General features: G+C 32.0%; 1 protein-coding gene across 1 annotated transcript; it reads right to left on the reverse strand.

The window, feature by feature from the left end:
- Nucleotides 1-1,171: 1,171 nt before the first annotated feature.
- On the reverse strand, nt 1,172-18,894 carry LOC123696166 (serine-enriched protein). The gene is made up of 8 exons (XM_045642222.1): nt 18,801-18,894; nt 17,248-17,441; nt 15,612-15,747; nt 14,282-14,399; nt 4,098-4,255; nt 2,172-2,303; nt 1,550-1,732; nt 1,172-1,338 (listed from the first exon to the last, which is right to left on the reverse strand). The coding sequence occupies exons 1-8, from the start codon at nt 18,837-18,839 to the stop codon at nt 1,174-1,176; spliced, it is 1,125 nt and encodes a 374-aa protein (XP_045498178.1). The 5' UTR covers nt 18,840-18,894; the 3' UTR covers nt 1,172-1,173.
- Between the last annotated feature and the right edge of the window lie 53,195 nt (nt 18,895-72,089).

Raw genomic sequence — 72,089 nt, forward strand, 5'->3', positions numbered from 1 at the left:
ACAATTTAAATAATTAAATAATATAATATTTATAATCAAGAGAATACATATAAACCGAAATCATTTAACTACCACTTTATCTTATGAATAAATAAATGAAAATACAGACAAGATTATGTACCTAGCACAAAGTTTTCAATACATTTCCTTTTCCTTTAGTTACTTCATACCTAACCTAAGCATTTTCCCGCGTAATGTCATTTTCCGTAAACTCACAAGACTGTTGTTCATGGTTCCCAGAAATGAACTTGCAAAACTAATCTAGGCTAGCTTCTTCTAAAATGGAGAAAAGCGCGTCAGAACCTCGAGTACTCCACCGCCTATCAGCGGCCGCGCTTAGAGGAGGTACTCTCATTGTTCCGGTCTATCAAACGAAGTATTCGGTGTACTTTCCACCTTTTTCAAGACTATTTTAAACGCGAATGTATGTTTTGGGGACACAGAAGCAGGACGGGGAATATCAGGAGATCGAGGCGGCGGATCGGGATGCATTTCTGAACGAGTGCGAGAACGTCGAGGGGGATTCATTAAGGGTGCAGTCATTGGCTCCTTAGGTTGTGGCGACAAACGGTTTGGAGACAGGCGACCGGGAGAAGGATCAGGCGTAGTAGGAGGAAGCGTTAACGGTGGAAGATTAGCACAAGGGGAACCGCGTGAACCACGACGCTCTTTTAATCCCATTGGAGGCGGTGATGGAGGCGGTTCATCTTCAGCTGCTGCCACAACAACAACTGGCTCGGCTCTAGCTAATGGTGCTCTTAATTCAGTGACTTCAGATGTAATAGATTTTCTAAAATAGTTCAAGCCATTTTCAATTTCTGCTAAAGCACGACGTACAAATGGAAAACTCTCTGATATTTCTGAAGTAGATTTACGCACTGGGAATTCAGTTTCACTATCTCGTTTCCTCGGCTTGCATCGTTCAAATGTAGGATCTCCGGATGCAGCCACTGTTTCTGAAACTTGTCTAGTGAGAGCTGCATGTTTGATTGAATCAGATTTTGATCTAGGTTCTCTTGTTTTCGGCGTCGGGGAACGTCGGTCGCCAAATTTCTTGCTGGCAGCACGTTTGATAGAGGAGAAAAGGCCCAGTTTCTCTGGCTTCTCTTGTTGGGTAGATGTGGAAGGTCCAGGGGTAGGATCGGGCGCGGGACGGGGGACGTTCCCCTCGCGTTAGTTGTGTCGCGAGTCTGACGACGGCACATCGCTCGAGCCGGTGGAGGAGAGGGTGGTGTTGGAGCCGTAGGGGTCAAGAGAAGACTGTACGGACATAGAGCGACCGGCACGGCGAACTCGCGCTGGAGAAAGTTTGCCAGGATCTACGCTGGCCGGGTCTGCCTGCAACATTAGTGTTTTCAACATGCGATATGTTTTCTACTATGAATGCTAAGAGACTTATAGTATTATTTTTTATAAAGCAAACTTGTTTGATATTATAACAAACCGATCAGTAAATAATTGCAGATACAATTTGCTCTACAAAATAAAATGAAATCAATATTCAAATAAAATAATTCAATTATAATAAAGATCAAAGAATAATACGCACCTGATAAGCCAACGCATTCATGATAATCGAGTACGGAACCAAGCCAAGTGGATGGACTTCTCGCATTAAAACGTTAGCAGGAATCTTATGGAATTGTATGTATTCAAGGAAATTTCCAATCACATCTTTTAGAACCATGTTAGGGTTCGTATCGAAATACTTCTTACTCCACATTAGAGCAGCCTGTAAAAATTAATAGACTGGTTAGAAACCCAAAGCATGGTAATTTAGTATGATTCACCCACCGCAATGATTGTTTATTATTAGTTGTTTATTTATTAATACGTGTATTTATTCTACTTTCAACAAAATTCGACATTCGACAATATTCAACAAAAATTACGACAATTTCTATACTTAATTTTTTTTCAGTAGGTACGGTTAAATGTAAAAATATATGTATACGTACCGTGCGAGGGAAAAAAATTATCACTGTGTAACATAGTAAAGTAGTATGTAATTTATCTGTTTTCTATTACTTTCATTGGTACTGTGCTTTAACAATTCGTTTTTTTTTGTGAACGAATATCTTCTTTAATATAAAGCGCTATTTATTGAACTAAATTAGAGGTACCTCAAAGGTAGAACTATCTATTTCTATATAGATAACAGGGATACTTACTTGAAATTTAGTAAATTCATCAGCTTTCAGTTCATCTCGCGCTAGGATCAATCTCACAACGTGTTGTGGCAAGAGAGTGAATGAACCCAAGTTGAGTACTTCATTCCCATGTTCATCAACAAACTCCAGAACCTGAAAATATAGGATAGTTCTTTAGTTTTAACTAAATACTCTTAAATATTCAACGAAATAAAATATTGTACAATTGGTGTGATTTTTTCATTTATTTATTTAATAAGAAAAATTATTATAAAATGAGTTAATTTCTGGGAGAGGAAAATAAATATGAAGTAAATATTGAAATTATTTAATTTTCAGCAGTTACAATGATAGATTAAGTATACGGCGAAGAACAGAACAATATTAATTTCAGCTTTTACTGATAATAGCTCTTTATGGTATAATAAGATAAATAAGTATAAACAATATTTGGAAAGTAAAACTGATAATTTAATAAAAGAAATTGCTGATCATGATATACACAGAAATAAATACTCAATATTCAAGGAAGCACAAGAAATAGAAAGGCAACTACACTTAATGCAGCAAAATACGTATACAGACAAACAAATTAAAGAATCGATATCAAAAAAACACAATGAGATTTGGCGTAGTAAACAATTACATGGACAGTTTCCAAAAAAAGTATTAGATCAGACTAATATAGATACAGAACTTTCATTTAAATGGATGAAAAAACAAAAAATATCACCTAGAATAGAAGCAGAAATATTTGCTATACAGGATCAAGCTGTTTTGACCCGACAACATAAACGCGATATATTGAAAGAACCGATAGACGGCAAGTGCCGCTTATGTGCCTGCAAAGATGAAACTGCACAGCATATCATATCAGGGTGTGAAAAGTTGGCAGGAACCTATTATGTGAAGCGACATAATAATCTCGTTCTATACGTCTATTGGTGCTTAGCTAAAAAACACAAACTGGCAGATTCAAACCTCTGGTGGAAAGAAACACTTGTACAACCACAAGTAAAAGAAAATGATACCGCTAAAATTCTTTGGGAAATGCCTGTTCAAACTGATGTCACAATCACACACAATAGACCAGACTTAATATATATAGATAAAATTAACAACAAAACATATTTGATAGATATAACAGTACCTATAGACTACAACATAGGACCGAAAGAGATAGAAAAGTTAAGTAAATATCAACTACTCAAGACTGAAGTAAGCCGTTTGTGGAAAACTCAAACAACGGTCATTCCGATTGTCATAGGAGCCACAGGGGTAGTAGCTAAAAACATTATAAAATATATAGATAAATTAGATACGTTTATTGACATCAGCATTCTTCAAAAACAAGCAGCCATACATTCATCAATCATATTAAGTAAAGTACTTGGCAGCAGTAAATCATAACACACAAAGTATAGGACTATCAACACATACATCTCAACCAATGAACATACAAAACACATCACAAACAGACGAACCAGACAATCGATTAGAACCACATCAAATATCTACAGACGAACAAACAATAAATATAGCACCAGATTCAATTTCAACAGTTCATGCACCAAGGAATCAAGAACAGAACAAAAGGCGAAGAAGAAGGTTGAACGAATAGTACTACTTATATACCTTTCTTACACTTTATGACACAACTACCTTTACAATAACATATATAAAGATAATAACGATTTAATTAAGGGGATTCTAAATACTTTTATTCTCGTGGGATACGAGACGGAGTATTTAATGTACCGACAACATATTGTCGTGAAAGTGGGCATCCACAAACTTAGGTAAGTACTTACTCCAATTTTTCAATACAATCCAAATTTAAAACTTAACCGTGTCAAATTATCTTACTAGAGTCGAGTATCATCAAAATAAATATGGCATACACAAATAGATCTCCATAGACATATGACAATATTATATTTCTCTTACCTTTTGCACCAATGATTTAGTGCACTTATACTGTATGTATCTCTCAGCAGAAGCAAGTAGTGCGCAAACCGTATCAACCGTGATACAGCACTGCACGAAGCCTGCGCACGCGCGCCGCAATTCGTCCAAACCGTAGTAGTCAGCTGCGTTCATCACACCTGAAACAGATTAATAAAAATGTTATTAATGTTTTCTTGGAAATAAATAAAAGTGTTATTAGTATTCTTCCTTGTTTGATTTAACGCGAATCAAGTAATATTTATATTGATAGTGTCAATTACAATTCAACGACTATAAGACTACGTTATAATATGTGAAATAAAATATTAACGGATCTTAAACGCAATTAATACCTAACTAAAGCGCGTCACACACGGTGAAGATACTATAATATTTTATGTTAAGATACTCTAATATAAAACGTTATAGTATCTTAAGGTATCCGGTATCAGCGTTCTGACCATCATTTTTCTTTTTGTCATTGCGTACTAAGACCCCTGTAGAACCGCCATCCTGTTACAAATGACTCGAAATTTTGTGGGTCATTTGTAACAGGATTATGGTCAGAACGCTGATACCGGATAACTTAAGATACTATAACGTTTTATATTAGAGAATCTCAACATAAAAATATACTATAGTGTATTCATCGTGTGTGACGCGCTTTAGACAATATCAAGTGTGTAAATATTTAGAATAACGCCAACGCCCAACACCTACATAAGGTTCTAAAACAATTTAGCAAACTTATTTATTACTAATTTTTTTCTATTCTTTATAAATTTATATTTATAAAGCATTTGAATGCCATAAAACCAAAAAATATAAATTCAATTTAGTAAACATTAAAAATATCCAATAGTTAAACAGCCCAGACGAAAACGCTTCTACATAAAAGTGTAGAGAAATTCATAAGAAGTTCTACCTTGACACATTTTAAACAAGCTTGAAATGGAGTGATTACAAAGTCTTCACTTAAGGTACTATATAAGTAGATACGTAGTAAACTAAAGCCCTAATATAATTAAATAATCGTTACGAATAGGTACTAAATTTATAATGAAAATAATCACTGCTACTAATATAAAAGCAATACCTACAGAATTTATTAAAGCTAAGCATAATATAAAAATACTGAAATTTTTATATTATGCTTAGCTTTAATAAAATAAAAGGTCCAAGAAAGATGAAAGAAACGCAATAAAGGTCTACGCTTTGAAGCACGTAATACTGTTAGTGCAATTTAAAGCGCATTCTTGTAAAAAATACCTTTTGTAATGCCTTAGTAGTAATAAAATTGTAAATTAGTTTTGTTGTAGCTAGTATTATAATAAAAATAAATCGTCAAATGTATTGCTAAGCGTTAAACTCGAGAAGGGCTCGACCAATTCGGCTAATGTTTTAAACGTTTTTTGTTCAGGCACAAGGAATGTTCTAATGGATATATAAACTCGAAAAAAAGGCAATAGAGCAACGTGGCAACGTCTGTCAGGGCAACTAGTAGATATAAAATAAATATGATTTTTGTATACAGTTACAGAAAACTAATAATAGAAAAAAACTTAAACAAAAATATATATACGCGACCTTTGGCCTTTACCAATTTTTTTACACACGATTTCACAATGGACTTTTCGCACGACCGAATACTAAAATAAAGCTTATGCCGGTAAGAAACCTTCACTTTTATTTCGGTTCCCTTTTATACCTTTACACTTTCAGTGATCGCAAATCCAAGAAATAACCTTAAGTATAACTCAGAAAATAGTATTGGATTTCTATCGAAAATTATGATTTTGGCTTTGAAGAATCACGATAAATGTAACATACTAAGATGATTGATAAGAAACGATTACATTTATCTAAAACGTTAGATACTTAGGTTTGAAACAATTGCATAAAGAATCAAATAATAAAACATTTTCATAGTCTTTTTAATGGGTTATATACTTTATAACGGGTTTGTATCCGATATTATACAATATTACTAATACGATAAAAGCGACGCTCTCTTTAAAGCTTACATGAACACAATAAACAATTTCTTACAACCTAGCAGCAAATTATCTATTAGATACCTTGGGCCTTAGCCAAACGGCAAAACGCCAAGGAATAGAATACGCTATCGATAGAAATTGACATAAGCGTATGATGTTTTGCATAAGGATTCGGTCACCCTACCAACGACAACGACGACCACGAACAAAATTTTCATCCAGTCGCAATTAAATAAAATTGTGCAAAACACAATTAAAAATGAAATTTAAGAAATTCCTGTCGTATTGGTGTTTGGAAAAAAAAATTTTGAGATCAATGGATAAACAAACAGGTTTTTCATAGAAACGGTGGCTCCTAGAAAAAAAATTTATTTAACCTTTTTTATAGATAATTAGATTATATACAATTTTGGTTCAGGTGATTGTATGATAAACTTACCGTCTCGGCGAAAATCGCAAAAAACCCTATTTCTTTTTATTAATTGACCTCGAATTTTTTTTATTCCTGAGTACCAGAATGACGGGAGATTTTAATATTGATTTTGAACAAATTTCGGCAAGATTGGAACTTTGGTCGTGGTCGTCTGAGTCGTTGGTAGTGTGATCGAACCATTACCAAAATGTCATGAGCTTATGTCAATAATTAGCGTTAGCAGTTTCTATTCCATGGCGTTACGTACGTTTCTCTAAAGGCCCTTATTAAATTTGTTATCCATATATACCTTATCGTTTAATATTCGTATAATCTGAGCCCTTGCTCATAAATTATAGTCAAGATGACAGGAGATCACCATTAATATTATATCTTTCATATCATCATATTTTACCGAACATTATCCTTTTATTTTTTTCAACATGTACTCATGTTTTTTTAAGCTGGTTGCAGAGCTTGACCGACCATCAGTGCGTACGTCAGTCGCGCTTGTCATATGTGTGGAAATTCATAAAACCGTTCATAGCTAGTCCGACCATACGCACGCGTATTGTTATGCGCATTAGTGTCATAATATAGTCATACAATTATTGTTGATGCGTATCGTCAAGACCCACGGTACGCACTAACAGTCGGTCAAGCTCTGCAACCAGCCTTATAAAGGTATTTTCTCGAATTAGTTAAAAAATTAATATATAAGTCGAGCGCCTAAAATAATTTCAGCAAAAGATATTCCTTCATTCTTTGGGAACAGAGTATTATAACCACCAGACGCCTAAAGTAGGTATTCTTAAAAAAATCGTCGAAATCAATTTGATTTAGAGCTTGTATAAAATAATATTATTGTATGATAATAATATTATTGTATTTGCCGAAAGAGATATAATAGCTTCTGTCTTTATTGAAGTGATACCAATTTTAATATATAAAAACACAGCCGAGGTTAAACAAATACGTTTAACCTATAAAATAGCGAAATAGAAGTATCATAAGTTACTTTTAATGATTGGACTTTTTTAACGCTACACTAATTACATTAATTTTTCATAGTCAAGATAAAACGAAAGAAACATTTTTTACACAATGCTCTCTGAGCAAAAACCCAACAAAGCAAAATTAATAATAAACAAAGTGATTCAGTAATAGATATTAAATATTAAAAGGTTATTAATTCATCTTTCTTGTTCATTGTCAATACACGAGTACCCTTAATATAGCTTGACTGTATTATCTTGATACGAGAAAGTTAATTAAAATTCTCTAACGTTATAATGAATTTGCAGGAGAAAAGTTTGCCGAGTGTTCCAACATCACATACACGAGATATTTGTGTTTGACTATTAATTAGTTAGTAAATCCAGACTATTTGTGTTCGACATATTTTCTGATAAAGCTTATTATTTAGCTTATTATCTGGATTCATAAGTCATTTTCATTATAAGATAAGCTTACTCCATTAAATATATCAAATTAAATATCGTCTCATCTTTAAAAGTTTTATATCAAACAAGCAATCAGATAACACAAAATTGTGATAAATTGACCTGATTCTGAAAATTTAGTCTAAATCTTGTCAACTATATCAAAGAAAGGGGTCCACTTGAAAAGTGCAATTATTAGATATATTTCCATCAATAAAAATCTATAGGGGGATGAGTATTCTAGATTGATTCCGAATTTGATTAAAAAAATAACGAACGGAGTTTAATGAAAACTCAGAAAGTGCCACTTTTCTTATAAATTGTCCAGTGAAAGTATAGCCAAGAGAGAGAAGGACCTACGACGGAATTGAAAAACTTTCACGTCGTAAAGTTTGAAAGATCTTTAGTCTTTTGATTTGCTGATTGGTTCGTTTTCTTGGTGTAAATTTCTGTAATAAAAAGACCGGTTTTATATGTATTTATGTTGTGATGTTTCACTAATGGAACATTTCTTCGTATATCGTTATTAGACAAAGGCAACAGACTTACTAATAAGCATACCATTAAATAATAATATTATAGAAGCTTTTAAGCGTCTGGAAGCAATAATTAATGCTAAAATGTCTGGAAACATAATACCTATGTATAACGAAATCTATAAACATAAAAACGTAGACATCATACTACTAAGATTGAAATTATGGAAAGCGGAAAGCTATTAAAACATTTGGTCCTTACTTAGTTAAAAAACCATCGACTGGTGGCCTTAATTACAAGGTATACGATCCGATATAATCCTATCCAGTTATTACTAATAATATAAATACTAAATTGCGTTTGTTTATTTATTTATCTTTCTTTCACGTCGCAAGTTGCTAGTATTTTCTACTCAAATCTTCCGTCAGAAAATCTAAACTGTTTCAAGCTAATAATGATTAACCCAAATTTCTTAACTTAACAATATTTAAAAATATGTTATATAAATTAATAAATAAAATATAACTTTGTATATATAAAATCCCGTCTGTACAGTTACTTTTGTAAAATAAATAATAACGTTCTTGATACATGTTTTGTAAACACGAACCGCAACGTCAATTAAAACATGCATAATGTAATTGAATTTGCCGCGAAAGCGACTGAAGTAAATACATTAACTGTAATCTATTTAGTGCACAAGATATTCAATTATGAGTACCTCAGTCGATATTAAAATAGATTAGTGGGCAGATTGGATCGATGGCCCTCAAGATTGAATTCTTTTACCCTTGATGGAATCTGGAATTTTTTGATTAAGATTTTTCAAGATTCGAGACACGATTTCGTAAACGCTTTTAGCTGGAGGATTACGTTTTATATTCGCAATTATGGGTTTCATGACACGATTAACTTTGGACAAAATTAAACGACTCGTTTTTATTACTTCGATTTCATGAACGTAATTTAATCTAAAGTATATTGTGGTTGTTAGACTTGTATATAAAGATTAATTTTCTAATTATACCGAATAAATAAATATACCGAATAAATATACCGATAAATAATACCGAATTTAGATTCATTCCAAGGAGGCGTAGGTGGAATCGTATATCAAGGTTGTAGAATATTTACCAGCCTTAAAAAATGGCTAGTCTATAAATTATATAATTAATATTTACGACTCTAGATATTAAATAATGATTTTTGTATTTAATATCTAGACACTAAGAAATAGTAAAGTAGCGCAATCAAACATTTATATCTACCTAATATCAAACCATAGTATAACTTTATAGGCTTGATATAACCTATGAAAGGTCATAAATATTTCGGCGGATCTAAGCCTCTTAATGTTGTAATAATATTTTATTACATAAGATCGTGATTGGATTTCTTATCCGAAGGTATAAAAGCATTTTTATTATTCCGATATTCCATACATTTCTATAGAATACTAGCGGTCCGCCCCGGCTTCGCCCGTGGTACATATTCACGTTTTCTCTACATAAGAACCATCCTCGAACTTCAAGGAATATTATAAAAAAATAATTAACGTAATCGGTTAAGCCGTTCTCAAGTTATGCGCTTCCTAACACATTTTGGGATTCATTTTTATATATAAGAAGATTATTGCAATTATTTACTTAGTGAGTGCATTGTTTTTCAATATAAAAATGAACTAGTTAAACTATTTGAGCATTAAATATTTATTACTACTATTTATCAATTTTTAATCCAGCGTATAGCATCTACCAAACCACATTTTGACAGTACTACGTATATATACACGAATTTTATAATAGATAAGCTTTTATGGCTGTGAATCTATACTAATATTATAAAACTGACGAGTTTGTTTGTTTGTTTGTTTGAACGCGCAAATCTCGGGAACTACTGGTCCGATTTGAAAAATTCTTTTTCTTTAGGCTATATATAATCACGCTACGACCAACAGGAGTGGAGCCACGGGGGTGAAACCGCGCGGAGCAGCTAGTAATTAATAAAAGTTCGATTAAATATGATCAAAAGATGGTATTGATGTCATTAAAACTGAAATACCTCATTAAAATAGTAGACGATATTTCAATATGGTATGGTGTGTATACTAACACTTTGTAATGATTTCGTTATTAACACAAATATAGAGCTATATTAATCTTCGATATAACTTCGAGGCAGACGACAATAAAATCCGGACCATTAGTTATTATAGTTATTCATGGATATTATCCACTTTACATAACTTTATGAGTGCGAAGTTATAATATGATCATTAATTTACACTTGTAAATGTGCTTTATAATTTAGTATGAACTTAAAGATAATTATTAAAGCGTGACACATTTTAACACTAGCTGCGCTTCGCGGTTTCTCCCGCGTGGCTCTGCTCCTGCAGTTGGTCTTATGTGGTCTTAGCGTAATGATATTATAGCCTTTCTTGATAAATGGGCTATCTAACACCGAAAGAACACAAATCGGATCAGTAGTTTCTGATATTAGCGCGTTAAAACAAACAAACTATTCAGCTTTATAATATTAATTATTATAGTTATTATAGTATACACTATATTATTATATAATAAAGAGTAGATAATAAAACTTATTATTGATAATCTCTTTCTAAACTCTAATTTATTTATTTATTTTTGTACAGGTACCTTACAGCTAATCTTACACTAGATATAACATTAACATTTCAATACGCCAATTAAAAGGTACACCACTAACAATCATAATACTGTGAGTGAGCAAAGTAAAGATAAGATATATTAACGATTACAAACCCTATATTATATCTATAATTATAGCTAAATAAAAAGGTAACAATATATGAGTACAAGTGTGAGTGAAAGTGTGTGTGTGTGAGTGTGTGCGTGTTGTTTGTGATTTTCTTTACAATTTTTGGTCAATAAGCTGCAGTATTACTTTTTTAAACTTAGAGCGAGATAATTGAAAGGGATCTGCCAAGGAGAATTTATTATTATAATTATTCGGATGTTTGTATTAAAATGTATTCTTTTAGGATGAAATTTACACAATAGAAGCTTTAAGTACATAACCTATATTGATATTTCTATCCCTATTATGTTCGGTTCTATAATATAGCTATTTTTAATAAAACGAAACATATTTTAAATCAAGTCACATATGAATTTACATAAACCAACATCACCGAACTGTTTCCGGTCAATAGGCATTTACAAGCAATTTTGAATTTCAATTTAACGCACTGTTTATTTTGATAGAACCGCTGAACATGTGTGAATGAACACAAACCAATAAAGGGAATTGTTTGCATATTCAAGCAGAATACAACATAATGTTTATCCTGAATATTGGAGTGATAAACAGTTCGTAATTAAGCGACTTAGACGCGATAGGGTTTCTAATTAGTAATTATAGAAGTAAAATAATGTTTAGTATTATATTTGTAAGATATTAGTGTATTTTCACTCATCTGGTGCTTCATTAACGTGATGTAGGAATACACTCGAGACTTAGAGACCCGCATAAAAACTTTTGATGCGTGCGGTTCACGCAAACCCACTTTTTTGTTTTGCTTTAAATACTTATACGAATAATTATTATTATATAATTATAAAAACATATCGTAATGAAATCTTCTATTTCACAAATAGGTACACATAAAATTTTCATTAAAAGTTTTCCAGACAGATTAACTTCAGTGAATTATATTAATAAATATTATTTACTTATATTATAACTAACTAGCTTTCCACCCGCGGCATCGCCCGCGCAGTCAAAGAAAAACTTGCATAGTTCCCGTTCCCGAGGGATTTCCGGGATAAAACCTATCCTATGTCCCGGGGTAAAAAGTAGCCTATAATCCTTTCTCGGGTATCAAAATATCTCTATGGCAAATTTCATGCAAATTGATTCAGTAGTTTAGGCGTGACAGACAGACAGAGTTATTAGTATGGATGAAGCCCCAAATATTAATATTAGAGCCGTAGTATATTATTATTAGTCTGTGTTAGAGCTTTGTTATTTTTATCGAAACAAAATCCCAACAGAACAATCAACATAAAAATCTTTTTTTCTATTACTTGCATTTAGTTTCCATCAAATTGGTTTCATAACCAAAATATTTTTCACCCTCTTAAAGCTTTTAAAACGGAAATTGAGTTTTGCTTCTTGGAATGTCCGAATCAATTCTATTTTCTTAACGCTTTCTGTTGGAACCATCAAAAACAAGGATTGGAAATTAATATAGATGTTTAACGTAGCGTTAAAGGGATTTTAGGAAAGAAGAAACTGATAAGTATATTTTATAAAAAGGCTTTACATTCAGTCGTCTTTTACTACGTGATGTAGTTTTTGAATTTATTTACAGTCTTTTAACAAAACATGGACTAACTAAAAAACCGGGTCTAAAACATATTAAAAACATGGTCCAAATAAAAATCTTAATCAAAGCATTATTTAGCAAGAGAAATAAAGTTTTCTTAACATTCATCTAACTACCTATTAAATTTAAATAAAACACAGCCAAGCCACTTAACTACCAAACGTAACCATAGGGAAAAAGTCTCCTCTTTTTAATAATTAGTGTACTTATTTACGTTAAAAATAGAGCTAAATTATTTAGAGAAAATAGTTGACGCAGAGAGTAAAGAAACAAGATATAAACGTCGTCAGTACATAATATAACTATACCCTTACATTACATTTGTTTGTTCAAGTAAATTGACAAAAGCCGTGCGCCGGCAAACTTGATTTCTGATTGCAAATACAACTGCTTCATAACTTGTAATTGAATGTTTGCGCGTTATTGTTTCAATAATAATATTGGAATAACGAGATCGATCTGACACAATTTAATAATTGTATTTCGAGCACCGTCCACGAGATAAGGAGTAATCAATTTCGAAGTCTTATTCAAACAAATACGGTATTGGTTTCTCGATAGAGAATTCTTGGTATTATTAGAACTAGACTAGTCCAACTCGGTATATCTTGGAAATAGATATTTTAAATGTCAAACATAAGTCTATGTGCTATGTAGCTACATAGATACTGTGCAGAATAATTAAAATGAAGGTAGTTTAAACTTTAAAGTAACGATCTTTATGCAACCGACAAGACATGTAACATCGCAAAGCCGCTCTTTGAAGTGTTCGAACGTCAGGATAAAGAACATGATGAATAAATCGTATCCACTCGTGAAAAAGGTTACATCAGAAAGCACTAGATACGAGATGGTTTTATTCAATCAATATGCGGTTTGAAGTCGAACCTTAACATTTTTAGGTAAAGTACAACCATACTTCCCATTTCAAGATACAGCTAATTATGTTCATGATAAAATATAATATAAAAATAATATTGATTGAACAACTCCAAAACAGGAGGAGGTACTACATATATATTTAAATATCTTATTAGATAGCTTTATTAAAAAAGCTTATTGGCCTATAAGACATAAGTTACGATTTATCACAACAGTCATATGGAACCAGCTTCCTAGTACGATATTCCCGAATGGTTACAATCTGGGGACCTTTAAGAAGAGAGCAAAGTCGATCGAATCGAAATTTCAAATCGAATTTCGAAATCGAAGATTCGAAAGTGCTACTAAATAGTAGTCTAATTGAATAAATGAATGTTTGAGTTTGAGTTTGAGTTTGAGCGTATTCTTTCCTAAAATGTCGGCAACACACTCCCAATGTCCCTGGCGTTGTGGGTGCTTATGGGCGACGCTGAATGCTTACCATCAGGCGTCGCGTCTGCTCTGTTGCCTCCTCTCTCATAAAAAAAAGAAACACCTACTCCGTTCTATCAGTAGATATAAATCAGAATATAATCATCAAATAATATTATAGTTAGACTTACCAAGCAATGTTCTTGGCTGCAAAGTAACGCAGCCTGTATGGATGTACTCGATCAGCTGACGGAAGACGTCTGGCTCAAACTCTTCGATGATCAACGTTTGATGTTGTTGAGACGATGGCTGTTATAATGAAACGAAACTTTTTCAATCAGGGATATCTGTATAATTTTACGAATTGATAGTTAAGGGAAAAAAAGCTTTTTCCAAATAATATTCCCTTTAGTTCTCTTATGATTCTAACTTTAAGTATCTAATTCTATAATTGATGCATTTTAAAATAGATCAAGATTCTTTTACAAAATAAATGGTTGTTGTTATATGTGGAATATTATACTGTAATAAGATATAAACATTCTACTACAAAATACGATACAGTATTATGTTTTTTGACACAAAAAAATTAGTAATTAACAAGTATTGTGCAAAACATTTGTGAAAGCTTAACCAAAATAGTTATTATTAAATTAAGGTATAATTAGTAAAAAGTAATCAGTCCAAACGCGCAAATTACTAAAGCATGAGAGCATTCAATTAGTGCCGACTGAAAATTAATACAAATTTTATTAGTAAAATATAAACCGAAGCAGCTGTGACAAAATCGTAAATAGCTTAATACCAATAGCAAATTTGCAAATCGAAAGACTTGAACAAAACAAAAAAACATGCAAAAGTGTAATAAAAACGTCATCATTATAAACAAATTGATATTGTCAATATAAAAGAACTACGATGTGTTGAAATCGAAAAACTGTACAGAATAAACACCGAAAAAATCATCGATCCAAAAATCACCTACGACATCGTCAATTTTGATTTTACCTCTTGTATTGGAGCCAATTGTTGCGCGAAAGTTGATCTCTGCAGTGAACATATTAATGTGTTAAATACGCCTATAATAAGTATTATCAACCACTATATTTCTAAAAGACCTTTATACCGAATTATACTTATCTTAGAGCTGTAGAAAATACACAAAGCCCGACCAAATTGAAGATGAATTCAACAGATCAGATAATCTTGTTAAAGATAATGATATACTGTATAACATACTTATAGAAATTCTTTTGATGGAAGTTGGAACGAATGAAGGATATTTTAAGTATTGATTATGTCTATGGGTTATGAAGGGTTGTATGCTAATGTTATTAATGCTATTGGCAAGTTTGAAGTTAGCTCACTATACGACAAGCTCGCACGAAGCAGAGGTTGAAAATTGAATTACTGGGAGGTACCTACAAATCAATTACACGGTTCAATCATTTTCTCAATAATTCAGGTAGGTACGATCTACTAGTTCTAATGGAATGTTGAAGCTTTGATGGTATGAATTACCTGTTGAGCGGCGTTTTGAAGGTTGAGAAGTGGTTCTGAAGATCGCTTCAAAAAAAGTCGTAGCTTGTTTTCACGCGGCGCTGACTCTTTCTTCCTCTGCGGGCTTGGTGCTTGGTACAACATTTTTTGGAATACCCTGTTAGAATTTAATAACGTCACAGGCATATTTAAATTTGCACATAATTTTCGAATTGATGCATTTCACTACTTACAAGCAATTATTTTCAATAATGTTAAACCAAAATTATAATACAACTTGAATTACATCTATACTAGAATATTCTTCTGTAAATAGACACAGTAATCTGAAAAAATATATTATCATTCCAGTAATGCGATCGAAACCCTATTTTAACTTTTTATCAACTAAGTCGTTCTAGTTTTTGAAGTAAATCGATATATTGTGTAATATAGGTATTATACTTATAAGTATGGTAAATCATTATAAGCTCCAGCATGTTAATTAAAACATTGTTATTCCAAACTTTGTATAAGATTTGCTTTATTTAAACTTTGTTAATTTCGTGGCTTGGAACGTAAATATTTAAAATTTTTAGGACTGAAATATTTACAAAGGCATTCTTGCGAAGTCAGTGAATCTCTTTAAACTCTTTTTACGTTATAATTCGTCTGCATCTCTGTTTTATTATCTCAAGCTTACAAAAAACATAAAAAACTTAAAATGCTCTGAAACCGTATTTTATAATATTCACAATAAGTAAAAGCAGAATTTGTTTTTTTATTAATATAAAAGGCGATACTTGGAAATTTCTCTTTAATCATATTTATTCATGCTTTTATAATAATGCGTCGTACATCATTATGTCTATTAAGTCTGCATTATTGAAGACTCTGTTCATATTTTTCTTGCCTTTGAGAGACTGGAACGAATACTTTCTAAGAAAATGCGTTCGTGAAAGCTTTCAAGAGTCTGTAAAGTATAAAAGTTTTCTCTATGTGCATAGCATAAAGTGTATCTGTACATATTTTCTATGGACCTTTAGCTAACCTAGTTCTTATTGATAAATTAGGTATCTTTAATTAAATGTTTGCGATTTCATAGTATTAAACGGTATTTAGAAAACAATTTAAATATTAAACATTCTGATGACCACTGGTTAAATTTGTTAATAAACGTGAAAATAAATTTTAAGAAAGTTTTTAAGTAAATTGTACTACAAAATATAGACACTGGTCCTTATATTTCAAAGAGGAATTGTTTACTATTTTCAAACAATTTTTGAACAACACATTACGCTCGGTTGTACATAATCAAACAGTCCTTTCATTTACATGTTCATTCAAGCGTGTATCTAAGAAACACCTAATCTTATACGTGGCGGAAAACACATATTAATATATATATAAGATTATATCTGGCGCATCAGTGTACGGTATTACGCTCACAGTACCGTGAATTGATGGTATTATTGAGATCTTACCGGCTTCTCACTGCTAATACCGCTTTTACAGCATACACTGGCTCTCTGGTATAACTGACTAAGAACGTAACGTTACAGAACTCCGTCATTGAGGCGAGAATCGTATAATTTTCTGCTACGGACTGGATCTCAAACGCGCTTAGTTTGGAATCTGCCCCTGTTACTGTGTATTAGTGATAGTATTGAGATCTTACCGGCTCCTAGCTGCTAATACCGCCTTAACAGCACACACGGGCTCTCTGGTGTCACCAACTAAGAACGTGACGTCACACAGCTCCGGCATTGACGCGAGGAATTTCATGTCTTCGGCTAATCCGGACTTGTTCTCGAACGTGCTGAGGTCGGGCTCTGCCTCCATTGCTGCTAGCGCTCCACTTCGCATTGACGCCTAGCGTGAATTCAATTTTAGTAAAGCCATTTCTAAAGAAAGTATGTAAGGTTTATATTACCATGTACACTGTACAGTTAATAAGGAACTGGGCTGGCCATGTTTGCCGAATGTCGGAGGAGTTGTGGGCAAAAATTACCACTTTGTGGATCCCCAACAAGGACAAAAGGCTGCGCGGCAGGCCCAGGACAAGATGGCGGGACGAGCTTGATTCCCATTTAGCAGATTGGAGCAAAATTGCTCAAAATAGGGAGAAATGGATTGAGGGAAGAGAGGCCTTTGCTCAGCAGTGGGACAGCCATGGCTCATAATAATAATAACATAGGTATAACATTCTTGTGTCACAGTGTTAGATACTATTTTCTTGGGAAACGACTTGACCCATATTTAAGAAACTTTATAATTATATTGGACGGGTTTGAAAATGTATCGTGATATATTTTTTATACCACTAAGTCATAAGGATGTACTTGCAGAGCAAAGTTTGCTGGGTCAGCTAGTATTCCAAGAAAATTTTAATAACTTTTTAATTAAAATTTTAAATGGTTAACAACACTTTTAGATAAAATATTTTATGTTGAAATTGTACGGTTTTTTTTTACATTATTTACTTGCTTATAGATTATGTTGAATTGCATGCAACAAACTTGTATTTTGTCAAAATGTAAAATTATCCAATACCTAATTCGGAAAGTACCTAACAAACATTCACCAGTTTAAATAAATTTATAATTGTCCAAACAAATTGCATTTTATTTTTTCAATTTGACACACGACGGAGAAATAAAACTCAATTCTACTTTTCCATTAGTGCACTACAGCTGTTTTTAAATATTAGACCTTTAATCTCAACGATATTTTATTTTCTTGTTACAAACGAAACAATTGTTCACATAATATTACCTACCTATAAGTTATAACACCGGAAAGCGGAAATATACGAGGAAATAACTAAAAGGCGATGGAGTAATAACGCTTTAAGAAAGTATTATAAAATGTTTTAATGGAACTTCAGCAAATCTAAAAGGCTTTTAACGTTTTTAAGTTGAAATATTTAATTTCTTTCTTTCTTGAAATAGGTCAGGTAGAAGATTATTGTGTCGCAATCGTTACTGGAGCTTTATGGAGATCAGACTAAAATTTAATTGTAATTTTTTTTGGCGTAATATTCTATATTCAAATTCTTTTTAACAATTTGAATGACATTTAACGATTGAAAGAAAAGAGAAGAATAATTTCAAAAAAAAAATTAAAGTTTGCCAAAAAATTCTTGCAATGCCTTTTTTTTTGTCAATGCACTGAAAACAGGGCAAAATATTTTTCAAATTCAAATTATAAAACAATCAAAACGTAACTTACTTCATCCAGACTGAAATGTCTAATTTTTGTTAAATCCATTTTTATCACTGATTGAATTATTTTATTAACATAAAACACGACCGCCTCAGGCGAGCCCTCAACAGCGACTGGCAGAATTCAGAAATGGGAACTCTAGACTACGTGAAATGGAAATGCGCTGGTCTAAGTAAAATTATAATCAGTCATGTCTTGGTTAATAATCGTGTACTATATTTTTACGGAGGAAAATATGTTACTGTTTTTCTGTAGAGATAATTCTTTATTTTTCTGACAGTCTTATCCCGTAGCATTTAGAATAAGTTTTCATAAAATGCACCTACGATTTTTTTCATAAAGCTTCCATCAAGCATCCGTATTGATATCTTATTTAACCTGGCGTTACGCTTTAGTTTGTAAATAATATCTTTGTTAATGACTTCTTGCATTATTCTACAATACCTAAGTTAATTTAAATTTATTAACTTCTCTAAATCGTCGTTTTATATATGCAAATTATTTATGCGGTTAACCAATAAAATCGGTAAATACATCTAAATCATCGATGTTTGAATGTGCAAAAGGTAGAGATAATTTAGCAATTTCCACTTTAATAATACCCCTTTTATATTCATTTTATATTCATACAATAAGCATGAGAATAATAATATTAAAATATTATTTTATCAGAAATTTTTAAGAAAGTCAAATCTTATGAATTGGACTACACACCAAGAAACAGTTTCGCTTGTAGTAAAGACATCTTCTTTTATCTTACTTTATAATAAGAGAAGTTTCGAGAAATTTGTTATTTACTTTGTTAGTAGGTATCTACTAATTTAACTTAACTTATAATATGAATTAATTAAAACATTATTACGTTTTCAAATTTGTTACATGTTACGATGTAAGAGTTATTGGTATTGAACAAATCAATACTAATTTTGTTAAGGCAAAACTATAAATAATGTATTTTAGTGTCAGTTTTATCCTAAGGTTTTATCTTTCATTTATATTTTCCCTGAAGACCTATTTGGCATATCTCATTAACATATAATATTTTCATACGAAATATGTCGAAGTCGAACAATAATTTTACTATGAATAGAGTCAGACGTCTCTCCTACCTCGTTATCTACACAATATATTTCCAATATACCTAGAAACCTAGATATCAATCTTTTGTTAAGCATAAATTTGATTAAAAACATTGCTTCTGTATTGTACTGTACTGTAATGTAATATTATACAATTTTATTAAACTTAATTATACGGGATTTAATCTAAATATATTATCTAATTTTTAACGATATTTAGGTATTATGTTGGCTTGTATTATGACGGTGTTCATGTTTATTTGTACGGTAGAGTATCTAAGGTCTGACTCTAGACTAAAACCTATAGTGATTTCACAATATTTAATGCATGCAAAACTAATTACTTACGAATATAAAACTAAAATAGCTTCTAAAAGAACATACATAATATTATTTAGTTCACAGTTAACTATAATAATATTTTTAATTCGTTTGGCATCATTATTATGATAAATTATGTAGGACATATTATGTAAAATTGACACGATTTAAAAGAACAACTAAGTAAGTACAGTGGTTCTTGATGCTTCTTCTCCGTAGAAACTATAATTTCCGAATCGGTGGTAAATGGTAAAACTATGTTATGACGATTCCAAAGTGCCTCAGAAGTCTGATTGGATAAATGGTAGAGTTTGAGTTTGAAAGAATTGGAATCTATACACATCTATTTTATCTATGTATATGTGTAAAACATATGGCTTTTAAATAAATATATTTTTAATTTTCATTTTTTCATGTAAGTAGGTATGTTATATTTTAATTATTCGAGCAGCTGACCGAATGTAGAAGTAAAATCAAAGCTAAAAACTTTCATGTAGATAAAGTTGAAGGAGATTAGAGAATGGATAATATATTAAGATTTATGGAATGTACCTCCTAAATATTAAAATTAAAAGCACACAACAACGTTATAAGCTAGAATATCTAATAATACTGAAAGGTATCAGAAATTAATCAACCAAAGTTTGTCGTAACTCGTACAATAAGTTCTAAGTACATTATAGTTCTAAGTTTAGTATCCTCAAACTTGTTATCATAGTGTTACTTGATAGTTATTTATTATTACCCTGATCTTGAAACGTAGCCGCCCACGCAACTTGTCAATTGCGTGGTCGGATCCTGTTTTTATCCTGAATATAGCCTAGTGAAATTACAGAAGTTCTATCCTATTTTTAGACTATAGCCGTGTTGTAATTACGGTTTATATTTATAACTATTATAAGGCAGACATAAAAGCTTAGTTATTTTTGTCACTGTTAAGTATTTTTGAACTCTGATTACTGATAACGTTTCGGGAGTCATCAATTAGTAAACTGATAATGTAATATTCAACCTCCACACCCGCCAACACACAGAACAGTAATGTGCGCCAACACATCTTTGAAAAAGTCACTACGAAATTGAGTAGACATTGCAATAAAGTAGAAACTTAATGAAAATTCTCATGCCAATCATAATCATAGAAAAGTAGAGATAGTACCGTCTAGACGATAGAGCAGCATAACATGCGAAATGGTGGGTCCACACTTGATCATTTTCGCGTATCAGACCTCCGTCGCGTAGCATAGGCGTGTATCATAATGATCGCGATCATGAATCATGATACATATCGTATCACTTCGTACGATATAATCCGCATATCATGTCAAACTCAAACATTCATTTATTCAATGAGACTACTATTTAGTAGCACTTTCGAATCGTCATTACATAAGTATTTTTAACATTTACCACCGATTCGGAAAGCAGTATCTATGGAGAAGAACCGGCAAGAAACTCCATAGTTGCTCTTTTAAAATCATGTCAATATTACATAATATGTAACTTATGTCGTAAATAATACTTTAACTTAGACTTTAAATTAGATCGATCAGCATTTTTTAATGCATCTTATAACCCATTCGCATCAGGTATCTACTAATAATAATTATTCAAATTTTTAATTTTTTTTTTTCATTTCGCTTAAATGCAATTCATTGTAGACGTATATAAGTAGGTACTGCTTTCAAGCAGTACCTACTTATATACTTACTAGCTTTCCGCCCGCGGCTTCGCCCGCTAAAATTCCGGGATAAAACCTATCCTATGTCCTTTCTCGGGTATCAAAATATCTCTATACCAAATTTCATGCAAATTGGTTCAGTAGTTAAGGCGTGACTGAGTAACAGACAGAGTTACTTTCGCATTTATAATATTAGTATGGATTTATCACGGTATGTGCAATGTGCATTATCATTTTTTACAACTTCCAAATATGAAAAACCAACTGTGAGCTTCAAAGTTACCTTTGTCATATATTTTGATGGTTTGTCGCTGTACCTATTTTTGAATGGTTTTGCAATTAGCTTTTGTTTATGATAAAAAGGATGTATTACAAAATCATTATAAGTATCTAACATTCAGTTTTTTTTATGAAATATTCTATTAGTAATGACTAATGACACATCAATTTTAAATATTCTTAAATAAAAACTTGCTTTGAAAAACTACGTATTTTACTCAACATTTGTAGCCCACAGTTTAGTTTTAGCAGTTCGTTAAAATCTGTGACATGTTGTGTGAAGCCATCATTAATATTCTCTTGTATATGGGACGTGAGCAGCGACCCGAAAACTGCTCTCAATAAGCTAATATTGATTTTATGTACTTTCAACACCCCTACAATATTGTAAAGATATATAATATTTTAGCGTTTCTATTGTTAATTGATATTCCTCTGTATATAATATATTAAGTGAATGTTCCCGATTTTACATTATCCAGTTTGAAAGCTATCGATCCATTCTATTACAATATAGAACATACTAGTAAGAATGACATCTTTATTGTAATGTGTAACTACATAGTTTGCATTCGAAATTTTTAATGTTTTAGGTAGATACTGGCAGAATATAACTTGGTACCTAAATTTAAGATAACACTTATGTTACTTTTGGCTTTTCAGGCATTAATAGTAAAGTTACGAATCGATATAACAAACTACAGCCAATAATTGTAGAAATAAGCAAAGCTTTTGATCATTACAAAGATAGACATTCGAAACAAGAATAATAATGGAGCTATTTACGATATTATTATATCGATCGAAAGTGTCTGTACTACCAGGGGTCAAGCACGAAACAAGATGCGTTCTTTGAACTAGATATTATTTAGCATCGTCTGCGAGATGATACGCCCACGCGGCGTCTGGAGTAACGCCTACATTGCACCGTACATATTATACATAATATTATATCAGCCAAACGACAATAAGTAAACAAAAAACCTACCTGTTGATGGAAGCCAAGTCACTAGTTATTCACTTTACTTGAAATTTAATGTGATCGCTAATTATAACACGATTCCGAAACACACTAAATCAATAAAAACATTTTGCACACGAACTGCAGTATGAAAATTTAGGGTTAAACCAATTTTATGAGAACACTATTTATCTACGTGCAATTCAAAAAGGGGAAGTTATAGAAGCATATTACTGAAGCTTGACAAGTTCTTGGAGAAAAAACTACTCGTACACAATAATTGAGGTTTGTACGCATGCGTGACACACAGCGCGCATGCTTGCGCTTATCATCAATATGATATCGCCGACAGAAGGTCGGTGGATGCTTCAATGGATGAAGGTGAAATCCATGAATGAAGCGATGCAAGGCTTTCGATTCAACGCAATTGAGTACAAGTTGTTAATGTAAAAGTAAATAGTTTGGAAAATCCAAAAGTGCACGCCTCATAATCTCATCCTTTACAATAATATTGATTATTTATAAAGAGTACACTATAAATATAAAAAAGAAATAAAATAACAGTTGGAAAAGTAAAGAAAGCGGTACCGTAATAATTGAGCTATTTTTCTTGTGGCCCCACCTAGATGTGAAACTGCGCAGGTTTAAGGGACTGACTACCAACTTGAGTACACTATAAATATAATTATATAAAAAAAAGAATATATGTATATAAATATACTAAAATTATGGACAACAGTCGATATTTTTTTTTTGTTTATTTAATAACAATTAAACCACATCGAATCAGACCCTGAAAAATGAAAGGGTTCTATTCCTGAGCATACTCAAGCGTAAGAGAAAAAAAAAAGTCTCGATTAGTAAAGTATTTCGGTCGCTATCGTGTTAACAAGAAAATCCTCCGCACATACAGACACACGGACGTCCAAGACAGAACTTTTTTAAACTGTTTTTTAACTAGTTTAAATAACAAAAATGACATCAAAAATATCATGAATGTTAAAAATAGTGTTTTTTCTTAATATGTGTGTGTATGTATTATCTTACAAGTGCAATGTATGATACATAAAGACATTTTAAGTTTGAAAAATCAGATGTTTTGCGCGAAGTGACAGTAGTACCCACCTCAACGCTTCGCTTATGAGGCGTGCAAAAGTATAAGAAGCAGCAAGATATGTAAAAAAGTAGTTTTAATCAAGTTTTAATGTTTATGTTAGTAAAGAGGAAAGGTTTGACAGTTTATTTGTAATGAATTTAAAAATTATAATTAACTAGCTTTCCACCCGCAGCTTCGCCCGCGCAGTATAAATCGCGCAGCGCGATAAAACCTATTCTATTTCCCGGGATAAAAAGTAGCCTATATCCTTTCTCGGGTATCAAAATATCTCTATACCAAATTTCATGCAAATTGGTTCAGTAGTTAAGGCGTGATTAAGTAACAGACAGACAGACAGAGTTACTTTCGCATTTATAATATTAGTAGGTAGGTATGGATTTTAAAAAAATATTTTACTAACAGAAAGCTACATTATTCCTAATTGTCAAAAGTAGGTACTATTACTTTGCTTATATTTCGAATCAACCCAAAATTTGGGCTTAAACATAAATAATATTATACACTAGCTTCCGCCCGCGACTCCGTCCGCGCGGATGTAGGTCTTCGCGTGGATGGTTTATTTCTCCATTTTGAGTAACTCTGACCATGACATCTTATAAATATCTATTGGACCCAAATACAGCTAGGCCTATTATAATAATACGCAACGTGTGTTGGCGGTTCTACAGAACAACGTCTATGGATAACTGAAAAATTAAGATTAATTTTTTTCTACGTATTTTTCCAGGATAAAAAGTATCCTATTTTACGCCCAGGATAATAAGGTATAATTATACCAAGTTTCATCGAAATCGAACCGGTAGTTTTCACGTGATGTCTTCACATACAGACAGACAGACAGACAGACAGACAAAAATTTTTTTAATCACATATTTGGGTTTGGTATCGATCCAGTAACACCCCCTGCTATTTATTTTTTCAATATTTTCAATGTACAGAATTGACCCTTCTACAGATTTATTATATGTATAGATGATAATGGAGGGAATTACAACCCGTAGGTATCATACTAAATTTTGATTTTAAACGCATTTAATCACAGGCATAGTACAGGATACATCGCCCATTTTTGCAAGTGACTACTATCAAGCTAATTTTCCGTTTGTAGCTTTATTTTGATGAGACGCCCAATAATTTCGTGTACGAAAGTCTCGATTGTGGTAGCTAACAGAGATAACAAGGATAAAAATTATTGATTTGATGGTTCTCAAATATTTATTACTAAGTAACTGAATTTTTTTTTTGTTCAATCTCAAAATAATTACCTAAATTATTCGAAAAAATATTTGTCCTACAAAATCTATGGTTGGTTCAAAGAGTCCCCCTTTCCAAAGTGTATCGATAACGATGTCATCATAAATGATTACTAACAAGCTGATTTTTTTGTTTTCACTTAGTTAATGTTTATATAATTCAACAGACATATTGTCTTACAAATTGCGTAATAAATATTTGAGAACCATCAAATCAAAAAAATTTATCCTTGTTATCTCTGTTAGCTACCACAATCGAGAGTTTCGTACACGAAATTATTCAGTGTCTCATCAAAATAAAGCTACAAACGGATAATCAGCTTGATAGTAGTCACTTGCAAAAATGGGCGATGTATCCTGAACTAGCAGGTATTAATTTGCATTTGCATCATTTCAGCACTAAGCACTTGAAAATATGTTTGTACTATGTTAGTCCCAATGAAGATATTTTTAAAAATAAGAGGCATCTACATTAAAGTAAGGTAACCACAATTAAATTTTGCTCTACGTGCTCTTATGGAAACTCTTTCAAAGGCATTCGGGGAAAATGTGAAAATGAATTGGTTCGCCTGTTTTCCTCTAGATGGCTCTTTTATAGAATACGGAGAATATTATATTTTGTTATACATTTTTAACAGAATATATACTAATGATCTCTAAACTAGTGATTGTGCTCTTCACAATATTAATTTATTTAATACACATTTACATAATAGGTATCGTAAGTAATTAAACTTGTCAATGCATAATTTAAAGATAACTTCCAATACGCTATCTATCTTAGAAAAAACACCTACAAATGGGGTTAACGAATTACCTATCAAAATCCTTACATACATTATTTACATATTTTGAACTTTATTACACCGTCTCAGAGTAAGGAACACGTAAGCTATTAATTAGAGGCATCAGCGCAGAATCTTATGCGATTAGTGGTGTAATGGGGGGTAAGACGTTGATGTACGCGAGTGTCTTACACAAATATTTTAATAGAACCATATAATCGTAGTGTACGTAAAGACGTACGATATTCCCTTCAGTAAGAACGAAATTTGTTTCTTAAATTAAATTATTTACAATATATTTTATTTGATTTTTATTAGAAATTCATTTTGGAATATGATGGCTTTGAAGAGAGTTTGTATGAGATAATGTTATACATATTACAAGTTAGTGTATGTGTTTTGCAGGACAATGTTTATAAACACATTTATAAAGAACATTATAATAATTATAGTAAGGTATTTTAATTTTTGTACAAAAAGCTAAAAATCTACGTTCTTAAACGCAAACCCAATACAATTATCTTATATAAACTGACGCAATATATTACTTCGGGGTTTCTTAAAGTGTTTATGTGCGTGATGGGTTCTGAAATTGGTTTTTAGATGAGCAAAATGGACGTAACTCACATTTTATCGTGATTTCTGAATTACTATAACGCTCGAGTTAATCTATACATAATTGACATATAACCAAGAATAAGATTAGATTCTTAAAAGACAATTGTGTGTTTTAATTCAAATATTTGCTAATATTGCTACGTAAAATAATGGTATATATTAATTTAAACCGTTTTATAATATTAATTTAGACCTATATAATAAGCAACTTTGAAAAAACAATATTTGTCTGCATAAATATGCTTGTAAAAATTATCATCTTGAACATAATATCAATCTGTATACATCCAATTAGAGCCCACGTATGTAAAATCTGTATGAACATGGTATAAACAATCCAATGTGCAAATCAGGGGCAAATAAAAGTTTCCAGAATTTAATTACCATTTCAGCCATTCCAGACCCTTGTTGTCTCAATATCGTCATTGTGGTGACGTGATGTGACCCTATTTCACGCTTAAACGACCCTCAATAAATGTATTTTTTGTTCTTATAACAAATGATTGGCATATAGATCCACGGATATTTTGTTCTTATAAGCCCAAAATTTGATATCAAAATAATGGATGTAACTAGTGAAATGTATCAAACTTGTCAATGATTATTGGAAAACTTTTAGATGACTCTACATTAAAAATCGTGGTTAGTTTAACGATTACATTTCGTCTTTATTTTTTGTACATGTTATTAATTATTTAAGTGCTTTTCACTGTTATTGTTACTATTTCTTGTTGTAATGTTTTCTTATTTAACTTCTACGGTTCTTTATCTAAGTGTGTGTGTTGTGCTGTCCTTGATAAATAAATGTTTCTTTCTTTCTGTCTGCCTATCGGCCTTGAAATACCTATGATAAATATTTTGGTCCAATCAAAGACAAACATGCTAATCTATACATATAATAAATCTGTAGAAGGGTCAATTCTGTACATTGAAAATATTGAAAAAATAAATACCAGGGGGTGTTACTGGATCGATACCAAACCCAAATATGTGATTAAATAAATTTTTGTCTGTCTGTCTGTCTGTCTGTATGTGAAGGCATCACGTAAAAACTAACGGTTCAAATTCAATGAAACTTTATATAATTATACCTTATAATCCTGGGCATAAAATAGGATACTTTTTATCCCGGAAAAAAATATAGAAAAAAATAAATCTTAATTTTTCTTAATTTCTCCGCGCGGACGGAGTCGCGGGCGGAAGCTAGTCGTTACATATAATAATTGAAATAAAAATTGAATACGTAAGTAGGTACTCTTACCTCTTGATCATTTTCAATAAATCATGTGATTAATTTCATTAATTCCTAATTATCAGTACAAGTAAGTCCCTACTAACCACAATAAACCTGAACAAAATCCTACTCGCAAACAAAAAATAAATCGAAACAACACTACACCAAACACCCAAAAGAAACTAACCGACCTCTTATCCCGATTAACCAGCCAATATATCCGTTCCGACACTTAATATTTCTTATCGAAAAACTAAAGTATCCATCTGCATTAGCGTCCACAGTAATTAATCTTGGTTTGGTCCGATAATCCGTCTCGTCGAGGTCCCGGGTTACTGGTCCATCCATCCAACGACCCGGCTTTATCTCGACATGAACTTAGAATAATAGTGTATTAATAGTATGAAAACCCCTGTAAAACTATTGTTTATCTTGTAAGGAAATTTCTTTGCACAAAAGGAAACACGAAAAAAAATACTTCTACAATTATTATAAGAAGGTTATACGTGTGGTACGTATATACTGTATAGTGTATAAACCTTCTAATAATTGTAGAAGTATTTTTTTTCCGTCGTCTGTGTGTATGTACTGTGTATGTTTATATTTTTAAAATTATGCAACATAGTATTTTGATGTTTTTTTTATAGATAGAGTGGTTCAAGAGGAAGGTTGTCTTATATAATTTGTTTAGTTTTAAATAACGCGGGCAAAAAGCTGGTATCATCATCATCATCACTGTCAGCCTACACTCGTCCACTGCTGGACATAGGCCTCAGTCATGGCACGCCACTGAGCCCGGTCGTTTGCTCGTTGTCGCCAGTTTTGACCAGCAACCCTGCGGATGTCGTCACACCACCGTGTAGCAGGGCGTCCTACGCTACGTTTACCGAGCCGCGGTCTCCACTCTAAGACATATGTGCCCCAGCGGTTGTCCGTTCTGAGGCACATATGAAAAGCTGGTATAAATACATAATAATATTATGTTACGTTTTATGTGTTTAACATTATCGTTTATGAATTTATTCAATAATCAAATACAAACTATAACATTGCTAACAATAATAAACGTAGGCGTACGCTAAAAGGGCACAAGCTAAAAATAACACAATTTCAATATTTGCATTATTTTCAATACAAATACATTTGAAATAAACCACACAATAAATAAACAAATATACATCTCTTAGTTGTTAGCAAGTTGCTTATTTATAAATTATAACATTCATTCTTTATTCTATAAGCTCGTTCACTACGCAAACAACTCGTCAGCAAGACAAACAGGGATTTGTCTTTCATGTGATTCAATCAATGTGTAGAATAGAATTTGAAAGTAGTTGTAGTTCAATAAACAATTAGATTGTTTTCACGGTTAGTCTGTATAGTTGTTGTTGTAATAATATGTATGATTGTTGTTGTAATATGTATGATGTTGAGGTAATATGTATAGTTGTTGTATGTTAGTTGGAAGAAATTGCTTGAAGCAATAAAGCCGCCCTTTGTATCAAGATATGTTCTGCTAATAAGTGAAATTTGTATTTTCTGTTTTTGTATGCAATAAAGATTATAAATATAGTATATGCTGTTGGTATTTTTTAGAAGTTCTAATTATATCTATCTACTACTTTTTGTAGTTTAATTCGTCTTTTATCTTTCGCATATTCAACAGCAGTAAAAGAATTGAGTAGGTAGGTCTAGAATAAGACACAACAGGTTAAAAAACTTCAACATGCCTTTGAAATGCATACACATGATATGAACTGATTACCCATCAATACACTGACCGTATATAACGATGCTTAACCCGCAAAGCGTTACTATCCATTGAGTGCAAAAATGAGAGCTTCATAAAATAAATTGAGAACAATTTACTTTAGAGGGGAAATGTTTTGTTTAAAAAATGTTTTTTGTAAATATTCAAGTGCGATTCATTAAAATATCCTTCACATTAATGTACGGGCAAAACTGAATTATTCTTAGAAAAAAGAAGACAAAGAAAAATAATACCTAATTAATACCTTTTGTAATTACCTACGCTTGAATTTAAGCAAGCATTATCTACTACATATTAGATACTTTTTTCAAGTAATCGATTCGTTTTAATCTCCAAAACAACCATTAACTAGATAACGTTAAAATAAAGCATGAGTCTTAAAATATACGTACATGAGGAGTAATTTACCGTCGTTGTAAAACCAAACTGCCTACATAGGGTATAATTCATTACGTCCAGGACTCGCAGTGCAGGCCAGGAGTAGAATTATTCCACAGATAATGCCATGCATTTAGAACTACAGCGACACCTATTGTTCCGGGGATCTTGTTGCGGTAATTAAGGAAACTGGTCCAAATTTAAATTGGCCAACAATAGTGAAACTAGTTGTTTTTTAATATTATTAAAGATGATATTAGAAATAAGATATTTACATAGAAATGAATTAATACTTTGTATTTATTTAGGCACAAACAAGACTTAATTTACCAATATTTTTATAAACGAACGTAAAACAAGTGTTATGTACCTACATATAAGATTAGAGGATGCATGGGGCCACCCAAGAAGCTGCACCTGTTAGGAATTGCGACATCGCGCACACCTGCGCTTCCAGAGAGTGTTGCGGCAATCATCGCCACCGCGACGCTGCAGCTACCCCGCCGAGGAGGACGAGCACTCTTAGTTCTAACATCGAACGGGAGGGACGTAGGTTAAGTTAGGAGTAATTTATTATGTAATTTTTTTTTACAATAAATAATTTAAAGTAAATTTCGGTTTTTTTTGCGCCTTCGCGGGCCGGTCGATATAATTGGCGCAGTCGGTAGGATAATCCTCGAGAGCCGTCTCTCGGAACGCGAAACTACAAGCATCGAGAATTGCCATTCCATCGGAGGGACGACGACGGGGACCAAGAACCTACATCTATTGGCCGCCGCAACGCGAAGGGTATCCGAACATTGATACTGCAAGAAAGGCCGAAATGAAAATCCTGTAAGTACACTAATTCTCTTAGTGACTTGCCATTCCTAGATTTGTAAGTTTTCCTAGATTACCCATTCACGGGAACCGAGGAACTGTAGCGCGTAGGTTTAAAATATTAATTCATCGCGAATTAATTTTCGAATTTTACAAAATCAAATTGTAAAATTCAAATATAGATATTAGGTTGATAAAAGATTAATAAGTTTAAATATTAATTAATTACGAATTAATTAATTTTCAAATTTTGCGAATTAATTCATTTCATAATTCAGATATATTAATTAGGTAAAGATTATTATTTTTTTATATTAGTTTAACGAAGTTAATAAATTAAATTTAATTTAATATATTTTATATTATAAGTATAGGAAATTAATCTAAAATGTCAGATTTAGACAAAATTTTTAATGCACTTAGGCTTTTGCCAGAATTCGATGGTAATGTTAACGTTTTAACAAGATTTATACATTTAAGTGACCAATTGGCTGAGGAATTTATAGAAAAAGATCCCGGAAATACTTTAAAAACTGCCGCGTTATGTAATGGTATTTTAAATAAAATCACTGGGCCTGCAGCCCGAGTTATTAATGCAAACGGTATACCTACTACTTGGCACGGTATCAAAAGCGTATTAGTTAATAACTTTTCTGACCATAGAGATGAGACCGCCCTTTATAACGATTTAGCCTTATTAACGCAAGGTCGTAGCTCTCCTCAAGAGTTTTACGAAAAATGTCAACATCTTTTTAGTACTATAATGACGTATATAGCATTACATGAAACAGTCGTTACTACTCGTGAGGCAAAAAGGGACCTGTATCAAAAATTAACACTACAGGCTTTCCTACGTGGCCTACGAGATCCGTTAGGCTCACGTATACGTTGCATGCGCCCCGCAACCATTGAAAAAGCATTAGAATACGTGAATGAAGAACAAAGCACTTTATACCTTCAACAACGTAATGAAACTTTTGATAGGAAACCCCACGTACCCTTTAGAATGCCGTACTCGAATGAACCGTTTTATAGACATAATGATTTTAGTGAACCTATCTCTTCTAAACTACAGCCTTTACATTCGTTCAGACCGCAATTTAAGCCACCAAATTTTAATCGAAATTTTAATCAACCACAGGGACCAGCACGTCCTACTCGTACTATGCAAATTTTCCGCGCTGCACCCCCTAACTATAACCCGCAGAGCAATACGTTCAGATTACAGCCTAAACATCCCGCGCAACCGAAACCGCATCCTATGAGTGGCGTTAGCCATTACGTTACAAAGACTTTACCACCAACACCTTTTGCACGCGCTCATGATTGGTCAAAATTTGGTAATCCACCCCCGAGTAATTACTTTAAGACTAGGGAGATGAATCATAATGAATATATAGATAACGAAGAATATTACTGTACCGATTTATATCCTTATGAGGATAACTATTATAATAATGAATATTACTGTACGGAATATGAACCTTATGTACATTACGAACAGACAGACGCACCTGAAAATTCTGATGAAACGTGTGACGTACGTTCAGAACACGATCAGGATTTTCAGAATCCACCAAAATTAGAAAAACCAAAATAGAATTAAATCTACACACGCAACGTCAACTTCCTTATATTCAAATTCATAATCCTCCACTTAAATTGTTAATTGATACTGGAGCTAACCAATCTTTTCTTAGCCCTGATGCAGTACAGAGATATTTTCCTGACGTTACTCTTAATTATGACCCCTTTGAAGTAAGTAATGTTCATGCTGTAACTCGTAGTAATTATTCTATAACATTACCTAGTTTTCCTGAATTTAATGACCCTGACGATATTACATTTTTCGTTTATAAATTTCACAATTATTTCGACGGCTTAATAGGTTCAGATTTGTTAGATAAATGGGAAGCATCAATTAATTATAAAACTAAAACTTTAAATACTTGCAATGCTACGAATCGGTTATTAGTATATGACTCACGGAACGCTAATCTTTATGAGGACGTCATACCCGCAGGAAGTAGTAAATTAGTTAGATTACCTATAGATGTTGAGAATGGAGACGCTATTATACCGGAACAAATTATATGTAATTGTCATATTTCTGAATGTTTAACGAAGGCGAAAAGCAATCGCGCTATCGTGGAAATTTCTAATCCAACCCGTAATGACGTAATTTTTTCAATGGATCGACCAGTATGTGCCGAGGTTTATAATAACGAGTGCACGCGCACCAAACGTTCGTCCGACCGTGTGAAACAGGTATTATCTCGCTTGCGTACTGATCACTTAAATAATGAGGAACGTTTAAATTTAGAGTCATTATGTTCACAGTATGCGGATGTATTTTATATAGAAGGAGAAACCTTAACATTTACAAATAAAATTAAGCATTCTATTAGAACTAAGGATGAAATACCGGTTTATACGAAAAGTTATCGCTATCCATTTATTCATAGACAGGAAGTACAGAATCAGATAAGTAAGATGTTAGAACAGGGTATTATTAGACCATCAGATTCAGCATGGAGCTCTCCTATTTGGGTGGTACCTAAAAAGGCAGATGCATCCGGCAAAGTTAAATGGCGTTTAGTTGTTGATTTTAGAAAGTTAAATGAGAAAACTTTGGATGACAAATATCCGATTCCTAATATTACAGATGTCTTACATAAATTGGGTAACTGTCAATACTTCACAACGTTAGATTTAGCAAGTGGGTTTTATCAAGTAGAAATGAACCCAGCTGACATTCCAAAAACCGCTTTTAGTGTAGAACATGGTCATTTTGAATTCTTAAGAATGCCCATGGGTCTAAAGAATAGTCCGTCTACTTTTCAAAGAGTAATGGATAATGTACTGAGAGAATTGCAAAATTCTATTTGCCTAGTCTACCTAGATGATATAATAGTATTTAGCACTTCTTTACAGGAGCATATCATTAATCTTGGGAAAGTGTTTCAGAAATTGCGTGAATCCAACTTTAAAATACAAATGGATAAATCGGAATTTCTTAAACTCGAAACCGCGTATCTAGGTCACATTATTAGCAAAGATGGGATAAAACCTAACCCAGATAAGATATCTGCCATCCAAAAGTATCCCCTTCCGAAAACTCCAACCGATATTAAACGATTTCTAGGTCTATTAGGTTATTATCGGAAATTCATACCAGATTTCGCTAAAATCACGAAGCCCATGACACAATGCTTAAAAAAGGGTTCAAAGATAACATTTTCTAAAGATTACATTGAATGTTTCGATAGGTGTAAAACATTATTAATGAACGATCCAATTCTCCAGTATCCTGATTTCAATAAAGAATTTATTCTTACGACTGATGCGTCGAATTTAGCCATCGGTGCTGTACTCTCGCAAGGCCCCGTTGGTTCCGATAAACCAATTGCGTACGCTTCACGTACACTTAATAGTAGCGAAATTAATTATAGTACGATTGAGAAGGAATTATTAGCAATTGTCTGGGCAACGAAATATTTCCGTCCTTACCTTTTTGGCCGCAAGTTTAAAATTATAACTGATCATAGGCCCCTTCAATGGGTCATGAATTTAAAGGAACCTAATTCCCGTCTCACACGTTGGAGGCTCAAACTTAGCGAATACGATTACACCGTAATTTATAAGCAGGGAAAGCAAAATTGTAACGCCGATGCTTTATCGCGTATTCAAATTAACAATGAGGAAACAGATTCTTTAGCGGTTAATCCAACAGAAACAACACCTTCGTTAATAAGAAGAAGTTCAGATACAATTACTGTTAATTCAAATTCAAGTACGATTACTGCACATTCGAAATCAAGTACTCTTACAGCAAATTCCGACACCGTCACAGTTCATACTGACGCGGAGAACCCAATTCTAGATATACCTATAACAGATCACCCGTTGAATAAATTTAAGAGACAGATAGTTATTACTTTAATAGATAGAGTACCGAGTAAGCCTATAATTTCAAAACCTTTTGAAAATCATACTAAGATAGATATTAATGTTAACAAAGCGAATATTGATAGCGAAATAGTTTCACTAATTAAAAAATATGTAGATCCTAAGATAAAAACTGCAATTCTAGTTCATCCCCCTGATGCTATGTGTACTATAGTTCCAATAATACAGAGTAATTTTAAAAGTTCATGTATGGATTTAGTTCTTACAAAATTAGAATTGCAAAATGTCAAAGATTACTTTGAGCAACAGGAAATAATACGAAATTATCATGAAGGCAAAACTAACCATCGCGGAATTAACGAAACTCATTTATCTTTATCTAGGAAATACTTTTGGCCTAAAATGAAGGAAGCAGTAACTAAATATATTAATGAGTGTAGCATATGTGGTCAAGGGAAATATGATAGAATTCCAGTAAATCCAAAATTTCGAATCGTAGTTCCTCCTACAAAACCTTTTGAAATAGTACATCTCGATTTACTTAGTATTGATTCTCAGAAATATCTCACTATAATAGATGCATTCTCTAAGTATGCTCAAGCATATTGTTTAAAGGACGCAACCGCAATAAGCGTAGTTCAGGCTCTTTTGACGTTTGGTACACATCATGGCTTACCTATGACTGTCGTAACGGATCGAGGTCCTGAGTTCACGAACCAAATATTCAGTGAATTTGTAAGGCTTCATAGAATAAATCACCATAAGTTATTAGCTCATGCACCTAACGAAAATGGTATGGTAGAACGGCTTCACTCAACTTTATTAGAACACATACGTTTACTAAAACTTGAACGACGTGGTGAATTAATCATTAACTTAATGCCGTATGCTGTTCTTGCCTATAATAGTTCGATCCACAGTTTTACGAAGTGCAGGCCTCTTGACATTATAACCGGTCATTTAGATCCCCGCGATCCTGTAGATATCGATCTATCAGAAAATGTCTTACAGCAATATATGCAAGAACATCGCGATAGTATGCACAAAGTATTCAAAATTATTAATGAATCGTCTTTGGAACGCCGTACTCAAATTACAGAAAACATTAATAGGAACCGCGAACCCGAAATACAGTATTATCCAGATCAACAAATTTTTGTAAGAAATCCCAGGGCTAGTCGACAAAAGACCGCACCGCGTTTTACGCACGATACTGTACTGGCTGATTTACCTATTCATATCTATACTAAGAAGAAATATGGCGCTGTTGCTAAATCTAGGCTTAAGAGGGTACCTAAATTGTTACAGAATCCTTCCTCTGATCCTGTGCCAGATTCAAGCAGAAGATCCCACCCTGACTAGCTTGGATGACGGACCTGGTATATTACCATTTAATATTGGAACTGCTAGAATTGTCACTCATTATCATTCATTTTTGCAAATTATTAATTTAAAGGATATTCGTGATAGTATAACCATAGTAAAGGATCAATTAAATTCATTAACGCCTAATTTGCACGATAAATTATTTTCGCTTTATAATTCACATATTGAACACTTGCATTATAAGATTATTAAATTGTCAAATCAGTTGGAAACTTTTGAACCCAATCGCATAAAGAGAGGTCTCATAGATGGTTTAGGTTCAGTTATAAAAAGTATTTCTGGTAATCTAGACTATACAGATGCAATTAAATATGATACCGCAATTAAATTATTACAAAATAATGAGAATAAATTGGTCACAGAAATGAATAATCATATAAGCCTCAGTAAAGATTGGATAGAACAACAATCTGATATTTTAAACAACTTAATTAAAAATCAGGAAAAAATTGAAATAGCTATAAATGATTTAAAGGCCAATAATTTAAACGTTACTCTATACATAGATTTAATTCAACGCGTAGCGATTTTATCAGATAATATAGATGATATATCTGAAGAATTACATAGATTAGAAAATTTATTAGGTTTTATTCGTGCGAAAAGTACGCATCATCTTATGTTCAATTCAAATTCTCTAAAAGAAATGCTAAATAAATTACACAAATTTTATGGTAAAGAGCAAATCCCTCAAGTTAATTATAGAGAATATTTTGATTTAGTTAAACTAGGCTATTATTATAGTAATAGGAATATAGTTATAGTTTTTATGTTCCCGGTTGTCCTTCCTGCTACCTTTGAATTATTTAAATTATCCATAGTTCCTAATAAAGATAGTAAAGTCCTAATTCCACCCTATCCTTTTGTGGCAATTCACAACGAGGATTTTATGTACATGGAGGCAGAATGCCCGAAGTCTGGCCTAGGGTATCTATGTGAGGACAAGCTGAACCATCATCGATCCAAAAATGACTGCGTGTATCACCTTATTACCACGCAACGAGTCGTCGCATCTTGTCTCTTCACGCCTGTGGAGCTCGGAGCGCCCGCACTAGAAAAATTAGACGACGCCCACTACGTCATCAGTTTCCCCAAGCCATCAAAAATCCACTTATCATGCTCGCAAGATCAATATGACGTCATTAAAGGAAGCTACTTAGCCACAATACCCAAAAACTGCATTCTTCAAACGGAGGCTTTCAAGATAGTCAATCGAGAAGACCATATCAAAGGACAGATAATGAAAATTGCAAACCTGCCAGATTCCAGCCAATATAATACAGATGAAGAAGTTCTGAAGTTGAATTCGATAAATTTGGATAAATTACACGCTAGTAACAGAGCTATATCAATGGAAATGCCTATCAGTACTAACAACGGATACGAGATTCTCTATATGCAGCCTTCCATAATACCGATATATGTTATATTAATAACGAGTGCAGTTGCCCTAGTGACATGGTACGTCGTACGGAGACTGCGTACATCAAAGCCTATTACTACGAGTGTTCATGGTAATCAAAAAGAAGAAATAGAACATCAATCGGCGGAGGGTGAAATTTCAGCGATATTAACGAGCCTTGCCCGCCAATAATCGCTGAACTTCAGGAGGGAGGTGTTATGTACCTACATATAAGATTAGAGGATGCATGGGGCCACCCAAGAAGCTGCACCTGTTAGGAATTGCGACATCGCGCACACCTGCGCTTCCAGAGAGTGTTGCGGCAATCATCGCCACCGCGACGCTGCAGCTACCCCGCCGAGGAGGACGAGCACTCTTAGTTCTAACATCGAACGGGAGGGACGTAGGTTAAGTTAGGAGTAATTTATTATGTAATTTTTTTTTACAATAAATAATTTAAAGTAAATTTCGGTTTTTTTTGCGCCTTCGCGGGCCGGTCGATATAATTCAAGTGGTAATTTAATGTGTTTGATGTTTGATATCTTAATGTTTATTTTGAAACTAATTCTGCCAATATATTTTTTAAACTACTCAACATACCAACTGCGAAGAAATATAAGGTAGACCACAGCTAACAATTATTATGTCATCATCTAGATGCCAAGCATTCTGTCTGTTGCAACGTTCAAGTGTTTGTGAAATATTTACAAGGATTTTTTTTTGTTAATTCAGACGTTTTCCATTATGCCAGTTTTTAAATAAAGCCGCAACACTCCATTATGACTTCGAGCGTGCCGCAACCACCTCATACATACGCATTCATTGCTACTTTATTCTGTGCCAAGATAAGGTGGACTAAAACTGTAAAGTGTGTTTAATAAATTTATTTTAGAAAAACTAAAAACACGATTCATTATTAAACTCACGATAAAATTATCGTATTGTCACCGATCCTTGATAAGTGCACGGTTTGAATTAAATCTGACCGTTTAAAATAATTAAAATCGGAACTAAAGTCGGTTTTAAATACAATGCATACAAACATACATGTGAAGCTAATAAAAGTGTGTTTTAAACCGTTACACTTCTTCTATTGTGAATTAAAAAATATATTTAAAAAAATATTTAATTTCGACACAATTAAATTAATTAGTTTTAAACTAAGTAAGGAACTTAGCTTTGAAGGAACAGCTGGTTTGTTTCAAAGTACTTAATTATGTATTTGTTATTTAGACAGCTTTAATCTAATAAAGTATTTGTTGGGAAAAATTACTGTAGTAAAATTACGGTAAAGTATCTTTGATTTACTTTTAATAATTTTAATTTGCGTTATGTTCAAATTACAATACCTATCATAATATTAAAAAGTATATGTATAAATAAAAATTACGCTAAAATTTAAACTAAGAATCTTCAATAATTACTGCTTATTTATATTGCATTAAACGCTGTTATAATATTGATTATTTAATAAGTTGCATAAGAATCCCTTTGTGAAACTAACAAGCGGAAAGGAAGACTGAAAGAATTACTTTACAACGATATAGATAATCAAGATCGTACAGAGATAATCATTAAAAGAATATCCCAGGGTACGAATGACTAGTCTTAAAATAAAAGAATTTTATTAATCATGTGTGCTTTGTATAAAATTTTATTCAGTAACATTATTTTTCCGTAGATATTATATCATGGTTCAGTACATTCCTATTTATTTTGACAATAGAATAATGAACTATTGTTACGCAATAGATGACGAAAACAATTATCAAAAGTGCATATAGCTCTCCTTGGTAAAACATTTTACGAAAGCGAGTCTCCATCGATTTAAATTTCAATATTCAATTTTATAGCTGTTTGTTTTGATGATACTAAATCCAGCTTTGCGTACGCTGAGACTGGAGACTGCTATTCAGCAAATTTATATTTTATTTCAGTGTTCAGCGAATAGCTATTCGCAGTAACCATTATCTTGGGTATTGAGAGCCATTAAACTGCGGAATCGCATCGTATGGCAGCTCGAGTGCCCGCTTTGTATGTGTTAAGGAAAATTTCTTGACTTTCTAGAATTTTCTTTATGGGTAAATGCAGTTTTACGTTTGAATATTTGTTGTAGCATATTCTTGTCTTTTATTATGACCCGTGTGTAATATTAGACTACTACAGTAGGTATTCTTACAAATGGAAAAGGAAAAGTTAGAATAGAGTATAATCAATGTTGAAATTCAAACAGGGAAGTGTATAAATGTTATATTATTTGAAAAGATTACTTATCTGGTTAATTTAAAAATTCATTATAATTTCACATTATATGTAAAACTATATGTATATATAATTAATTCACATTATAGAAAACCATAGTAAATTCACTAAGTCTTTGAATGAAATTTGGTTAATTTATACCAGAAATAACTCATTTCGCACAAATGACACTATTACAAGACATCTGCTAAATTAAAACCACTAGTTACACTTAAATGGATACTTTGTAATCACGGCACATTAATTACGCGACCCACAGATGTAGATGGTCGGAACAGACATGACCTAAATTTAGAACTATACCTATACGTCAGAAGGATACAAGAATTAAAATATTTTTTGGCAAATTCGGTGGGTTCTTACAAATCGTTAATCGATCCTTTTATTTGAGTGGACATAAGTGATAATATAAAGAATATTTTTTGGTAGTCTAGGAGCTCTGAAACGCTATTACATTTGATCAATTTTTTTTTATAGTCTAGGAGCTCTAAAACGCTATTGATCAATTTTTTTAACAAGTAAACTGCTACAAATAGTTATATGGAACAAATACTTATTAAAAAAGAAAAGCGTTTCGCTTTGCCAAATTCTAAAAACCCTTATCAAGTCTAGGCCGCCTAAATCCTTGTTTATCAACTTTATTCGTGTCGACGGTGTCCACTGGCAAGGAGAAATTATTTTTAATTAAACTAAATACAAATTAACGCACGAAATGTTTCAATAGACTAAGTTGCGAGCTCATTTCTTGTTTATTGCTGAATATTATTTCAATTACTTGTGAAAATAAATAGCACGTTGATGAACATTCTAATGAATTCATTAAGGCTACTCCTTTGGTTGGAACTGTTGTTCTTAGTAATAACGCAAACACTGAAGTGGAAACAATTTTGCATTATTTTTCTTAATTGAATGTAGTTTTGTTTTTTTTTTTTGTTGTGTGCTTTTGCACTCGATTGTACGAATTCTTATTTTCAAAATAAAGATAGGTCAAACTACGCTGCAGTGAAAAAAAAATAAGCAATCAATCTCACTCACAACCCAAAAATGGGTCTCCTAAATAATAATTTCAAGGTATCAAAATAAGCGAACTAAGCGACTAATAACCACTTAGCGATCAAAAGCAATTTTGAAAATAAGTACGTCACGAAATAAGAAGCTTTTTACACAAAATTCAAATACGAAAAATGAGCATTAAAATCAGCCCTCATTAGGCGACTTAAAATATTGTTACAAAGGTAAACATTACGTGTAACTTCAAACATAAAATATCCAGCATAATTGAAATTTGTCGCTGCCAACTTCGCATTGTTAAAACTCCTGTGCGTTACAAATTGACTTTCAAAGTCGATCCATTACTTCCCACTTAGTGTATAGACAGTTCATTTTTCTTATATTTATTCGTTTTTGTATGTCACGTTCGTTTTATCTGCGTCAGTTACGTGGGTGACAGTAATGGGTGGAAGCAGACGGAATTTTAAGTCAGCCGTATATTACGAAGGCTGCGTATAGAGTTCCAATGTAACATATCGCTCTAATTCTTGGAGTGGAATTGGTATTCTTCATGTTTAGTGAAGCAGAATTGGGCGGGAATTGAGACGCACGCGGGAACTACTAATACTTCAAACCATATGATACTATCATACTTGTGATTATTATGTGAAAATCTATGAACTGTGTTTTGTTTGCTCGTAACGTTGAGAGATAAGTGTTATATTCCATTAAGATTGAAAACATATTGTATTGAATCCGCACTAAAAATATTATGATGCGTTGTCTCATTTATTTTACGAATAAACTACTGACTGAACTGATGCATTTGTTACTGAATGTTATGTGCGTCTAGTAAATAAAATATAATAAAATAAAAGAAGAATATGTCCTTAATAGATACCTGTAGTAGTAGTGAAAACAACAATTTTAGTGTAAAATTTATTTAAAAAATCAAGCTGCTCATGATGTGCGTATCATGTGGGCATATGCGTGGGCATACCCCACCGAATTCACGAATAGTTCCTAAATTGAAATAGATGGCTTTTCTGTAATAAGAAACTACTAGGTAAGCTGCGTAGGTGGGTTTACCATAAAACGTTCCAAGGCTCCTGTGTCCCCTTATCCCTAAAGAAATTATTGCTCTACGGAGTCCAAGCTATTGCATCATCATTAAGGGTTTAAACCTTAATCTTCACTGCTAGCCCACGGGGATTAGTGGATATGAGAATATGTGTGTGTATTCTATCTTTATGTTGTATACTGTGGGTGTAACTTTGAGTAATAGTTTAATATTTGTAGTGCAGCAGGTAGTGGTTAGACTTTATATCAAATGTAATGTATTTATACTTTAACGATACAAAATGATCAGTAGATTTTTTGTTATTTACGAATTTTATTGGATTTACTGTTAACAATAACTTATAACTTATATAATTATTGTAATAATAAGTATCTTTTTTATGTTTTACCCTTTTTTAAAGCTTAGACTTTTATACGAAGTTATAAGAGGAACGTTATTATAATTTTTATTATTTTGCGGCAACATCTAGCCTACTTCATATAGATTGAGTAAAAATGGAATATGATTTTTATACAAGTAAGGGAATGATATAAAAATGTGTGTTTCGGATCATCGTAAAAGTTTATGGGAATGCTAAAACGTGTTTTATATTTGTACTAAAACCTATCTGAGGAGGGCAGGCGTATTAAACGACTTGATCCACTCTCTCTCATGTAAAACAAATATGCGGTTAGATGCTTTGAGAATATATTTGCTGGATAAAGCTCTGAGTTATGATTCAAGGGTAAAATCCTGGGATTAAACACTTAAGCAGAGATTTTTATGCTGATTATAAATAGCTACTTATTAAGTGATGATATGAGGAGGAACATATCGATTATTTTCATTAAAAATCAAACGTTAACAGCAAACAATATTTTTATGTGGTAATGACGATAATATTTTTTGTAATTAAATGATTGCTTATAAAGAGATTGATGATTGATAAATATTTAAGAGAAAACATAGGTATCAGATATTACCTCCATTATATTTTTTAAAAAATTATACGCTATTATGACTACGGTATTCTTCAATCCCTGCATTATAAATCATACCAAGAAAGACAAATGAATCTAAAACGCAACGCATTATAATCCAACCAAATCTGGGAGTATAAAATTAAATTGCATCTCACAAAGCTGAGATAACTCGAACTCATTTCAAGTTGGAACAAATGTAATTCGTCAAATCATTCCGAGGTGCGAATTGGTACGTACATTTTGTGGATTTATTTGATAAAATAAAATGGCCCGTAATCAGATTGTGAGAGACGAAAACACGCTTTATTTGCTTTACCAACTTTTGTTTTCAGATTTCCGTAGGCACGGTTTGATTGCTACGAATAATTTTACATTTGTGAATTAATTATGTGTATCTAATGGTTTTAACTTCAAGTTTGTTTTTTACTCGGTACGTAGTTATATCACAGTATTACAATATTATTTCCTAATACTTTATTACTTCTTAGTCCTTTACGCTTAAACACTATAGTGTACAAGAAGAAATACATGTTTTATTTTGTTTTAATTCACCTACTTTTAGCGGGTATTACGAAAATCAATAATAGTATTTTCTCTTGATAATTTTCCCATGTTTAATATAACTTTGGCTTTATTATTTTCCATCAAAACAACCAATCAGTTTCCAATACAAACATTTAATATAACATAACAAACAAAGCCGTTTAAATAATAAAATTACATCGATCAATTGCTAGGAGCGATTTAAATTGACTGCCATAAATTAATGTGGATATGTGAAAATGAAACGCACAGCTATGTAACCACTATGATTACAGGAATGTACCGCAGTGCACCATTTTAGCACATGACGGTCAAATGAGCCGCGTTTGGTGACAGATCAGAGAGCCGACACAAACCTTACCAAAATATCATGAGCTTATATCAATAACTAGCTTTCCATCCGCGGCATCGCCTGCGCAGTCAAAGAAAAACCCGTATAGTTCCCGTTCCCGTGGGATTTCCGGGATAAAACCTATCCTGTCCTTTCTCGGGTATCAAAATATCTCTATACCAAATTTCATGCAAATTGGTTCAGTAGTTAAGGCGTGATTGAGTAACAGACAGACAGACAGACAGAGTTACTTTCGCATTAATAATATTAGTATGGATTAGCGATAGCAGTTTCTATTCCTTAGCGTTATTCTATTCGTCTGCCATTTGTCTCAGCCTGCTGACTTCTTTACGAGGACGACGCAGCTGTCACATAGACTTGTAATGCTAACTAGCTATTATTTACTCAAGCGATAGGTAGGTAGATACATGCTTATTGTTATTTTATTTTATTTTTTTTTTTTAAAAGACACACCAATAATGACTCAATTAATACAATTTACAGAAGTACATTAATCATTATATCCTAAACTGAATTGGCCATAAAGCAGGCGTGTACAACAATTATAAAAAAACAGGTCTTAAAATTTTTCAGTTTTAAGTCTAAAAATACATAGTTAATCAAATTTATCATCCATCGAGAAAAAAAAATAAGTACATAGTTATAAAAACATAAAATTCATTACACAATTAAAAATTTATCAAGAATACATAAAATGAATACTACAATAATAACATGAATAAAATTTTTGAAATTTTATACATCCATGAAATAAAAAAAATAAATATGTAAAATTCAATTAAAACATGGCTAAAACACGTAAATTATAAATTAAAAACACATAAAAGAAAAAATGTCAATTACGTCAAAAATCCATCAAAAATCCAAAAATCCAAAACAGTCACTGAATAACCTTTACTATTTTATTTTTAAAACTATAAAAATTATCGTGAAAGATGTCAATGCCAACGTTATTACTATGTTGTAAGCTATTTCTTTTATTGGTAACACTATTGTACGTTTTCATTAACCTATTAAATGGACTATTCTTTTTTAAATTGGTACGGGATAGACTTGGGCAGAAAGTACTAGAAACACCGTAACGTGGAATAGAGCGTGGAACTGACAAATTCAAATACATAATTAGGTTAGAGCAAAGGTTCCCATGAATAATTTTATGTAATGTATATAAATCAAGTAAATGACGGCGATTCTCCAATGAGCTCAATTTAAAATGATCCAGTCTATCTCTGTAATCTGCCCTAACCGAAATACGGTGATCCTTAAAAGCTAAGTACTTTGTGAAAGCTTTCTGTAGGCGTTCAATGCGGCCTATATGAATTTGATACTGCGGATTCCAAATCGTACTAGCATATTCTAAATGACTACGTACTAGGGCATTAAATAGGCAAATTATCGTACTTGCTTTTCTGAAATCTTTAGTATTTCGTTTTATAAAACCTAACATCTGCCAAGCTTTAGAACATATATGATCAATATGCTTTGAAAAGTTCAGTTTTTTGTCAAGTAATATACCTAGATCACGAACTACTGACACTTCCTTAACAGGTTGTTGATTAATCGTGTAAGCTGATTTAAAAGAATTCTTTTTTCTAGAAAATTTTATGTGAAGGCACTTGTCAGCGTTAATCTCCATTTTATTATTCCTACACCAGACTTGAATAGCATTTATATCATGCTGCAGAAGATATGCGTCATCAGAATTGTTCACACTACGATAAAGTTTTAGGTCATCGGCAAAGATTGAGCAATTACTATAACTAATGCAGTTAGATATGTCATTGATAAAGATTAAGAAGAGAGTCGGGCCTAGGTGTGACCCTTGGGGAACCCCTGACGTCGCAATATATTCACGAGACCTAAATCCACCCATGGTCACCCTTTGAACCCTATGGTGAAGATAAGAATGAAACCATTGGATGAGAGTTCCGTGGAAGCCATAATTCTTCAATTTTACCAACAGTGTTGCATGATCGACTTTGTCAAATGCACTGCTGAAGTCTGTGTATATGGCATCCGTTTCAGAGCCACTATCTAAGCATTCGCTGATATAATATGTTGAATAGTGCAGTAAATTTGACACTGTCGACCGATTTTTGCAAAATCCATGCTGAAAATCATTGATAAGGTTGCTAAAGTATGGAGTAACGGCGGATAGTACCAAACGTTCAAATATTTTTGAGAAAGTGTTTAGTAGAGAAACCGGACGGTAATTCTTGACATCATCTTTATCGCCTTTCTTGTAAATAGGGACGATATTTGCTGTCTTCCACGCGGTTGGAAAAATCGAAGACTCTAGGGATTTCTGAAATATGATTTTGAGCGGAAAGGAAAGATTATGGCTGGTTTTAATAATAAAAAATGGCGGGATTCCATCCGGTCCTGCGCCCTTACTAGGATCGAGGGAACGGAGCAATTTTAGAATATGGCTCTCAATTACCTCGATATTATATATGGAGAATTGTGAATATATATCATTATCCGCGGTAAATACTTGCTGGTCACTACATGAGAATATTGAATTAAAATGAGAAGCAAAGAGCTCGGAAATGCCAGGTCCAGTATCGGAAGACAAATTTCCTAATTTCATCCTAGAGGGAAAAGTCGACGAACAACCCCTACGACTTTTAATGAACGTCCAGAATTTTTTAGGATGATGCTTTATTGAAGCTTCTATACTAGTTATATAGTCTTTATATTGAGATTTAATTAATTTATTAATTCTTTTACTCAGGATGCCGACTTCTAGATTGTCTCTAGGATTTTTATAGATTTTAAACCTTTTACGCAGTTTTTCTTTTTCCGAGATTAGCTTAATAAGATCCTTTCTATACCAAATAGGATATTTTCGGCTTTTTGTTTTATGGCTGGGAACGTGAAGATTAATTACATCATTGATCAAACTATAAAACTTTGAGACCATAGCATTGACATCTTTACACGAAACCAATTCCTGTTCCCAGTTTATCTCTGACAGCTTGGAGTTAATCAAATAATAATCAGATTTGAAAAATTTTCGACTTGCATATGGTTTGTTTATTAAATATTTAGATTTAGATAATGCTACATTAATTTTAATTGCCGGATGATGAGGATCTAATCTAGCTAAGGGAACAGAAACCTTTGATACTACAATCTGACAATTTCGGCCAAAAACTAAATCTAAAATTCGCTGGTTATGATTTTTAACATTATTAAATTGGAGTAAATCATTTTGAGACATGAAATCGACTAGAGACAAGCCAGTTGAAGTATCATAGTTGCAAGGGCGTAAATACATATCTGATTCCACCGTCCAGTCGATAAATCCCATATTAAAATCCCCTATAACTATTGATTCACATGGATGCGATTGTATAGCATTACTTATATTTTCCAAAATACCATCTACTACATAAGAACACACTGGAGGAGGTAAGTAAACAGCACATAGTAAGATATCCCTAGTTTTGCCCTCCGATATGCATTTCAATGAAATCCATAAATCTTCATATACACTTTCAAGGTGACGCATACGAACAGATTGAATTTCTTTAGATATAGCTATAATAACACCACCACCTCTCGTCTTTATAGATGCCGTAGATTGCCGGTCTCTTCTATATATATTATAATTTTCATTTAAAATCTCATTATCAAATACTGAACAATCCAACCAAGTTTCCGTACCAATAATTATGTCGTATTCGGTTTGCAGTGACATTAACCTTATACCATCTAGTTTAGTTTTCATACCTCGAAAATTTTGATAATATATATTGAATGGTAAAATATTGAATATGGGACTTTTTCCTAGGGCAATGATATTATAATTTGTTAAGAGATTCGAAATTCTTAATTTGTATGGGTTGAGATCGCTCATCCTTCCGGGTCAAAATTCTCCCGTTTCTTACCCAGACAAATTTTATACCTTTTTCCTTTGCAACGAGGCGTGTTTTAGCATGAAGGGACTTATAATATGGAGATAAATGTTCCGACACATAGATAGGAGCCTTATTTCCACCATAACCCAACAAACTAGAATTAATACGATCGTTTTGTGTGTTATTATTAAACTTTGACACAGCTGATATTATTCCATCTCGAACGTGTGTACTACGGAGCTTAAAAATAATAGATCTCGGTCTTTTATTAGAATCGTCGAGTTTTCTTACGCGTGTACATGTTATAATGTCGGATTCCTGAATTGGGTAGGAAACAATGGAGCAAAGCTGCTTCATTACAGAAATTAAGTTTTCGGCTTTATTTTCAGGCAGTCCGTTCACCTCCACATTATTCTCACGTGCATGTTGTTCTAATAAATTAATGCGCATTGATAAATCGCTGACATTAGATTGCAATACAGAATTCTCTTTTTTCAAAATCGAAGTAGTATCTTGAATGTGTTTAAATTCGCACTTTAATTGGTCATAGTCGGCGCATAAGAAATCTAAAGTCTTTTGAAAGTCATTTAAAACTGATAATTGGTCTCTGATCCCATTTAACTCCTTCGATATATAAGAATCGATTGATGCTTTAACAGCCTCATGCACTGCTGATTGAATTTCGCTTTTTATTAAGGATAATAAGTTCGGATCACAAATTGTTGACTTAGATTGGTTCTGCGCCGATTTCTTTCGATGAGTAATGTTGCTTTGAATTATTTGCTCGTCATCTGAAGAACTTGTAATTTTATGTGTAAGTGCATTTGAGCGAACCGGGGTATTTGAATTGTCACCTCTAGGAATCTTTTTATTGCGGCATGCCTGACAAGTCCATCCCCTTTTTTGCGATTCCGACATTAAGTTGAATTTCTTAAGGGGGATGTTAGCGCACAACAGATCGAATCGACTTGTGCAGTGTAGACAAGATAGGTATTCGAGTCCACTAATGATATTTGGGCATGCACAACACAAGAGACCTTTATTATTAGAGGCCATATTTAATTTACTTTGATTTACTATAATATTATTACTATCTATTTTCTTTCTCTTTTTCCTCTCTTTATCCTTATATTCGGTAAAAGATTATGTAAGTTCTTGTTAAAGTAGATGATTAAAAAAAAAAAAAAAAGAAAAAAATGAAAAATATATTTGGTATTACGAGGGATCGAACCGAGGACTCAAGATTCTAATACCGATGTATGTTACACGAAGCCAAGCCAACCGTTGGGCGTCGAGTCAAATTACGCGATATTGTTCTTCGGATTTTTTAATTTATTTTTATCAGTTATGACTGAGGGTAATATAAAAATTTATAACGTTCACTTATAACGTAAATAAATACTTTCACTAGCACAATTTCGCACTGTTTGCACTTTATATTGTTTATTGTGTAACAGGATTGATAAATAATGTAATCAATCGCAATAAGCCAGGTGAGTTCACGTATATCACACGATTTCAATCAACAATAACTCTCAGCCGATTCACCGACGTTTTATTATGTTTTGGAACTATTTTCAAATTTAGGATGACAATTTGGAGACTCTTAAAATGTTCTCTCAATAACAACACAACTTTAGACCACTTTAACTATTTTTAAATAACAAATGTTTAAGGACACAATGTTTACATGTCAGAGTTTGACAGATGACAGATATTTAGTGATACTAAGACGAACAGGACGGGAATATAATGATATTTTAGATGTATGATGTTTATATGCAACATTGATTTTAAAAATGGAGAAAATTTACATGGAAATCGAGCAGAAGACACAAAATTTCTTAAAAATGATTCCATTTTATAGTGTAGTCTTTGACCTGATTTCTGTCTCCTTTTCCTGAAAAATACACAAATCAAATAAGGAAATCATATAATTTGCAATCTTGTTTGCGCACAGACATTTTATAAAGTTTTACAGAGATAATTCCGCTGAGACTTATATTGCTAAAATGTCGTCGTCACTTGGTTGTAAAATTCAAAATTTGCTTCCTTATCATTCTTTTTTATGTATGTTTAATAGTCGCTTCTATTTAAAACGTTGAGTGGAAAGAAAATTAATCAAATCCTATTGAGACTGAGAAATCTAATCAGCCATTTGCTTTTAAAAATGCTTCAAGCAATACTTCGGTCTTTAAAATAAATGAGAAATATAATTGCTTCATGCTCTTAAGTCTTAATTCATTTTCCAACAATTTGAAAAAGTTATGAGTTATAAAAATCTTTAAGAATGTATTTTATGCTTAAAAACAAAGTAATAATTGTAAGACTTGTATTTTTAAGTAACTTCCTTTCATTCCAAAAGGCACCTATTATTTTAATGTATTAAGTTTGCTCTCCATAGATCTCCAAACTTTTTCAAAATTTTTGAAATGAAACTTATTTATGGAGGTTGGAAAAAAAAGTAGTGTAACATTTTTTCGTTACGCGTGTCATTTTTCCGTTACGCGCCATCTTTTTATCCCTACCACGCGTGATTTGACGTATTTCTGTAAAGTTGCATATAGTAAAATACTCAGAGCAATAAACCTATAGAGTACTTGTATCGAGCGTATACAATTTACATATATTTGTTTCTCTCTATCTAAAGAAAACGTCGTATGAAAGAATGAGATAGCTATAGACTACAAGCTACGTTTCAACATAGTCATGGCACCATTTTTACTATAGGTACGTATTTATATAGATAGAAGGTGATAGTGATGGGATGTGATTCAATCGATAAAATCGTGGATGCATTTTGCATTTACGGTTTCGTGAAATAATAAATAATAAAAAAAATAAAAAACAAAATTAATAATTAATTTCACTTCAATACATTATTTGTTTAATCCTACGAATATAATTAATGCGAAATTATGCGAGAATGGATAACTTTCTCTTTCACTGCTGAACCGATTACAATGAAATTTGGAAAAATTACTTTTGATCCCGTAAATCCCACAGGAATGGGAACTATGCGGGTTTTTCTTTGAAAACGCATGTATATCAAGTATGTAGTAGTTTCTCATCTATGAGAACTGTCATTTAATCAACCGTTCAATTTTCACATAGTTACACAAGTAACTTAAGTGTAAAAAAATTCCGAATAAAAATTCACCTTCTTTATTCAAATGTATTTATTATGTACAGGAACAAAAAAAACGTAAGCGTAAGATTGCACAATTCTTCTAGAGTTCGAAATGCAGTGAACACAATCTAGCAAAGTTTGACGGCGTCCAATCTACTCGTCTCATGTTTTATACCCATTTTTTATTTAGCTCTGGAAATCTAAAACAAAATGACTTTATCTAAAAGAGAAAATAATAAACAACAAACTAAACACATAAATTTACATCTTATTTGCAACAGCAACTACATATAAATCTGATATAAGAAACAAAATAAATAAATCAACGTTAATATGAAATAGATTTTATGTCATAAATCGATAATATACGCTGGATGTGTTACATCACTACGGTGGTAAACAAAATGCCAAAATGCCAAATATTGTAACATTTTTTAAAATTATTTAATTATTTTGTATTCCACAACCCCATAAAGTGGGTAAATGTTACAGTTACAACATATAATTATAAAAAAGCGCTTGATAAAACTTTCAAATAGGGTTAAAACATAAATATTTATCAATTTGCTGAAAATCACTTACCGATGGAAAGATATTTTTTCATTGTTTTCATCTAAAACTCCCATTCGACTAGTGATAGCCGGTAGCTAAACATACAATAGTCATTTAAGCACACTGACAAATAAAAAGAAACACTATACACTTTATATTTTCTAAATATTTCGTTAAAAACACTTGATGCACCGAGACCTCCAGCTGGAAGGCAAACAAAATATAGCCGGCGCGCTACGTTTGAAGACAGTGCAGATACTCTATCGCTATCTCAATCTGGCTTATGCTGTTATTGACTAAGAGTAAGTAGATTAGAAAATATGTATTTTGTTCTGTCTCAATATAAGAACTCTATAGGTTTATTGCTCTGAGATAAAATATATTTTGAAAAATAAGGTCATAAAGAAGTTTCACTTCTTACGTGTGTACACCAGTACACCCACACATTTTTTTTCTTTTTATTAACTAACAAAAACAAATCATTAGGTACCCAATTACCTGTAATTCTTCGTATTCTTTGTTGTGAACGTAAATATATCGTACTTATTACGTTTTACATGTGTCACATTTAATAACACCTTTACCGACTCCTCTGCGAAATTTTTATTCTAAACCAAATACGAATATGCTTTGCAATCTCTGCCCACGTCGGTTCCTTTATTAAACACGAATCGATAACGGAATAATTTATTTCTACCTTCGCAAATTAAATATTTCTTTTGCGAAGTGGAGTTATTTAAATTAGAAAATGTCTTGGGGATGATTTCAATTTGATTTGTACCATTTAAAGCAAATTAGTAAGCATTTATGGATATTATAGAAAATACATTACGTACCTGTGCTTTCAATTGCTATGATTATTTTTCTTTTTAACCGACTTCAAAAAAAAGGATGAGGTTATCAATTCGGCCGGTATGTTTCTTTTTTTTATTGTATGATTACTCCAAGGTTTCTGAACCGAATTACGTGATTCTTTTTTTGTTCGATGCGGGATGGTGTCGAATTGGTCCCATAAAAATTTTATTCGGATAGGCCCAGTAGTTTTTATTTTATGAGCATTTTTGTCAAGTGCAAGTTTGAAATCGGTTGTTTTTAACGCAGTTATCACTTGTCTTCTACAATTTTACCTTACATATTAAAATACACACAACAGATTTTGAGATTATGGGTTACTTAAAATAGACTATTTTTTGCATTCTATTGACTTTATATGTTGTTATAATGATCATCGCAATAATTTGAGTCAAACTTTAATATTATGTTTGTCGTTCAGCTTTATTTACTATACCAATCTTCTTCATTAGTATTTAACAAGTAGATAACTGCGTTAAAAACAACCGACTTCAAACTTTCACTTGCAAAATTTACAAATACCTACAGACAAAAATGCTCATAAAATAAAAACTACTGGGCTTATCCGAAAAAATTTTTTATGGGACCAATTCGACACCATCCCGCATCGAACAAAAAAGAATCACGTAAATCGGTTCAGAAACCTCGGAGTAATCGGTGTACGCATAAAAAAAACATACCGGCCGAATTGATATCCTCCTCCTTTTTTTTGAAGTCGGTTAAAAATACGCAGTTTTCTAACTCAAAATAAACTTTTAAAAGAAAGACTAAATTTATAATTGCCCACAATTAATGATATATCACTGTTATTAGAAATAGGGGCTTATTAAAATAATAGATTTCATTGTATATTTAAATCTCACAAATGTCACGAAATATTCTCATATGTGGGAGTCAAGTGAATTTTAATATACTCGTATACTGAGGGCTGGAGACTGGAGTACAATATTTTTCCCTGTCACATTGCTTTTTGGTCGATCTTAGATTCATACGTGATCCACATTGTAATACTGTTTAAGATTTATCTTGCTCAACGACTTGGACAGAATGTGTTATATTAGTATTACATTTTTATCAAAGGATATGTGGTGTTTCTTAGAAAATATACGTAACAACCACTTCAGCTCGAATAAGTCAGTTTGAGTCAAAGTTATCTGTCTCTCACATGTTTCCATATTTATGTTTATATTGTATTGCCTTTTTTCTCGTCTTTATTGTATTATTTATCACAAGTAAAAACAAATAATCAGAGATTCATTTTATTCATTTCATACATATTTGACATAATATTCATCTTTATAGATGACATCGTTAGGATTTTTTTAAATTTTGTTACGATTATGGCATCAAAACAATGTTATGATTCGTCAACATCAAATAATTACTTATCTTATTAATCTATGAGTTTATTCCTTGTTTGTTCATAAAAAATATATTGAGGGTAGAATGAAAATAAAACATGTGTCATGCATATATAGACAGGTTCGCTCGGATTGTCAAACTTCGCAATGATTCGATCTCAGAGTAGGTAAATTATACGTTCTCCGAATTAAATTATAAATATATTTGTTATTTTCTCAAATAACGGAGTAAATTTAATGAAGACATTAAGAGGTTCATTGAGGAAGTTCATTAATTCAGAATATATCACAACTTCGGATGTACATCGTCATGTCCAGATCAGTTGCATTTTAATATATACGTATTATTTTTATAAATATGAGCTAAAGCAAATTATCCCTTTAAATATATTAAACTAAAGTAATGCACCTAAACCAGTTCATAAATCCAACCGTATTTACTCCCAAGTACTACTTAAAGTAATAAATAGAAATAGCTTAAAAATCCACTCAGCAACCACGCTAGCTTCCGTGCTCGGATGACCCATGATTTCTTATATAGAGAGAAACTTTTAAAAAGCCACCAGAAGGTTAATTCCCAAAGGGCGTAACGCCTACAAAACTTTTCCATTTAACTTTGTCCTACACTCGTCAGTCGTCAAACCTCGGTTAGGTGGAGTTTGCGAAATTGTGAGCAGTGTAGACTGTCTAATGACTATTTCGGCTAATTTGCTGTGGCAAGGGTTTTTATTGACTTGGAGATTTATTTTACGCGTGTGCGTAAACGGCTGGGCTAAGTACGGTTGAATGTACTGTAATGTTACTTACGTAAGTAATGTGTGACGTTAATGTACTCTGAATGATACAAGTTATTTTAGTGTGTTTTAAGTTGTCGGACTATGAAGTTATATTCATTAAGCTTGATGAAGTATAAAGTATACAACCCTCAGTCTGTTTGAGGTTGATATTTCATTATTAAATACCTAGTTTGTGTAGTTTTCTTATCCTACAGTCTCAGTTATATAAGTACTTCGCGATCCCGTCGTTATGCAAAAAACATCATTGGCTGCTAATTTACGCACTTGAACATCTTTTAGCCCATACAACTAAGAGAAAAAAACAGTTCTAAGTCCTTAAAATATTTAAAAAAGGCGTGTCTTTTGTTGAACACAAATTATACTTACACAGAAAAGCTTATCAAATAAAAGAACACAATTTAATATTTCCCAGCTTATTCGTTTGTTCTAAACATATTTTCTGCTAGCTCACTTGAAACCTGCGACCATTTTCACCGAATCATTTAAATAGAACCAGATAAGACTTGAATTAGCGCGCAGTATAATCATACCGGCTACTTAATAACCCTCGTCCACAGAGTACAGAGGATAAAACAAAATTCTAACTCACAACACTACAACCATTTGTTATCTTAACCCTTAGAGACGCAACGGTAAATAACGTTAATATTACATTATTCCAACTTTCCATATACAATTTATCATTACAAATGACGCGGCAGGGATGGGATCAGACGAGACCAGTCGCTGTTCATCATTTATCATATAAAACATAACGATTCATTGAGCTGTAATAAATAACGACTATTTATGCGTGATTTTTTTCCGGCGTATTTTGGCCGGCTTTTAACAACCGATAATTTTGTGGAATTGGAGAATTATGGAAACTGTATGGCGAATATATTTTACTGAAGCATTGTTTAATAGTTAAGAGGGCTTATTCAATTTAACGCAAGTCAAAATCTCCGCGATCTATTACGATAGTTCGCGGCTTGCGCTATCCTTTTACTATGAACAGCATAGGTCCACAGGAGAGCGCCGAGCTACATGTCCTCTCTCTGGAAAGGCTCGCTGCCGACTGATTTTATTCGGGTCGCGCGCAGTGTTTTATAGTACTTTAAAAAAAATTGTAGAAAAATAATAGAGGTACCTTAGTTGATTTTTTAAATTTTATCTTATAAGTAAGACGTTCTTTTATTGCAATATATATAAATTATATTCAACTAAGTCAAATATCTTGGTGAAAATAATCATTTTGTCGACTATAATTTCTAAAAAAATTCACATTGTTCGGATTTTAATTTCGTAAGTTAGGAGTCCAAAATAAAAAAATCTTTTAACTAACTATTTTAATAAGGATTTTTGCAGTTAGTTAAAAAAAAATGTGTGTTAGATCTGTCAGCAATTTCAGATATTTTTAGCTTCGAAATTGACACTAAAAGTGAAATCAAGTAATCATCGGCTCAGTTATCTTGATGGTATTCACAAATACTGTATTAATTGAAATAAACTCTTAACTAACTATATAGACAATAAAATTTCCTAAAATTATTAGTAATTCATATGTTTGTAAGATAAGTGGTTGATGGACAATCTGGTTTGAAAAATCACATATTTGAGCCAAACAGCGCACGGACCGCGTACACGGCCTTAAGCCATATTATATATCATCAATTATGAGTTTAATATTATATCAATGTATCGATCTAAATCTATTTTGCTTCACATTATTTACTTTGCGTTGGTATTTTATTTTATTAGAAACAGTTGTTACAAGTCTTACAATTTTTGCATTACTGAGTTAACGTGTAAACAAATATATTTTATACTTTTCCGTCTTGTCTGCTTCATGTACTTTATTATTCGTAACCAATCAGTTGAAAACTCATATTTCATAGTTCTAAAAAATATTTGCAACGTACCATTAAATTGTTTTAGCACGAATAAAAAACATGACAGCCCACTAGGCCGTTAAAACTCAAAATCACAATAACTAGTAAAATAAAAATATTTTATTGTACATCAGGCGGCTATTCTCATAAAAATAGCACCGTCCGAAATATATTTATTCGAGAAACGTTGTATTTCGACGCACAAAACCTGTAAATCAAAGTAACGAAGCTATTTGTACTTCGACATTTGGGTATTTTTCCTCTTATCAAGGCTATTTCTTTTCATGCTTGTGTAAATAATGGTGTGATTTTTCACCTCGGGACACGTTTATGTGTGAACCAAAAACACAATTTATTCATTGTTGTGTCTTTTGGATAGATCTATGACCTATAACAACATTCTAATTCGGCATATTTATGAGTACCAACTTTTCTAACTTTGTTTCCTTGGCAATAAGTGCCGTTGTTCTTCTCCCTCTAATACCTTTTCCAAATTTCTTCAAAATCGGTTAAACTATGGACGTACATATATAAACATATAGAGTTACCTACTTTCCCAATCATCATATTAGTAGAGATATCCATGTCATAATTTATATCTTACCGATTAAAAAAGTCCAATAGAAACGGAGCCAATCATCTGAATTTGCATTAATGCATTCGATTAAGAGAAAAATAATACGAGGGATATATCGTTTTATAAAACCGTTTTATAGTATAGACAATCTGGATGACAAGCAAGAATACGGAAATATATTGTATTCCTACCTAATGACGTGGAATAATTTATTCCTGCCACATGAAAGGATTTCAAGCTAGTATGAAATGCATTCTTTATTGAATATTCTTCTATATGCTCGAATTACTCCATATCGGTATAAAAACAAAAATGTTCGGGATTTATATAAATGAAAAATAAACTTACAATGTTCGGAAAATACAACACTAGGAATAATTAAAAAAAACGAATTTCAAACATGACTTACCTAACAGCATTTCAATTTTCCTAATTACTGCATAAAATAAAGTTTCCCATTGTCATATAGTGACATTTTTTTATGTCGGTATCTATTTTTCATCAAACACAATTTAACATTTTTTTTCAATATCGCATGAACCGTCGCCAGTTGTTACATGATAAATTAATCGTGTCAATGCATCGATAGGCTTCGTGTGAAATACGACATCAAGGGTTGCTGCCTAGTACACACGATTTGGGATTAAAATAGAATTTTTGTTGTTACCAAAACTTTTACCGGTTTACCTATACTTTTAGGGTTCCGTACCCAAATATAAAACGGGTCTCTATTAGTGAAACTTCGCTGTCTCGCTGTCTATCCGTCCGTCTGTCAGCAGTCTGTATCTCAAGAAATTCTCAGAAATGATGTGTATCTGTTGCCTCTATATCAGCAAATAATAAAAAATTGAGCAATGGTAGGCGCTGCATAATTATATTGCATGGATGAACATTTTTTGCAGAACTTACGGAACCCTTAGTATAGCGAGATTAAATCACACTTGACCGATTTTATTCCCATTGATGTATCGATGGACAAAGGTTGCAGGCATTTGTTTTGGTATAAAAATACAAAGTGGCTATCAACACGTAATATTTTTACGTCAAAATGGGTTGCTGTTGTTATTGTTCAATTTGAAAACGTGCAAGCGAGCAATATACGAGTAGATAAACAAGATTTATGCGTATTTTTTTATATATTTTACATGTATTTATGTGTATTGATGGATGACAACTTTATTTTTTACGTGGACTTTGTACCCGTTACGGCATTACATTGCTTAGCAATAAATCTGCTCTTATTATATTATTGTTTATCCAATTAATTCTCGTAGATAGTAACCTCCGTGAAAAAATATTATCAACTATTTTTTCGCGTATGTTCCTACAAAAATTATTATTTACGTTACTTAAGATTTTTATATTATTCTAATACTAGCTGTTGCCCGCGACTTCGTCCGCGATTAGGTCGTTTTTCGTCATTCGTAGTTTAAAAAAAAATACGTGACAATTTATTTTAAAATGTTCTTAATTATAGTCTCTTATAAATTTAACTACATTAAAATTGAACACTGATAAGAACATCTTAAAATCTGAAGAAAACATGAATAAATGTGATTTAAATTCTACATTACTTAGTAGTTAGTATCAAATTGTAATCTAAATTAAATGTAGATTAATTGTTATTAAATGAAAATTAACAGTTTGAGCACACCATTATAGAACATGTACCTAAGTACATATTAAATTACGTTAGTTTACATAGTAACTTTACTAAAAACACGATGACTATCTTTCGCGCTCGGTACCACAAACTAAGCATGTTTGTCTTAGATGTTTGTGGTACGTGGCCCGCATCACTTGACCCCCCGCGAGTTCCCCTCCGTTGCTATGCGAAAATACATTCGTCGCCCTACTGTAGGAAAAATTGTAATACTGTGGCCTGTGCGTTATAACACGTCCAGGGAGTTCCTGAGTGCCGATATCACCACCTTGAGGAAAAGCTTCTAATGTCGATTTAAAACTGCATACACACGAATGAACCTGTTCTAAAATTGTGAAATGAGTTCAGTTTTAAATTTGAGAAATATTGATTTCTTGTACTCCACTATTTGTTGTAGTCGAATACAAAATATATTTAAACAAACTTAGGTTGGCCTTCAGGCAAAAGAGATCCTATCAAAAGGTAAACTTGACCTTGTATCTTAAAACTTAAAAGTAAGCATGAACAGACCTTCTGATAATTATTGAGCACCAAAGGATCATCAAAGGTTCCGGTGTATCTTCAAACGAAAGCCGACTCCTTACTACACTTTAAAGCATTACAAAAAGAACATACTACGTTAATATCGCCTTTAGAGAAGATGATCTGTAATCAATTGTGTGAGCAAACCCACTTTTATATTTGTCAGACTACACCACCGAATTCGTAGATTGTTTACCTCAAGTCATTTAAGACTATGACGAAATCTGTCTGCAGTAAGACGGGCCTCTCGCTATTCGTACGTTTCCAGAGACCGAATAGTTTCAATTCTTAATCTTTCATTAAACAAACTTATTAATCGTTCTTGTCGAATCGAATATTACAATTATATGAAATTGTAATATTCGCGTCCCTACTCTATTCATTGCTTATGCTCATGTTCATCTTCAAGAGATCGAATAATATTATGATGCACCCTATCATTTGTCAAACGGTCTTCATATTGAGTAAAGTTTCAGATTCTCGAGATAAAATATGACTGTCGTGATCAGTAGTGAGACGTAATTCCCTCTCACTTCTCAGTGAGGGTTTCGGTCTCACGGGATAGTACAATATGCCGTTTGCGATCAGCTGTGAGACGTCATACCCTCTCAGTGAAGGTTTCGGTCTCACGGGATAGTAGGGGTGACCGGGTTTGGTTGTCTCACGGGTTGGTTGTCACAGCCAGCGGTCTTAATACAAAACTGAACTATCGAATAAGTCTGTTGACCAGCGTGGCAAGAGCGATACAGTGACAACGCTGTCCCCACTTCGCGTCAGACCGCCCCGATCTGCCGTGAGGGCCTCACACGTGTTTATTGTTTTCGCACAGATTTTTTATGATATTATGAGGACCGAATATTATGCTCCTCATAACACACTGTGAACGAAACGACAGTGCGGTTTAATTCAATGCCAACACCATGAGAAAAAAGGATTATTTTTAATTGTGAAAAAATATATTATGATTTACACTATTAACACTCTTTTAACATAAAATATAAGTCTGTGAGTGTGTAAAAATAAATCCAGCTAATTACACATCAAACTTATGTTTATAATTTGGTATACGACATAAAAATATATTAATTGTCAAGCAATAATAATACAGATAAATACTGAACATAAGTATAATAGATATTAAGTAGTATTAGTTAAAATATACTTTGACTACTTTGACTGTTAGTCAAAGTTTATTTTTACTAACAACATGTTAATGAAGAAGAAATAATAATTACCAACGAACTTACCTTTTCTATAATACTTAACACGGCACATTTTTAAAATTATCTTGCTCAACTCTACTCAAAAATTTGAGGGTTTTGTTGGAACTTTAATATGTAAAAACTATGATATATATAAACTACGATACAACTTGCATGCGGAAATGCTCATTAAAATTATTGTGAATCTAAAGAATAACTAACAACATACTATTCAATTTTATTGAGCTGATGAATATCTTTTGCCTAGAAGAAATCACCGTTACCTAATAAATATAATGTGTTTTCTTATAAAACCGTTAAGTACATAATTTGTTTTATCTACAATAATGAAAATGATACATTTATAAAATATAAAACATATTATGTAAAATGATTAAAAATAAATAAATGAAGCAACTACGATTCAAAGAAAACATCTTTTTCAGTGTGAAAATGCTCTTAGCAATCCTGGATGATGAACTGTATATCATGTACTCTGATCCCAGTATGGTCGGTACCTCGATAGCCATAACGATAAATATTATAATCAGATAACCTAACCCAAAGTCAAAATAAAACATTACTTGTAAAGTTGTGAGTGCAAAATTTACGTTTCATTTGGCAATAACATTTTTTTCGGTACTAAAACGTAGTAGTTTGATATGTGGTTGGCTGCCCCTCCTCTCCTTCCTGAAGAATATCCTCCAAAATTTCCCGAGATACTTCCAATGATTGAACCATTGGTCGTTGGACATTAACTTCAGTCAAAAATTGACGAAGCGGATGATTACTAATTTCCACTTAATCCTCACTGCTACTTACTATCTTTATCATCAAATCATCAATTTTCAAGTGGTGTAGTAAAAATATCAGCAGAAATCGTCTTCCAAAGGCGATGTAATTTTATGAGCATTGAATCTGTTAATAAAAAAATCTAAAGTTAACTGTAAATTATAAAAAAAGCTACTTACAAATAAAATTTTATCAAAAACTACTGTTCCCAATGCACCTCAAAATAATAAAAGAATTCATCATTTTATTATTTCATTCTAAAAGTGTAATATAATACCAACAAAAAACATGAATTGCTATCATTATAAAAAATAAATACCTATAAGTAACAACTTACCATTTGTGGGAACGCATGATGGTGAAAATTCACAAAACACGAAGATTGCATTTGATATTTTTGGTTTTATGGCATTCAATTGCTTTATAAATTAATAAAACTACATACTACATATCTACTATAAAAAAAGTCGCTTTCTCTGTCCCTATGTCCCTTTGTATGCTTAAATCTTTAAAACTTCGCAACAGATTTTGATGCGGTTCTTTTAATAGACAGATTGATTCAAGAGGAAGGTTTTAGTATATAATTTATTAGGTTTTAGACAAAGCGGACGAAGCCGCGGGCGGTAATCTATTAAATTTATAAAACACGAAGATTTTTAAAATTGTAACTAATGAACACAATCATTAGATTAACTGTAGATAATGGTGTCTAGTTTTACTTAAAATAATAAAAATCTACCCTCACTTTAAAAAAATGTAGTATATTTATTATTTACACGAAACATATCTTATAGGGAACGGAAGATATGGGTTAAAGATTTAAATAAATAAATAACATAATTATATTTAAATTATTAATTTTTAACATTGTGTCTGTAGTGTTAACATGTAAATTGATTTGATTTTTACGAAATCTCATAGATGGCGCTGTTACAAAATTAACATTGTACAACTAACATTCTTTATACTATGTTTCTCTTCCCAAGTTACTTAAATGGCATAATTTTATAGTGTCAATCTAGATATTGTCAAACAACATTTATATATGCGTCATTTGATTATTATTAATTTCCAATATATTTAACGTGTGTTTGATGTTTATAACACTACATAGATGGCGCTGTTTCAAATTTGTCTTTATACTGCTAAGATTCATTTAACTGTTTCTCTGCCCAAATTACGTAAATGACATAGTTTTTATTTTGTAAAGCTAGATAATAGCATGGCTTACTCGAAACCAACATTTAAACATGAGTCTTTAGATTGTACGCTGTCGTAGTACACAGAATAGGTAAGAAAAATAAAGGTTCACAGCTCCTCCCCCGAAGGTGATATCATGATAATATGTATAAACTATCCTCACCCGACCTCTAAGGAATATTCATGCAAAATTTGAAGTAAATCTATGCAGTACTTTCTGAGATTAGCTCGGAAATACATACAGACAAACAGACAAACAGACAAACAGACAAAAATTCTAAAAACTATGTTTTTGGTTTCTATATCGATTATAGATCATGGATCAAGTATTCTTTTAAAAAAATATTCAATGTACAGTTTTGACTTTCCTACGATTTTATTATATGTATAGATAACTTATAAATTATTACGCCCAGAATGAACCACATGCTAGTTGATCATAGTCCCCGTACACATTACTAGACAAGTACCTACTAGACAAGACTTAAAAAGAGATTCACCGGAAACCATACAAGTCAAGTTGAAACGGTAAATTTTTAAACAGTATTCCGAACAAGCTCCCATGAAGGGACGTACCTAGTAATTAAAGCTTACAATGCACCATCTGCTTATAGAGGAGTTTTTAATGATCTTTTATGTTGTAGGTGTCATAGAAGTCTATAAAAAGCCATAGGCAAGAAAAAACGTTTTACAAGAAACAAAATTGTGTATGTACAAGGTACGTTGTTCTTTAGAAACTTAAGTATGAATACAATATATATCTTTTGGAAATAATAATGTTCTATCGTACAAAGTAGGTTTTTGCTCGGCTTATGCGTAAATATGTTTTCGTTAGCAGTTTTTATTATGTGGTTAAATTACAGGTATATATATTTTAGACAAACTTTCCATTGCTTTATTTAATTGCCAACATAATAAGTAAAAATGAACCAAAAATAAAATGTGCCTTATTATTGCCACAAAATAAAACATCAAAGTATAAAGTAAAGCAGATCAAAGATAAATTTCAATAGGTTTAACATTGTAAGGAAAGTCACTTGGTATCGAAAATTGTATTAAAGTCTACTTATAACATAATTATTTTGTATTTTTGTGTAGGTCGGCATTAAAAGAACTCAATCCTCGGTGGACTTTTGAGAGTACCGCATCCTACTTAAAAAATAAATATCTATACAAACATTGTCAAAATCTATATCGTTTGTAATTTTATCTCTTGGTATAGAAATAAGGATTGATAAAGTTATGTTCATATTATTTACATTTTAGTATAAAATTGAAACATTTATCTTTTTGAAAATTTGTTTGCGTTCTTGACGTTCTGAACGTTCTTGCATGTATTTTCCGAATGCTTATCGTTCAGCATTTGATGAATAATGTTTTTTAAAATATTCACTAAAATTTTCTTAAGTCAAACTGTATTTAACTCCTTTATAAGGTGTTTTATTACCTACCGATTTAACGTTCTCTACTCAATACGGGTGGATGCACAGTGTTCATGACTTTTGCCCCAATAAACACACTGTATTTATTTGATCAATTGATTTTTAATATCTACGAAGCAATTCAATTTTAAATTAGAATTGTTTAATAATTTTGTTTTAGACTGTATTTAAATTATCAGCAATAATTTAATAAATAACCTAATTTTTTTATAAAGAATAATATAGGTAGGTATATCATACATTCACACCTTAAAATTCAAACAAATTCAAATGCAAAAATTAGGATACCAAACAACTCAAGTAGGTACCATAATATAAGAAATTAATTACTGTGTTTAAATCTTGTAAAAATGTTATCAATATATAACAGAAAATGCGAGGCAAATTACCTATTGAAAACTCAAAGCATTAAAAAATACACCAAGCGGGCTAATTAACGATGTCGAAAAACTTTCCATAATTTATTCTTCTTTTTGCCACGACCACTTGATAATAATTACTGAATGAAAGCTCTTAGAAGAAAAAATTCAGCGTATAGATTTTTAACTTAACGAAGAAACTAATATGCTTTAACGTTTAATATACAAAAAGGATAAAAAAGAGCGTTTGAAACAGTATGTTAAATAGATAACGCATTGGTAACATAGGGGAGGGGTTACATAAAAAAATATATATAGAAATTGAGCATGAATCTAGGACTCAGAGCAATAAACCTATAGAGTACTTGTATCGAGCGTATACAATTTACATATATTTGTTTCTCTCTATCTAAAGAAAACGTCGTATGAAAGAATGAGATAGCTATAGACTACGAGCTACGTTTCAACATAGTCATGGCACCATTTTTACTATAGGTACGTATTTATATAGATAGAAGGTGATAGTGATGGGATGTGATTCAATCGATAAAATCGTGGATGCATTTTGCATTTACGGTTTCGTGAAATAATAAATAATAAAAAAAATAAAAAACAAAATTAATAATTAATTTCAGTTCAATACATTATTTGTTTAATCCTACGAATATAATTAATGCGAAATTATGCGAGAATGGATAACTTTCTCTTTCACTGCTGAACCGATTACAATGAAATTTGGAAAAATTACTTTTGATCCCGTAAATCCCACAGGAATGGGAACTATGCGGGTTTTTCTTTGAAAACGCATGTATATCAAGTATGTAGTAGTTTCTCATCTATGAGAACTGTCATTTAATCAACCGTTTAATTTTCACATAGTTACACAAGTAACTTATGTGTAAAAAAATTCCAAATAAAAATTCACCTTCTTTATTCAAATGTATTTATTATGTACAGGAACAAAAAAACGTAAGCGTAAGATTGCACAATTCTTCTAGAGTTCGAAATGCAGTGAACACAATCTAGCAAAGTTCGACGGCGTCCAATCTACTCGTCTCATGTTTTATACCCATTTTTTATTTAGCTCTGAAAATCTAAAACAAAATGAATTTATTAATAATCTAAAAGAGAAAATAATAAACAACAAACTAAACACATAAGTCAAATAAAACAACCACGTGGTATTTTTTATTTTTCTGCTGTAGAAAATTTACATCTTATTTGCACCAGCAACTACATATAAATCTGATATAAGAAACAAAATAAATAAATCAACGTTAATATGAAATAGATTTTATGCCATAAATCGATAATATACGCTGGATGTGTTACATCACTACGGTGGTAAACAAAATGCCAAAATGCCAAATATTGTAACATTTTTTAAAATTATTTAATTATTTTGTATTCCACAACCCCATAAAGTGGGTAAATGTTACAGTTACAACATATAATTATAAAAAAGCGCTTGATAAAACTTTCAAATATGGTTAAAACATAAATATTTATCAATTTGCTGAAAATCACTTACCGATGGAAAGATATTTTTTCATTGTTTTCATCCAAAACTCCCATTCGACTAGTGATAGCCGGTAGCTAAACATACAATAGTCATTTTAGCACACTGACAAATAAAAAGAAACACTATACACTTTATATTTTCTAAATATTTCGTTAAAAACACTTGATGCACCGAGACCTCCAGCTGGAAGGCAAACAAAATATAGCCGGCGCGCTACGTTTGAAGACAGTGCAGATACTCTATCGCTATCTCAATCTGGCTTATGCTGTTATTGACTAAGAGTAAGTAGATTAGAAAATATGTATTTTGTTCTGTCTCAATATAAGAACTCTATAGGTTTATTGCTCTGAGACCTAGGATTTTCTATTTTTTGTAGTTTAAAAAACAGATAGAACAGTATGTACCTACTTGTTAAAAATATAACAAACCGTAATATTCTGGTATTCAATTATTTACAGAGTACTATATAGCAGGGTTGTTACAAAAAAACATCGTTGTTTAAAACATCATGTTTAAAACAAGTTTAAAACAAAATGTAAAAAAAAACATGTTTTTTTCCACCTGCTTTAAATCAATGTTTTATACATTGTTTTAAACAGGTTTTAAACTTACAAGCGGGATAGATAAATAAAACAATTTCAAATGGGAAATTATTATTATGGCGATATTTTATTATTGCGAAATGTTAATTTAATTAACTTAATTATATTATTATATAACACTAGCGGTCCGCCCCGGCTTCGCCCGTGGTACATATTCACGTTTTCTCTACATAAGAACCATCCTCGAACTTCAAGGAATATTATAAAAAAAGAATTAACGAAATCGGTTGAGCCCTTCTCAAGTTATGCGCTTACCAACACATTTTGAGATTCATTTTTATATTATAGACTAGCGGTTCACCCCGGCTTCGCCCGTGGTTTCACGGGTTTCACTTCGTGAAATTTTTATATTATAGATTAGTCAGTCAGCTAATAAGTTAAATAAAACATTTCAAATAAAGAAACTTTAATTTTAACATTATTATAATAATTATTTAACATAATACCTACTTAGTCAACTAATAAGGATTCCTCCAAATGCTCTAAATTTTGGCCACTCTGGGAGATTGTATTTTTTTATTCATATTTTTAAAAACTGAAACAAGTTTCGCGGTTTTTTCATTTGGTAAACGATTTCTTAATCTGGACTGTACCAACCCAAATGTAGAAAAAAGTCTTTCTACTCCTGCAGAGGAAGCAACTGCAACATGCAGTTGGCATGCTAGATAATTCATGTCCGAGCTTAATTTCCCCTTAAGTGATTGCTACCATGTTAGTGGGTGCACTTCCAATGCATAATTCGTAAAAAGATACTCATTAAACGGGAAAGAATATGCTCTGTATTTGTTAATATCGCGCGCGCGATAATATTGGGCGCGTTCCTACCTACGGACATGAGTGATTGCAATCGCGGTCATCGCTGACTGAAATCGCGTCCAGAAAACATAAAGCCTATGGGTGATTAAAACATATTAATCAATGTTTTAAACATGAATAAAACACAGTAAAAGTACAAAGAAAAAAACATTGAATAAAACATAAAACATTGAACAAAACCAAAAAAACAAAAAAAAACATGTTTTTTCTCATAATTTACTGTTTTTTTGCAACCCTGCTATATAGTATATAGTATACCATTTATATAGTACTATCAGTTTAATTTGTTGTTTGTCACTACAAATATTAAAGTCTAATCTATTCGTATCTTTCGCCATTTAACCGTATTTTACTTTCAATCTCAAAGGCAATTAATCCGAGTTCACCGTAAAAGCCGAGGCTTATAATTTAGTTAAAATTAATTACTAGATTCGAATTAATAACAGGAGTGCACGTTCTGTGAAGTAAATTTAATGTTTTCAAATGGCGGCAAATGGATTGCACTTACTTTCTTTATTATATTTTATGCGATAGTTCTGATAATAAAATAGGTACGTCTTGAAATACTTTTTATAATTTATTATAAAATTTTATGTCACCTTTGAGGTATTCTGTAATAAGTTCAATTTTTCATTATTTCTTTCTTATATCGTTGCTATAAATTCTCAATTAATGTGTGTAGAATTAGACATCCTTGCAGATGATGATGATGATGATGAGGTGCAGATTATATTGTTTTTGCACTTCCATAATATATGCTTTCATAATGAAGATAATATTATAATATTACTTACGTAATAAATGTGTCTAAATAGAATTTTGTCGTACCTAAATCTATTTAATTTCCTATACAAATGTTTGATAAAAACAATATTTATGCGTTACAAAAGATTAAAAACAGATATCACATAGGTTTAAATGTTTTATTCGCGTGTAGGATTAAAACATCACTCTCAGTAATTTATAACAAAATCAAAATACTGCAGTGTTATTTATTTCAAACGAAAATCGCCTAGTTTCATCGTAAATATCGAAAACCATAACATATTTGTCAAGTCCCACGCAATTTACGCTTTCAATTTTTAATATCTTACAGGAATTTCGACTTTATTCCGTTTCTGTAGGGGTCATCGTGGTGTGTATGTGTAAGGGTCCAATTTTCGGAAGGCGATGCTAAGGCAATTTTTCTCATCTTCTCCAATATGTTCAGTGTGTGGTGAAATCCACCATACATCTTGTATGCGTCCCATTATGTAAATGTGTGCAAACTCTAAATAAGATTGTTTTTGGTGCTTGGAATTTATTTATCGATGCTGGAAACGTTCGTATTGCATAATTTGTTGATACCTCTTAGTCTTGCAAATATTACCTACTCAAAAAGGGAAGGTAGGTAAGTATCTAATACAGATATAAAAATTCTTTGTGTAGGAGTAACAAGGACGCAATAGAAAGTACAAAATATGATAAATTTTATTTTATTTTTTACTTTTGATACACATATGTATAGGATCAATGTTCATGTATGCTGCAAGTACCATTCTTTTAAATAAAACTGGTCAATTTCTTTACATTATGATTTAAACAATAATACGTCCTTCACACAGTGAAATTTTCTATATATGTTTCTTTTCGTTCTTTCGTTTCTTCATTCGTGCATTTATGAATAATTTTCCTTGCAACTATGCAAAGTCCAAACAGATAAATAGCAAAGTCCACTACTGAAGGCATCGCTTGAATACTCTACCTTGCGGTTATCAGAAATGCGCTAGTCATCTCTTTCATTAAACGGAAAACATCTATTCATTCTAAATACTACTGAGTGAAAATTGTAACTTTATCATAATATAAGTAAATTGATATCTGTATAATATTATTATGAGAAAGCAAATCCGTTTAAAGATTGATACTATATTTATTTATTGTACATGTATGAAACACAGTAGGAAATACAATTAATACCTACTTCAGGGGTTGAATTTATGAAATTATATTAATTTTATTGTTAAATAGTTCAATCAGCCAATTTTAAAGAATCTAAACATAATAAGTGTGTGTCTGTAGAAAATTTTGGAACTTCTTAGTAGGAATACCAACATGATTGTAATTTAATAACAATCATGTACAAAATGATAATCCAAATTTTCATCATATGAATTGAATCTTTAACATACAGCAATGCGTTCCAATACTCTGGATAAAGACATAGTATCACATAATATTTGCAGTAAAATTGTATTCCGAGCTCGTTTTTTACCTTTATTACTCTAAGCATAAAATATTTTCCCTCCTTTAGTCGGTCGTTATCTTAAAGCTATGAAGACGTCGATGTAGAATTTTATGGACACCTTGCGAATTGCATTCCTTTGCAGATTCTAATACTTTAAACGATGTGGCTCCTGGAAGACTTTTCAATAAAGAAAATTCTATTAAAACGCAATAAATTCATCAAGTTGCGATCGTGTTTTGGAATTTTCCATTTAATTTTATACAATATTGCATTTATATTTCTCTTGATTCAAAATTTATCTTGTAAGAAATTTGATTAATTGGTATGCATGGAGTAAATTCGTATACAATTTTGTAAAAACAGTAGTAAGTAAAATGTAAATCTCATTTTTACTTGTTTTTGTTACCTTTATACGAAGGTAGCTTATCTTAATCTTAAATTACACTCGTATAAAATTTATTCTGAATAACTGATCCTCTTTCACAAGTTCATCATAATAAAAATGTTTCTTTAACTCAAAAAGTTACACACATTTCGAGGATCATCTCAAGTTGAGATAAAACAAAAAGTCTTCAAGATTCATTTAACGTTAATACTTTTTTATGTTTCAATTAAATTAAGCCGAGGATTTTTGTTAAATTAATCGTATAATTTATTGTAAGAGATGTTTTACTTCTCGCATTTTCTTATTTTTGGCGATGTTAACGCTTTAGCAGAATTACGAACAGTTTTGTATAATCCCAATTTATTGTTATAACTGCCGTGGCTAAGCCTTATTTATTAATTAGTCTAATTACTGTCGTAATTAACATTACCCTAATATCTGTTGGTACAATTTTTTGTTTAAAACACGTAAAATGGCCATTTCAAACTGGGTATAGCTACGTAAATTCCACAGATCCTACAGGTCACACGGTCTGTGTTGTATAAAACAAATTCAGAGACTTAATAAACCATGTTGACGTTCACTTAATGCAGAAGGGTGACTTTTATAATGCCGCAGTAGTAATTGCTGGAAGTAAGTAAATACTAGAAATGAGACATACCTATATACCTTAATTTGGTAGCATGGAAAGACAGAAGATGAATTAGAATCTTACTTTCCTTAAAAAATTATCCTTTCAATGTCAATTGTTAAACCCGGGACATCCGTGATTGAACAAGCTATTTACTTTCACAGCCTAAGTCAATAAAATATATAATGTTAAATCGCAAAATTTAATTACAATTTCCTAGAATTTTGTCAACATCCACAAACAAAGTAAAAATAAACCCAGAATAAAAGCTTCGGGGATCATTAAGTGTAATTGCCCCATGGGGTGTACTTCCAATTGAGGTCAAATCTTGATATTTGTTTCGGTCATAGTGTACGCTCCTTTGTTGTCTTGTACACAGAAAATAGACGTCTATTATTTGAAAAGTTTTGTTAGATAAATATAAGATTTAATAATAGAAACAGAAAATACTAAAGAGTACAGACTGAAAAGAGAAATATTTGCATTTTTGGTTCAGGGAAATTACCTTATTACGCTTTTCGTGATGCCCTTTGCTCATGTTTTTCCAGGAAAATATGACATTTTGAATGGAGATAAATAAATTTCATACAAAGCCTTTAGTGAGACCGCAATAATGTGGTCACGAGTGGACTGGCTTCCTGTGGTTTTGTACGAAAAACGGGACCGTTATGCTACGTTTAAACAACAAATATTTCACCCATCTCAGAATAACCCATGTAAAAAGATTTATGTTTAAGATAAAGACCAAAGGATCCTAATCATATATTACGAAACATTAATAAAATGTATCCCTCCAAAAACATTTTCATGTAAAATGTTGCCAAGACGAGCCCATATGACTCGCACTGTCAAAAAGTTATCAGATCTCATGTAGAGCCAAGCTTCTAACACTACACGCCCTAACTCTACAAGGCCTAACTTCACAAACTCTACACCTTAGTCAAAATATGTGGCTTGGCCATTTCGCTACATTCACATCGGCGTAAGGTGAAAAATTAATTCACTGTTCATTACTTTTTAACCGACTTCAAAAAAAAGGAGGAGGTTATCAATTCGGCCGGTATATATATATTTTTTTTTTTTTTTTTTTATGTATGTACACCGATTACTCCGAGGTTTCTGAACCGATTTACGTGATTCTTTTTTTGTTCGATGCGGGATGGTGTCGAATTGGTCCCATAAAAATTTTATTCGGCTAGGCCTAGTAGTTTTTATTTTATGAGCATTTTTGTCTGTACTCGATGACTTAATTTCAATGTAGCAAGTAACTTTGATTCACTTCCCGGTAACCGATTGAGCTGAAATTTTGTATACGAATGTAAATTGGATAGCGATGAAACATTATCATGACATGGAGCTGATCTGATGATAGAATCGGAAGGTGGCCATAGGAACTCAGTAATATATTGACTCAACTTTATCGAGTTTGGGCTCGTTTGATTCGTGTTGAAAAATACACTAAAAAGTATTAAATAAAAATAACTGCGTTAAAAACAACCGACTTCAAAAACGGAAAAGTAAGAAATAAAAAAGATTTGATATTATTAATTACTACATATTATTTTTATGTGCTATTTATTAAATAGGTTTGAAGTCGGTGCCAAACACTAAGCACTTAGTATTAAGCCCATGCACCGACATCAAACCTTTTTAGTAAATAGCACATAAAAATAATATGTAGTAATTAATAATATCAAATCTTTTTTATTTCTTACTTTTCCGTTTTTGAAGTCGGTTGTTTTTAAC

The sequence above is a fragment of the Colias croceus genome, chromosome 12 (assembly GCF_905220415.1).
Source record: "Colias croceus chromosome 12, ilColCroc2.1".
NCBI classification, from domain to species: Eukaryota; Metazoa; Arthropoda; class Insecta; order Lepidoptera; family Pieridae; genus Colias; species Colias croceus.

Bases quoted from the DNA above. Each gene is read 5' to 3' on its own strand.
- LOC123696166 (XM_045642222.1), bottom strand. From the start codon at position 18,839: ATGGATTTAACAAAAATTAGACATTTCAGTCTGGATGAA. The intron at 15,748-17,247 runs GTAAGATCTCAA...AAATTCTAACAG, and splicing joins GTATTAGCAGCTAGGAGCCG to GGTATTCCAAAAAATGTTGT. The intron at 14,400-15,611 runs GTAATTCATACC...TCATTATAACAG, and splicing joins TTCAAAACGCCGCTCAACAG to CCATCGTCTCAACAACATCA.